We start from the raw sequence: 72,089 nt of genomic DNA, 5'->3' as shown, positions 1-72,089 counted from the left end.
TTTGAATGGAATCAGTGAAATAAATCAACTTTTTGATGATATTCTAACTATATGACCAGCACCTGTATGTTCCCAGAGGTCAACGCAATAACCTCACGCACTCGGCTCATTCCTCCGTGGGTACTGGCCATCCAGGGGCCAACAGCACTCTCTCACTGCTGCAAGATTGCTTCTGGTGGCCCAACATGGCCAGGGATGTGAGAAGGTTCATCCAGGGATGCCCCGACTGCGCCATCTCCAAGAGCCCACGCCATCTTCCATCTGGCAAATTTCTTCCCTTGCCCGTACCTCAGCGCCTTTGGTCACACCTAGGAGTAGACTTCACCACCAACCTACCTCCATCAGAAGGTAACACGTGTATCCTAATCATTGTTGACCGATTCTCTAAATCCTGTTGTTTGATTCCTCTGAAAGGCTTACCTCAGGATAGCATCTGCAGTCTAATGGGCAAACGGAGAGGAAGATCCAGGAGATTGGGCGCTTCCTGAGAACCTTCTGCCACGGCCACCAGAACTCTTGGAACCAATTCCTAGGCTGGGCCGTGTATGCGCAGAAATCTCTCTGCCAAGCGGCCACTGGACTGACTCCCTTCCAGTCCGTACTCCGTTACCAGCCTCCACTGTTCCCGTGGTCTGGAGAACCATCCGATGTCCCCTCCGTCAACCATTGGTTCCGAGAGAGTGAGACGGTCTAGGACTCCGTACATCACCACCAACTCTTCATTTCAACCAGATGATTCCACAGTAGCTGCACAAATCTCAAGCTGTCTGCCGGACATCTCGGCATGGATGAAAGAACATCACCCACAGCTCAACCTGGGAAAGAGTGAGATTGTCGTCTTCCCCGCCAATCCAGCACGATTTCACCTTCCAACTAGGTACATCATCAATTACCCCATCAAGGTCGGCCAGAAATCTTGGTGTAATTTTGATGGCCAACTGACCTTCAAAGACCACATTGCAAAGACAGCTCAGTCATGCAGATTTGCATTACACAACATCAGGAAGAAAATGTCTTTTCTAGAGCATGCAACACAACTTTTCCTCCTAGCCCTGGTCATTTCTAGGCTTGATTACTGCAATGTTCCTCTAGCTGGACTGCCATCATGTGCAATCAAACCTCTACAAATGATTCAGAACGCTGCAGCACATCTTGTCTTTAACGAGACTAAAAGGGCTCATGTCATGCCTCTCTTCATCTCTCTGCACTGTCTACCACTTGCTGCCTACATCAAGTTCAAGGCATTAATGCTTGCTTACAGATCTACCACAGGCTTAGCACCCTCCTACTTCCACTAACTCTTATGAGTGTACATCCCTACCAGAAGCCTGTGATCGCTAAATGAGCAAAGGCTCATGGTACCATCACAGAAAGGCACAAAATCACTCTCCAGAACATTTTTGTTCACTGTTCCTTACTAGTGGAATGATCTCCCTGCTTTCATCCGGAATGCAGAATCCCTGGAAATATTCAAAAGACATATGAAAACTCATCTCTTTTGTGAGCACTTAACCTCATCATAAACAACAAAAACAAAAATACAATGCTTTCACTTCCTTTAATCCCCCCTATACTTGCTTATGTTACTCCAGTCTGCTCCTCTCTGCCTCGCTGCTGAATAGTTTGCATCTGTAGCTCCGTAGAGCTTTGTTTTGAATCTATTTATTTTCATTACTTGTCTATTTTATCATCACCATATATCTGATATTGCCTATCACATTAATCTGACGTCGCTAGCGTTTAATATTTTGATCCAAATCGTTATCACAGTGCGTCAGCATTTCGCTAGCTTGTTAGCTTGTCATCCGGGCCACGTACAGTCCTTTTCTCTCGCACGCTCTTTTTCTACGACTCTAGTCCATCAAACAACTGTGGTAAGTCGGATCACTCTACAAACACGGTGAGTCATGTCATCCTCTCCTTTTGTTGTTACTTGCACTGCCTGTCACATGCATAGTATAACTCTCTCTGTCAGTGGTGAGATTTACACATGATAAATGCAGGGAGATAGTCAAGCTGACAGAGAGAATCTCAGAATTAGAGACACGCATCCAAACTTTAATTGAAGATAGCAAGAATGCAAGGGTTTTAGATACCGTTTTGGATGCAACTAACTTAGTGAACTCTGTACATTGTTCAGTTCTGGCTGTAGAGCCCGCGCAGCAGGGCAATTGGGTGATCATGAGGTGGCCTAGTCTTAGAGCTGAAGCATGACAAACTGGGGCCCTGGTCAGGAAGCAGACATACTGGCTAAACCGACCGTCTGCTAGCTGTCTCACGTCACAGAAGTCAGATAATTCCCAACACATAGAAACTCTTTCACCTAGATATTATCACATAGAGCCGAATTAGTAAATACAAAAAACTTCCAAACCCATTTAAAGGTAAAAATTTAATTGATGTTCAACAAATAAAAAACAGAGATAATACTGATAAACAAATGATAAATCTTGGGTTGCTGAATATTAGATCCCTTTCTTCTAAATGTAACCCTTCTCTAAGGGTAAGTACACACTAGGTTCGGATACTCATTGACTTCTAGTATAGTGAATGGCACAACCAGTTATTGATAACCACACAAATTACCATTCCACATGATCTGTATTGAAGTAACAAATATAACACAATTTTTATCACCAGAACATCAATAAAGTGTGGTGCGCAATCAGTGTATGTGTCTTTTTTTTTTCTTTTAAAAGTTCCTCAGTCCAGTCTTTCACATAACCAAAAACAACAAAAAAAAAGTTTCCTTTAGTGGAAATCACTTCTGTCTTTTGGGTTCCAAAAAACGTGTGAAGCAAAATAAAAAAAAAAATAAAAAAAGAAAGAATTCAACAACAAAAAAAAATGTTCTATCCAATCCCAATCTGGAATTCAGGGGAAAGAAAAAATGCATTCAAGGGTTCACTGAGATCATATACACACACATGAGACATGAGACATCCTGCAGCGATTGATGACTCCATGGATCCAAGAATCAAGGGTGGTTGGCTCGCCATCTTTCCTCCGGAAGAATTCAAATGCATAAAAAAAACCTGGCCTGCAATAGAACAGGCACATTCATATCATATTACTCAATCAACTCACAATCAATTTATACGGACCTTAATGTACATTAAACTCTGTTTAAACATCATTAATGAATTTAAATCATGAATTCAATTCCCCAACATTCACAAACATTCACAATCATGTAATCAATTCACATATTTGAGATAGACAAAGCTCACTCAGTGAATGCAAGAATGTCAACAACGTGACTTCCACACTCCAAATAATTATACACATTCAACATACCTTTTAACTATGCATACAACTCTTACATCAAGTTAATAATATTAACATTTCTCAAATCACAAAATTACATGTCCTCAGCCCTGCGTTAAAATGGCCGCTCGACATTACATCGAGGTGATAATTCTTTCAAAACTCAGAAATAATTTGATCATGACATGAAAAAAAAAATTAGAGACAAAATACAACAATATGAACGTCCTCTTTTAACTTGTTAGGCTCGTTAACACTCACCAAGATAAGTTCACACCTGCCGAAATACAGCTTTAAATCCAATGGTTCAAGTGTTCATGAAGATCTCAATCATCTTTTTAGTTAATATCAGTTTACATTTTATGTAAATACAATGCATTTATAGAGTAATCGATTCAGACTTACCTGCATCTGCATGACAGATCATTTCATTACTCTCTGCCAATACTCGCTTGCATCGCCCTAGAAAGAGGGCAGAGCTATACATTTTTTCCACCAATGGCAAATTTCCATCTGCCAACACACTCTAGTTACCGGGCAGATTTTCTAATATCAGGTTTCACAGAGTAAGGTGACTTAAAGGCACAATTATTAAGGGACAAGCATGGAAGTGGCACGTATGTTTGTGAAACACTGCCCTGACCCTGAGTTGTCATGCCTCTTTAAATGTAAGCCAATTGACGAGTGGAATGCGAGAGACATCCAGCGGAGGCTGGATGATTACCAAAGAGAAAAAAGAGCACCATTGAGACATGCTAGTCCTTATCTTTGAAACCTTGCTGCTGTCGTTCAGTGCGATGACCCACCACAGCCATTTGAACATTGTCAATCTAATGCACAGACAAGCTGTTCCAATGTTCCTCTACCTGTAGCGATGTGGTGCTCATTGTACTGACCCAGTCACCTCCATGGCACAAAATGTGCGGAAGCCAGATGGGGAAATCTTCAGCCGCATGATGAATATGCTAGAACAAGTGCTCAAGAAAGTGGCGCAAAATAGCAATGCTCATATTTCACACAGTGCTGATTTTAGACAAGGCGACGGAGTGAGAATATGCAATGTCTGTAAAGCGCGAACCCATTCCATCAAAACTCATTGTCTTAGAGAAAGACTATGTTTCTCTTGTTTTTCCTCAGGTCACACACAATGCATGTCCATGCAGAGTGTCTGCTCAGCGCAGTCAGACTGGGGGAAACTAATAGACCCGTATATGGTGGGGGGGGGGGTGTATGGGTCTAGGTAGCAACTCCCATATGACTGATGTTGATGTTGAAGCTGCGTCTATGCTGCTCAAAGATTTTTATGATTCAACTGAAAATGTCATTGTACAGAACACCGACACAATATGCAGAAGTGACAGTTTGTTTTACACGCCAGTCATTGTGAGGAACAAGTTAACTCTTGGTGGCATGCTCGATAGTGGTTCAATGGCTTGTACAATGAGTGAAAGTGCAGAGGCCAAACTCCTCGATGCTGGTGTGTTAAAAAAAGAGAATGAGTCCAATTTTGATGTAGTTCTGATAGGCTGTGGCGGCAGTCGAGTAAAGCCTAAATCTGCTTATGATGTTGAAATGGAAGTATATGGCTGTAAGATCATTGTGCCTACTCTGGTTGTTCATGGCCAACTGGATGACCTTATAATAGGGACAAATGTAATCAAACATGTGATCCATCAGTCTAAATGTTGTCCTGGTTGACAAGATTCCTAGCATAAACACATTCAGAATTCGTAATACTGTCACTGGACAGGAAAAAGTAGTTCACCGCAATTTGCTGTTATTGGCCAACTTTCTTCCTGTGACAGATGCTTGCTGTAATGATTCAACATCTTTGCCTTTTTCGAGTGGTGTCGAAGCTGATAGTCCCTCATCAACCTCTGAGAATGCCTCTTTGCATAATTTTAACCCATGCTTCACACAGGATGGGTATAGAGTTTCTGAGGGTAACTGTTCAAATGAGACCGTTCATGCAGGTTCTTATGTTGACACCAATAAAACAGCTGTTGATGACTCTGCTAGTATTGCCCCCAATCCGACTGAATCTGTGCCTATAATGGATGAAACGGATATCTGTGAACACACCGAGGCAACTTCTTCAGATTCTTGTGTCAAAGACTGTACCTATAGGACTCTAGAATGGGTCTCTCAGTTGCCTGATGATAGCTCTGACCGGGCTGATCCTGGTCTACAGAGTGAAGTGTCTTATCCTGTAAGTGCAAACAATGATTCTCTTGCGGTGGATGCAATGGCAGGTGGATCTACCACTCTTCCAGAACAGCCTTCTGTTACTTTAACACTGCCAGACCAGCAATGTGATGTGAGCAGTAGTCAGTCTGTTCAAGAGCGAGTCAATGATGATGTTCCAAGTGGATTTGCTCAAGTGACATCCCGATTCGGATATGTTATTAATCCTGTAAACAGACTGATATATACCATGTCCAGACAAGATGTAAGCTACGACCCTTAAAGTTATGTTAAAACCATTTGTAGGTCAGTTGTTCAAGCTCTTCGTGAATAGTGTGTTATTTGCTGACAAGATTTATTGTTTGAGGATGTTTTGATTCTGTATTCTGTCCTTGATTTCTTTTTTTTTTCTTCTCAATTATTGCAAGACAATGTACGCACTTGAATAATATGTGACAGAGTGGTGGGGTGTAAAATGGGCACCCTACAGCCAGAGACTCTGGCGCCAGTCTTTTCCCATTCCATCCTTATGGGATACTTTGATAGTTGGCAGTCCTTTTCTAGCACCCTGTCTTATGTCTTGGTAAACCTTTGTGTGTATTTTTTTTTTTCTGAGATTTATAGAATTTTGGTGAAATTCCGCAGGGGTGAATGTAACAGGGTTAAAAATGTTACTGTAAAATGTTATGACTTTCACCAAAATTACTGTGTTTTTGTTCCTTTATTAATTGTTTGGAGACCCCTTGTGGCGACATTAAGTAATTAGTGGGTCATTTGTCTTGCTTGTGAAACCACGCCCCCACCCCCAGCAGAGAAGTTTATCTGATGCTGAGAGGTGGTAGGTAAAATGTGCTCCGTTGAAATGAGTTTTCTTTGCAACTTAGTACTTGCTAACTTCACAAATAATATTAAGATTGAAGTTCAGTGATGTTGTGAAACAAGATGTTAAGTGACTGTGATTGTATTTGATGAACTTTGTAGAGTTTAGATGCAATTTGCTCACCATGTGCGTTGCATGGCTGACACCATCTTTTTGAATCAAACACGGGTGAATCTCTCATTTCTTTTGCTCTTTTAGATGCATATGAGTGTAAATGCCCATTGTCACCAGAGGATATATGTTTCTCCTTGTTGTGTGACAGGTATGTTTATTTGATTGAATCTTGACTGTTAAAACTGTTCTATTGAGACAGATGCGCGCTGTGTCGCGTTCAGGTGTTTGTCTAAAGCAACAGCAGAGAAGTTTATCCGATTCTGAGAGGTGATGCATATGAGTGTAAATGCCCACTGTCGCCAGAGGATATATGTTTCTCCTTATTGTGTTACAGTAAACAACGCATGAAACGCAGTTCTCCGTGTCCGCCTGTGATTTATGTGCTGTCGGATAAGAAGCGTTACACATATCCTTAGCAAGTGTCATTGTCACCTCACTCTGACCATACCACATTAATTTGGTCACAGCGCCACCTATTGGTCATAAGAGATAAACCAGTAAATCTTTATTATTGACTATATATATCATTTTTCAGCTCTTTTGCCTAAAATGATATTCATAGGTCTTTAATTGCTCACGGTTGCAGTTGGTCTGAGTTACGATCATCGACACAATCCTCGTCAGAAAGGCAAAGGGGGAAGTGTTGCTGTAATTTATAGTAATATCTTCAGTATTGCTCAAAAGTCTTTCAAATATAATTCCTTCGAAGTGGTGGTGCTTTATGTAACGTTATGTAAGTTGAAATTTGTGCTGGCTACTTTATACAGGCCACCAGGGCACCATACAGACTTTATCAAAGAATTTGCTGATTTTCTATCGGAGTTAGTACTAGCTGGGGATAAAGTCCTTGTTGTTGGTGATTTTAATATCCATGTAGATAATGATAAGGATGCAGTGGGACTGGCATTTATAGACATTCTAAACTCTATTGGAGTTAGACAACACGTGTCAGGACCCACTCATTGTCCTAATCATACTTTAGATCTAATATTGTCACATGGAAATGATATCGATGCCGTTGAATTTCTGCAGCAGACTGATGACATCTCAGATCATTTAGTCTTGTGTATACTACATTTAGCAAACCCTGCCATAAATATGGTAGAACCATCAACTCTACCACTAAAGATTGCTTTATGTAACCCATTTGCCCTAATTGAATTCTGAACTGAAAATTAATTGTAATAAGTGTAACGTGAATATTCCTATGTCACTGCATTTAAATGAAATCAATTATTTCTTGTTCAATACAGTCAAATCTTGCTCTTACCAAAAACCTTGAACATCTGAATTTGTTCACTCTTGTTGCACCATCTCTCTCTGTGGACAAACCTAGTCTTCTGAGCAAATTAGTCCAGTTGTTGAGTCAACATAAAATTTACATCTCAGGTGTGGGTTACATTTATAAGTTTTCCTGATCAGTTTCATCGCCTTAGCATACCAGATAGCTTAGAAGACTTTGATGTTGCAACAGAAACTATGTCTTTTCCAGCACATTAGACTCAGTTGCTTCTCTGCACTTAAAGAAGATTAAGAAAACTAATCCAATAGCGTTGTACAACGAGCACACTCAGGCCCTTAAGAGAGCTGCCAGAAAAATGGAGCGCAGCTGGAAGAAAACAAAACTAGAAGTTTTTCGCATTTTATGGAGAGAGAGAATGATTGAGTACAGAAAGGTCTTAAAAACTGCTAGATCTGCTTATTTTTCAAATATTTTAGAAGAAAATAAATGCAACCCTAGGTATTTATTTGATAGAGTGGCTAAATTAATGAGAAATTCAGAGCTTCAGCTTCTGATGTTTCCAAACAGCACAGCAGTAATGACTTTACTTGCAAGATTGACAATATTGGAGAGAAAATTATAACCATGTAACTGTCTACTACAGTATCGTGTCAGACAGTGCACTGTAGTGTCCCTGAGGGAAAATTCCATTAATTCCTTGTTTTAGGACAGGAAGAATTGTCTAAAATTGTTAAATCATCAAAATCAACAACATGTATGTTAGACCCTATACCAACTAAGCTATTGAAAGAGATGTTTCCAGAGGTCATAGATCCTCTTCTTAATATTGTTAATTCATCTTTATCACTAGGATACGTACCGAAAACTTTTAAGCTGGCTATTATTAAACCTCTTATTAAAAAAACACAACTTGATCCTAGAGAATTAGTCAATTACAGTCCAATCTCGAATCTACCTTTTCTGTCAAAAATACTAGAAAAGGCAGTATCATCGCAGCTACGTTCCTTCTTGGAAAGAAATGGTATCTGTGAAGATTTCCAGTCAGGATTTAGACCATACCATAGTACTGAGACTGCTCTCATTAGAGTTACAAATGATTTGCTCTTATCATCAGATCGTGGTTGTATCTCTCTATTAGTGTTACTAGATCTCAGTGCTGCTTTTGACACTATCGACCACAATATTCTTTTGAATAGACTTGAAAATTATGTTGGCATTAGTAGAATTGCATTGGCATGGTTCAAATCTTACTTAACGTTATCAGTTTGTAGTAGTAAACAAAGAGATGTCATATCGATCACAAGTTCAATATGGAGTACCGCAAGGCTCAGTACTAGGACCATTGCTTTTCACTCTGTACATGCTACCCTTGGGAGATATCATTAGGAAGCATGGTGTTAGTTTTCACTGTTACGCTGGTGATACTCAGCCCTATATTTCTTTGAGCCCTGACAAAACTTACCAATTCACAAAATTAACGGAATGCATAGCTGATATAAAAAATTTGATGACCAGTAATTTCTTACTACTAATTTCAGAAAAAAAACAGATTCTAATTTTTGACTCAAAAACTTCTTCACGTAATAACCTAGAATACTGTCTAACACTTGATGGCTGCTCTGTTAAGTCTTTGTCGTCAGTTGGGAACCTGGGTGTGCTGTTTGATACCGATCTTTCATTTGAAAGCCATGTTTCTAGCATCTGTAAAACCACGTTTTTCTTTCTATATCTTAAAAATATATCTAAACTACGACATAAACTCTTAATGACAAATGCGGAACAGTTAGTTCATGCATTCATGACCTCAAGGCTAGATTACTGTAACGCTCTACTGGGTGGTTGTTCCGCTCGCCTGTTAGACAAACTATAGCTCGTCCAAAACACAGCAGCTAGATTTCTTACTAGAACCAGGAAGTATGACCATATTAGCCAGGTTCTGTCAACACTGCATTGGCTCCCTATTAAACATCATATAGATTTTAAAATCTTGCTACTTACCTACAAAGCACTAAATGGTTTAGCTCCCCAGTACCTGAGCGAGCTCTTAATGCATTGTAGTTCTTCACGTCTATTGCGATCTCAGAATTCAGGCCAGTTGATCATACCTAGAATATCAAAATCAACTGCAGGCGGCAGATCCTTTTCCTATTTAGCACCTAAACTTTGGAACAGTCTTCCTATCACTGTTCAGGAAGCAGACACGCTCTGTCAGATTAAATCTAGACTAAAAACACATCCGTTTAAACTTGCATACACAGAACACATTATCTACTTCTATAATTCAAATGATGTAAATTGTTAGGCTGCATAGATTAGGTCAGCCAGAACCGGGAACACTTCCCATAACACCTGATGTACTCGCTACATCATAAGAAGAATGGCGTCTACACTAATATTAGTCTCTCTCTGTTTATCCTGAGGTTTGCCGCAGCCTGCCAGATCCCGGCCGTATCCAGATGAGATGAAGGACCTGCGCCTAGACATGACGATAACACAGCCCTGACATTTCAACTAAATTATCCCCGTGAAGGCCTCCTTCCCTTTCCTTTCCTTCTGTATAAATAAAACGTTATCAAAATTATTCCAGTTCGCATAGATCTGCGGACACAACTAATTTTTCTGTATTATGCAGACCAGACAAGTAATATGGCAAATATCACTTTTTTTAAAAAAAAAAAAGACCAAGCTTCTGCGCACATACATACTCAAACAAGCAAACCTATAGACTAAACACGTAAATGAACGGCCAGAATTTTTTTCAGTAGGAAAGGTGTCATTTAAGTGGCCCCTAAAGTAATAGTTAACAATTTTTACAACGGAGGTGATTCAATCAAAAACCAACTTTAGCTCGATAATAATTTTCCTATTGTCACTGTGAAGCTGCTTTGAAACAATATGTATTGTGAAAAGAGCTATATAAATGAAGATGACTTGACTTGACTTGACTTGATACTCTAACATGGGTGATTTCATATGTATTTGGACACTAGTGTGTGGATTGAGTTTGCTGCCTGGCCCCCACAGGCAATTTACATTTCAATACAGGAAAGCTTGAAAGGCTAATTTATCACAGGTGAGGAACAGGCCAAAAGTGCTCACACTACCAATACTGTTACAACAAATGACAAAGAATCTGTGAAACTTCTCATCAAAACTAGTGAAGATGCTAGGATTAACCCTGGCAAATTAAATTACGCTTGTTTTTTTTTTTTTTGTTTTTTTTTACAATTGCTAGGATGCATTTCTCAATACTTAAGTCATTTTTACAAAACTTTTTACACAGTTCTCCTAAACAAAACACAAAAACTACCAATTCTTCCAAACACGCTTTGTCACTCATTAAACAAAAAACACAAACAACAGACAGCATTACACAATGTTTTCTTTTGTAAAATTTCTTTACAAAACAAGAATGACACTCTACTCTTCATAATTCACTGTACTTTGTTACATGGTCCATATTTACTATAGAAAAAGCAGTTGTATAAACCACTTTAATGCAGTCATTTGACTGTTAAAACAGACATGTAGATCTTCTTTATCAATGCAGGAATGTTTTCTGAAAACACCTGTAGCTGCTGAAAAAACAAAAGTCAAGGGTCAAGGGCCCAAATAAAGCAAATGCTTATCACTTTGATGGTGACCTCAAAAAAAGGTCCTTTTCAACCAAACACCGAAATCTAAATCTCTGTTATTTCTCAATAAGAACTTAAGTAGATATGTGACAGAAAGAAAGTCAATCTGGTTAGTAAGAAGTGAAGCTGGTAATGCTGTTTGTGGAGTTGTTTAATCCTCCTCTGCTGAGATCCTTCTTTTAAGAGGCAATAACTTTATTTATCATGCACTTTCGGCTTCACAACTTTGCAGATCATTTACATTCGCAGACAGCTACATTACAGACTGCATGAAAGGTGATATTTGAAAAGGCATAATAGGCGCACTTTAAGGTGTTTAATCAGTATTCATTTACAGAACATTTCACACAGTACAGTAGTAAACATAGTATTTAACATAGTTAAATTTATTTAGGTGATATTAGTTAACAGATGTAAAGTACTAAAACTAAAATAAAACCAACTAAACTACATCTTTAAACTTTTCTCTGGTGTATCCTGAGGTGTAGATGATTTCATCCTCAATGAAGTTAGGAATAAAAGGTAATTTTTATTTTATTATACTGTGTTCTGTAAAACAAAAGCTTAAAATAAACTTATTTTACTTAAATGTATTTATCCAAACTGTCAAATGCGTCCTGTTTTGAGTATTTTCTCCATTCATCAGGGATTTTACCATTCCCCTCAAATGTTTTATTGTAGTGCTTTTCAAGATCTTTCTGGAATCTGCAGACAAACCACTTCCAGTAGGGAAGATCAGAAAGATCAGGAGTGATACTCCAGTCTGAATAAACTCCTTCTGCTGTTCTGTAATCTCTCCAAAGGACTTTATCATCTGAATCATTGAGATAAAAATATAGAGTGGTGTTTGCTACTGCTGATGTGCAGATATGAGTAGACAGGTTAGATGTATTTATGTAATGCACCCCATTCAGTCCAATACTACGATGGAAAGGAGCACGGTGATCTCCATCATGGTTTTCTATAGTGTTAGTGCAGGTTGCTCCACAGAATGGGCACTGAACCCAACAGCACTGACAGAAGTGACCAATCAGTATCTCATCTGGCCTGAACTTATAGTCCAGATTTCCTGGAAATGTCTTTGTGTTGAATCTACTTCTGATATCAGACATTATAGCAGGAAGTTCTTGCCTTATTACATCATTTAGGAGGTTGAAATCATCAACATCATCATGTTTCACCCCACTGAGGTCTTTTTCAGAGAAGATCAGCACATCTGAGAGCTGCTGTGTGAAACTCTTCAACCACAAACCAACATCTCCTCTGTTTACTTGAACATGTTCAGTAGATTTATGTGCTGCTTCCATGATCTTCTGCTGTAGGAGTTTAATGTTCTCCTTCATCTTGGGTAAAACACTGACACTGAACTTATCAGTGATGTACCGACTGACTTCATCTCTAATGAAACTCTTAAAGTGATCACTTGGTTTATGAATGTAGTTCATGTATTTGTCAAAATCCTCCTCTTCTGCCAGTGTCTTCAGGATGTGTTTCTCCAGATTTGATCTGTTTCCATTCAGTGATTCACAGTTTGATCTCATTTCATCTGCCAGATCTCTGGCAGTCTTCTTGTAGACACTCTGCTCAATGGGCTCTTTCAGTTTCTGACAGATGATCTCACAAAAAATGGCAGCTGATGTTGCTCCATTACAGTATTTCTGGAAAATACTGTAGTACTCTTCTCTCTTCTTCTTAACATATATGACAGGATCATTGGCTTCTCTAAACTTTCTGTGCTGGTCAGTGATCATCTTGTTTGCTGTCTTACACATATACATTTCCCAAAGCAAATCAAACTCTTTTTTCAGTGTTTCTTCATCATTTGTTTTGTCTTTAAAATTTAGGGCAAGTTCTTTGCTCTTTTCATAAAGAGTGTTTTCATGATGTGTCCTCTGATCATCAGTCTTCTTCTTCAGGTCTCGCTGCTGATGAATCTCATTTAATTTCCTTTTTGTCTCTTTTATAAAGTTTTCCTGAACATCTTTGATTTTGTTTTCAAATGATGTTTTCCACTGAATCAGTATATCTGCATCTGGGTCTTTCTCAAAGAATTCAGACATTGCTTTCTCCACTTCTTCACTTGTCTTCTTTAGTTCTCTTTGAAGATCAGTTTCCTCAACCTCATGAATTGCTTCATTTTCTATTTTGTTGTGTAGTTTGTTCTTAGTTTCCACCATGGCACTGTGAAGACTCCAGGACCACTTGTTGTATTCAGTCTCCAGTTTCCTATAGGCTAAAATCTCCAGCGAATTTATGAAGCTGATGACGAATCCTTCATTCAGTAAAGCGTCCCAGAGATCTTTAATGCGGTCTTTTAAGTCTTTCAGCATCATTCTATGTGATTTTGAGGCATGAAACATAATAGTTTTCTTTAATTGTTGAGTATTCTCACAGTAGTTTGGGTTTGGTGGTGCCATGGGTGGGCTGCCCTCCCAAAGCTGAGCAAAATACTTCACATCATTCTGAACATCAAATGCAATGACATCAGTGAAGCGTTCTGCATCACAGTCTTCATCTTTAGCAGCAAGTTTTGTCAACTCATCCAGTTTCTCCTGCAGTCGTCTCCTTCCCTCCTTATTTTTTTCTTCAGCTGTGATATCTGTAATGTTCTGATGCACAAACACACAGCTGGGATTCAGTCTGACCTTTTTCATCCTCATGAAGGCGTGAACGACAGACTGAAGAATGTCCTGCATCTCAGATGGGTTTTCTCCAAAGATGTTGACCAATGTCAAATTTCCAATTCCAACAACAAATGTGGCCAATTCATTGTCATGATGTCTTGTTGATCTTCCAGCCAGTTCTAGTGCACAAAGACCTTCAGTATCAACAACAATAATATAGTCAAAGTTCATCTGTGTTTTCATCTCGTCTGACACTTTGACCAGCTGCATGAAAGCTCCTCTGGTGCACCTGCCAGCACCGACGGCAAACTGGAGACCAAACATGACATTCAGCATGGTGGATTTCCCAGAGCTCTGAATCCCTAAAACTGACAGCACAAAGACTCTTTGGTCTCCCAGTTTCTGGATGAGTTCATCTAGAACAGCAGAGATCCAGATCACAGGAACATGAGCAGCATCTCCATCCATCAGCTCCAGTGGAAATCCAGAGATCATCATCTCTGCTGCAAGACTCGGAAGAGAAGTGAAGTGAACCTGCAGATCTTTCTTGTTCTTCTTCACAGATGAACATGATTCATAGATCTGACCGATCTCCCTCATGATGTGCTCCAAACCGAAGGTTGCTGCTTGAAGTTCTTCAGATACTTTCTCAAGTTCTGTTTGTTCAGCTTTGAGTTTTTCAGATTTATCATGATTCCCTTTCAGTTTTATAACTGCTGACCACTTTTCATCATATTTGTGATGAAGAACAGAAATATGCTTTGAGGTACATTCATCCAGGAAGATTCCAAGCCATTTAAGAAAATACATCTTATTCTCAGCCTGCAAGTGTATTTCCTCAATAAACAACTGTATAAATGTATTTATGTTAACTGCATGCTGCTGCTCACGTATTTTCTTTAAATTGACTTGTTTTTGACTTATATCAATTTCTAGTTCATCAGATCGAGGTCGATGTAGTTCTTTGTTGTTCTGACTCCACAGCTGCCACAGTTTACCCTGATGGGGCAGAAATGATTCTTTGATTTCTGTCAGATGTTTCTTATCCAATATACTCATCATCTTCTGTGCTGCTTCTTTTCCTCTCCTGCAGTCATCATCATCTTCCTCATCTACTCTGATGTCTGAGTGTTTGGACACATCTTCAAGTCTGAAAGTGGATGATGATTCTGAGAGACAATCATTTATAGCTCTTCTGAGGTTTTCAGATACATCTGACTGGTTTCTGTCTTTCAAACCAATTTTAAATTTCCCTTTCTTCATCTGAACTACAGTAGATTCATCTTCAGTAAAAAGACAAATGAGTGGCTTTCTGTCCTTGTACAGGTTTTGGATTATTGCTGCACTTCTGTCTCTCCTCTGAAGTTGTGGTAGAAGAACAACATTGACTGAGGCCATTTCAGTGAGGATCTGTAGCTGTTTCTCATGGTTTCCTGCATCACCATGTAGATTACAGAATGCAATGCAGTCAGTGAATTTATCATCATATGATCCAGAGGGGCAGAACCAGGCGATCTCCACCACTCCATCCATCAGGACTCTGGTTCTGCTGCTGCCTGGGCAGTGCCTGTGGAAAAACGTGTTGTGTTTCTCATTGATCAGACTGTTCATCAGCTGAGACTTGGATGAAGACACAGAGCCAAACCTGAAGAAAGACACCATTGGAGTTTCTGCCTTGTAGATCGGCAGGGTTTGACTGATGGCTTCATTGTTGGTGTTTCTGATCTTCCAGCTCTTGTTGATTTGTCTGAATGTCCAGAGAGGAAACTCAATCTGTTGTGTGAATGAATCAGGAACAAGCAGAGGCAGAGCGTACTGACACTGGGACAGTTTAGTGACCATCAGCTGCTTCAGGAAACCATCAGCACAATGAAACATGGCCATCTGGACATCCATCGGGTTCATTCGCTCAGATTGGTTTGTTCCTTTGTTAGACAAAGACATTGCTTTGAATATATCACCCTCTTCATCAGATGAGTCATTGTCTCTTTGTTTTGTATAATTTTCTTTGTTGGTCTCTTTAGTTTTTATGTATCTTGCTCTGTAGTTCATCATCAGTAGTTTTTGTATGAAAGTCTGAATCAGCTCCTCTTCAGCACAAGACTCATGGGACTGTAATGAGTGTGCAGATATCTGAAGAACATCTGAAGCTTTCAGTTTATTTTGATGATTGTAAAGATGAAGTCTGTGTAGGAGTGGTTTTGACCTTGTAATCGTTTCTTTGTTTGTTCTAAACTCGTTTGCTGGTGCCTGAGAAAGAAAAAGACATTATTTGTTTATATAAAATTCCTTTTTGTGCAAGTTATACCAAGTTGTACCATTCATACCAAGAACAACAACTAACTAAATTAGCATCCACACCAATGGACTATTCTAAGCGCATGCTGCAGTTTTGTTGTCTGCCACTTTAAATGCTCAAGCTCATTAAAATTATGGATTCTGATTGGCTGTCAATGGATCTCAGTCATTAAGCGTGTATGCACAAATTTGTGCGTGAAGTCTGCGTACAAACTTTTTAATGAACAAATCACAATTTTAATTTTAATTTTAACCAATAAAAAATGACTGCAGCTAGACGAAACTGTATGTTTGAGTTGTTGTAACTGAAAGTAACTTGCACTGACATCTTAAAATATGTCAGTGTTATTGTTTTGTCTCAAGATGCACACCAGTAATGTTTTTTTTTTTCTAGGGTATGTTTATAGAAGCTACTTAAATGTCCTAAATGAACTAAGGCCTAATCCCATATTAGTCTAAGCCTTGTCTGTGAAACCGGGCCATAGTGTCCTCATGGCTCTACTCTGGCTCAGATATTACGTGTGCGCACTTGGTTGATCATCTTCCCGCAGTGGGAACATGACTCATCCACAAAAGCCCCCTCAGCATGCCTAACGCCTAGAGACATGAGACAGTGATCGTGACTGTCAGATGGAGCCAGGAAACGAGCGCATCCAGAAACACACTGGTGGAATGACATCTTTAGAATGATACAACGTAACACACCTGTAAGCTATTTTAGGGAAATAAGCTCTCTCTGGTGCTGAAGAGCACAGGGGGTTGATGGCTGTGGCATAACAAACAGGAAATATAGCTGCAAGCAGCGATGATGGGCACAAGTCCGGTGGCACCGCCACCCCGGTGGCCTCAGAGCAACTGCACACGGTGGGCAATGGGCATTTAAAATGGTTAAACATAAAAGGTCTATGTGAAATTCAGACCACATTTACTGCAGCAGCTGGTGCCAATATGATCAGAAACCACAAAAGCCAATTTTGAAGAGTGTGTGCCAATTTTCAAGAGTTTTTGAGCATGTTAAGGCCCCCAAAAAGCCCCGGAAGTTTGAAGAAAAAAAAAAAGAAAAAAATAAATATAGCTGCAAGCAGCAATGGCGGGCCCAAGCCCGGTGGCATCGCCACCCTGGTGGCTTGAGGGCAACTGTGCACAGCGGGCAATAGGCATTTAAAACGGTTAAACATCAAAGGACTATGTCAAATTCACTCTACATTTACTGCACTATAAGGTGGCGCTATAGAGCCCCTCCTCCCCGCCCGTTTCTAAGGCTTTGCCCATGTCTACTGGATAACAATCCTGATGTGTGTGTGGAGTTTCATACAATTTGAAGCATGCTAAGAGTCTCAAAAGCATCCAAAATGAATATTAAAGTTTGATGCGTTGCCATGGCAACAGTGTTTGAGATATCACGATTCTTTTGAAAGGTTTACATCTGCCATGTTTTGTCATTTTGTCGTTTTGTCATTATGTTTTGTCATTATTCTAGTATTCTAAAAATACTAGAAAAGGCAGTATCATCACAGCTATGTTCCTTTTTAGAAAGAAATGGTATCTGTGAGGATTTCCAGTCAGAATTTAGACCATACCATAGTACTGAGACTGCTCTCATTAGAGTTACTAATGATTTGCTCTTATCATCAGATCGTGGTTGTATCTCTCTATTAGTGTTACTGGATCTTAGTGCAGCATTTGACACAATATTCTTTTAAATAGACTCGAAAATTATGTTGGCATTAGTGGAATTGCATTGTCATGGTTCAAATCATACTTATCTGACCGTTATCAGTTTGTAGTAGTAAACGAAGACATGTCATATCGATCACAAGTTCAATATAGAGTACCACAAGGCTCAGTACTAGGACCGTTACTGTTCACTCTGTACATGCTACCCTTGGGAGATATCATTAGGAAGCATGGCGTTAGTTTTCACTGTTACGCTGATGATACTCAGCTCTATATTTCTTTGCGCCCTGACGAAACTTACCAATTCACAAAATTAACGGAATGCATAGCTGATATAAAAAATTGGATGACCAGTAATTTCCTACAACTAAATTCAGAAAAAACAGAGATTCTAATTTTTGGACCAAAAACTTCTTCACGTAATAACCTAGAATATTGTCTAACACTTGATGGCTGCTCTGTTAAGTCTTCGTCGTCAGTTAGGAACCTGGGTGTGCTCTTTGATACCAATCTTTCATTTGAAGGCCATGTTACTAGCATCTGTAAAACCGCATTCTTCCATCTTAAAAATATATCTAAACTACGACATATGCTCTCAATGAAAAATGCAGAACAGTTAGTTCATGCGTTCATGACCTCAAGGCTAGATTACTGTAACGCTCTACTGGGTGGTTGTTCTGCTCGCCTGATAAATAAACTACAGCTCGTACAAAATGCAGCAGCTAGAGTTCTTACTAGAACCAGGAAGTATGACCATATTAGCCCAGTTCTGTCAACACTGCATTGGCTTCCTGTTAAACATCGTATAGATTTTAAAATCTTGCTAATTACTTACAAAGCACTAAATGGTTTAGCTCCCCAGTACCTGAGCGAGCTCCTAATTCATTATAGTCCTTCACGTCTATTGCGATCTCAGAATTCAGGCCAGCTGATAATACCTAGAATATCAAAATCAACTGCAGGTGGTAGATCCTTCTCCTATTTGGCACCTAAACTCTGGAACAATCTTCCTAGCATTGTTCGGGAAGCAGACACACTCTGTCAGTTTAAATCTAGACTAAAAACGCATCTCTTTAACCTGGCATACACATAACACATTACCAATTTATATTTCCAAATCCGTTAAAGGATTATTAGGCTGCATAAATTAGGTCAGCCGGAACCGGGAACACTTCCTATAACACCTGATGTACTCGTTACATCAGAAGAAGAATGGCATCTACGCTAATATTAGTCTTTCTGTTTATCCCGAGGTTCACCGTAGTCAACCGGATCCGGGCTGTATCCAGGTGAGACCAAGGACCTGCACCTTGACACGACCACAACGCAGCCCTGAAGTATCAGCAGAGATTGAGTCAACTAGATCATCCCCTGTGAAGGCCTCATCGACACGACAGCCACGACACAGTTCCTCAACAACCGTCCATACCGGCGTGATGAATACGATCCTCAATTGGATGGAACTGAAATAAATACTTTTAATGTTGTGATCCTATTGGACTTATGATAGCAACCTGAATTGTAACAAAGCACTGTTGGCCAGAGGAGAACTGGCACCCCGACTAAGCCTGGTTTCTCCCAAGGTTTTTTTTCTCCATTTTAACACCAATTTGCCACTTGTCTGCCACCTGATGTCACCTGATGGAGTTTGGGTTCCTTGCCGCTGTCGCCTCTGGCTTGCTTAGTTGGGGACACTTGACTTGACATTTGATATTCAACAGTGCTTTTGATCTGCCTGCATTGACACTATTCTTTAAGAGCTGCTGTGCAGCCAAACAATGTACCAGTTATCAATGTAAAGCTGCTTTGACACAATCTACATGGTAAAAAGCGCTATATAAATAAAGGTGACTTGACTTGACTTGATGAAGTTTAAAGCAAATCAGGTAAAAATAAGAGGGTGATCTCAAAGCATATTGAAAACGATACACTTCCTGCTGCCAGTTGGTGGCACTATAACTTTGACTCAAAATAGTCACATCCACGTGATCAGTCTTGTACAATGAACACACAGCCGAAGTTTCATCAAAATCAATTAATGTATGCAGAAGTTATAACACTTCCTGTTTCCCTTTTCTCACCATAAATTCGCTGCCTCGCCATGGCCAAACCGTTTGAGATATCAAAAATCCGCTGGCAATTTAGCATCATCAATGTCTTGACTTCATGCTGACTGAGTTTGGTGGTGATCGGATTAATCACCTAGGAGGAGTATATTAAATTCCAGAGCATGCGTTTTTCAAATAACCCGTAATAGCCGACTTCCTGTTGAGCCGGCGTATAACTTAAAGCACGAAAGTTGTTTGGCCCGATGACGTCTATATGTGTAAGGAGTTTCATACTAATACGCGTAAGCATGTTTGATATATGGACCACGATTTCGTACTCCATTCAAGGGGGCGCTGTCGAGCACCCCTGCCACACCCGGGTACCAGCCTCTGCAGCGTCCTAATGGCCGCAGATTCCAATGTGTGTGCCAATTTTCAAGAGTTTGAAAAGCCCCGAATGATGGAAAAAAAATAAAAATAAAATAATAATAATAATAATAATAATAATTAAAGCTGCAAGCAGCGATGAAAGGGCCCTCGTACCTGGGCTCACCGCCACCCACTGGCCTTAGGAAAACATTGAAAAGTGGGCGACATGCATGTAAGCAAGTAAATACAGGAGAATTATGGTAAAATCATTTAAAAGTGCCACTCTTCCTACTGCCAACAGGTTGCGCTTTGACCATAACTGAATATTGCAATGTAGATGTCATTAGGCCAGGACTATTATCAAACGTGTTTGGAGCAGATCGGACATTGTATGCCTGAGTTACAACAACTTCCTGTTTCGTGGCGTTAATCGCATACATTAGCACTTAGCTAAGTGTTGCATGATTTAACGTGTTTCTAGCATGTTTGGTACTTCGTGGCATATTGAAATGAGTTCCTGGGATTGAATTACAGTGTGAAGCATGCCATTTCCTGTTGCCAGCAGGTGGCGCTACGACTAACTGAATATTGTCATATAGATGTCTTTAGGCCAGGGCTCTTATCACAAATGTGAAGTTTGAGGCACATCAGACAGTATGCCTGAGTTACAACAGCTTCCTCTTTCATGGCGAAACATCAGACTTTGTCAGGCTGCCACGGACACACCCTCCAACGAAAACTCAAGATCTTTGATATTTATCATCACTAAGGTCTTAAGATTAGACAACATATGATGTTGATCTGGTTAAATCTCTGAAACCCATAACAAACAAAAATTTTCACCACTTCTGATGCGTGTGCAAAGTTTCATAAGTTTTCAAGCATGTTCAGGCCCTCAAAAATGCGATTCACTTTGGAGAAGAATAATAATAAACGGAGCCATTCCAATAGGGTCCTCGCACCATCGGTGCTCGGGCTCTAATAAACGGAGCCATTCCAATAGAGTCCTCACACCGTCGGTGCTCAGGCCCTAATAATCCTTCAAGAGGATCAAGAGGGCCCTGCGCCATTAGTGGCTTGGGCCCTAATAATAATAATCCTTAGGAGAACAATAGGCCCCTGTGCCTTAGTGGCTTGGGCCCTAATTAGTGCAGCCTGTTGTGTGCTCTCACTCTCATAGAAGCATGCAGCCTCTCTCAAGCTGAATGAACAGCAGTCTCATTTAGGGCGCTCTCTGTAAATGCTGTAAAAACAGCTGTTTGATATGATTCAAAAGAAGGCTCGTAGTAGAAAATACTCTCAGAAAGATTGTAGAGCTGTAACTGCAGAACCGCTCAGCTCTGAGGTGAAAAGCTGAATATGGAATGCATCCACTAATGCATTTTTTTCCCACGCTGTGGAGCAAGAGCATGAGATGCGGTCACATTCTGCGTCATGTCGGAACGGAACTGACGAATTGGGATCTTGCTTCAGAAACCAGTCTACTTTGAGTGTAAACTAAATGAGCCAATGCACATTGGCTTGCAGATTTTGCATCTCGTGTTCTACGAGATGCAAAATCTGCATGCCAATGTCAAGCGAGATCCGAATTCGTCAGTTCAGTTCCGACATGACGCCATATGTGACCGACTGAAAGGGAAAGGTGTTTATTGTTTTTGAACTGGTATTGAGAATGGCACACTTTGCGTTGCTTGAGGATCTGACGGGAACGCATCTGCAGAGAGCGGCATGTGTTTTACGAAAGTGATGAAAGACTGTAAAGAAAAGGTTGTGTGTAAAGCCCTTAAATGGATATTAGGGCTGGGTATTGACACAATTTTTACGATTTGATTCGATTTCTATTCACATGCTTGCGATTCGATCACAATTACGATTTTAATTCAATTCAATTCAATATCAATTATTTTGGATGTAGTATTTCAGTTACAGTACATGGCAAAAAAAAATCGTGACAAAAAAAATTGAGGAAAAAAATCTCTCAACTAATGCTGTAAACTACACATGGAAGTCAGTTGGTACTACTATAATAATATTGAAGGTTAAATTAACTTATTTATATACAAACATTTAAATTACACTCAATGATGTTTTTATTATAAATAAAGTTTAGAATTACATAATCATATTTCTACTCCAATTTGTTTTTTTTTTAAATATAAACATTTAAATCACGGCTGTCATAACTGATTTATCCAAACATACATTAAATATTTAAGAACATTAAAAATGACAATGAATATGTAACGGTGCATAGCTATATTTATCAGAATGTTGCTTTCTAGAGTACACTTTTCTAGCTGACTAATGTGTTCATGGTCACTGAATATGTTTTTCTGAGGTAAATGTGACGTTACGTGACATTGTTTACAAGCTGATTTATTGACGTCTTTCCGAGGTTGAAACACTGATTGAGCGATTACACGAGACATGATACGGATTTCGGTAAGTTGTAGTTTTGCTCAGAGCTGCCGCTTCTCTTTAACTGAGGTGCTACAGCAATCTGTCATGTCACATTAAACAGCACCAAAACGGTATTTATTTTTTCAAATCTCATAATAAGATGGACGTCATTTGAAATGTGAGACTTTGCTTCATATTGTCAAAAGTAACAAAGCACAAAGATTATTGCGATTTATTGGATTGGGGGCGCGCTATGTTCTGTTCATTCATCAACTGAAAACAGACTAGACTAATTGATTCTTGGGATTTAAGAATCGATATCGGTTTGTAAAAATGAGAATCGATTAAAATCGAGAAATCAGTATTTTTTTACCCAGCCCTAATGGATATGGTTTGACCATGTTTTATACAAATGACTAACCTTGTGCACGGAGCTACTCATTTAATATATTTCTCATTTAGGCAATTTTTTGTGAGAAGTCCTGCTGTGTGTACAAATATGAAATAATCCACATAATTATTACCGAATGAGACCAAATGTTTTTATGGTCCATCAGTTGGAAAAAAACACTGAAAGTGATTCTAGCGATATCATTCCTCTGTGTCTTTATTGTTATAGTTGTGGTGTGGACACCACTGTTCTCTTAGAATTTGAGCAATTATTAAAACTTTGTGGTTATAGTTATCATTCTCATTTGCCTCACTTTTATTCTCATTATAGTCATCATTTATCATATTATTAATATCTATTTATAAAAATATGTATAACTATATTTCACAAACGCAACTGTCAGAATCTGGAGAATGAAACATCAAGAAGCAAATCCTGATCAGTTAAAATGAACACACACCTCAGCTCTTACCACGCATGTTTCTTCTGTCCCTGTTGCTGTGGTGGACTCACTGCTTCCTCTCGTGATTGAGGCTTTATCTTTTAAAACATGAGAAAAATAAAAGATTTGTTTCTCAAGCCATTTAGGATATTTGTATTCTGTTTAATAGCAGTTATTGTCTGCCATGCATTCAATAGATGTAGGTTTGTCACAGATTCACAAGTTCACATTTACATATAAGTAAATAGAGTAAAGTGACGTGTATTTGGCATGCTGTCCAGGGGGAGGGCTCAGAGCTCGAAATTTTGGCACGAACCCAGAATACGGTTGTGATAAGAATAGATAGAACTATAAGTGAGGGGATGGGATGGAGAAGGGATGCTGATAAACTGTCAACAAACAGAGGTAAGTCTGCTGTAGCCTATACCTCTTGTCGTTGGTTGAGTTGCTTAACTGAATGCTCTCTACATGTGCTAATTGGGTTAATTATCTGAACCTGCTCCTCCCAAACTTTGTTAATAAAACATCATATCTAATTGTACTTATCTAGGTTTACTGTTTATTTTGAAGTCAGTATAAAGAGGATGTGATATAAGATGGGTGTGATTTGTTTAGACTCAATATTTTTTTTTTATTTATAGCTTTACTGCTTCAACATGTAATAATGTCTTCATTTCAATACATGAGATTACTCTGTGATGTATGGAGTGTTTTTTTTTTCTCTGACATTTTTTTTTGGTTACGTTTATACATAATAATAATATTAATAATAATAATGATTTTCTGTTATCTGTTATCAGAAAATATTCAACCATTTTGTGAAGCAGTTTATCACAAAACACATCTAACAACAAGCATTTATCAACAAATGTGTCTATAATATAATTAGTGGAGCTTAAATCAGAATGTTATTTTCTCTACTAAACATTGAAAATATCACTGAAGAATCTGTTTTTCTCACCACTTTCACAATCAGTCTTCTTTTGCGGCTCTTCTGTCTCTTGTATCTCTCCAGTGTAACACTGTTTATTCTCATTAAACAGAAGCTCAATCTTGTTCATCAGGCGTCTTATCTCTGACTGGTTGTTCATCATCTTGTTGCAAGTCTGATATCTTCCTCCACATTTCTCCAGCAGCTTCTCCAGAACAGGATCTTTCTTCAGATCATCTTTTATTGTGTCACACTCTTCTTCTCTCTCATAGGTGAAGAGAATCATCACAAACTGCAGAACTTTGTCACCAAACACTCTCTGAAGCCACTCAAGACCCATCTTATCAGGATCTGTAAACTGGCCCAGTCGCACAACAAAGACAAAGGCATGGATTTCACTTCTATTCTCTACTTGACCAATGAGATTATCCTCATGTTCATCCTCATGTAAGTCAATCATGTTGATCACAGAGATGTGACATTCTGATATATTCCCCTGTAAAGGAACAATCCTGGATATTTCTGCATTTTTCATATTCGTCTCTTTTTCTCCTAGTAGAAGGTTTTCATTTCCGAACTGGACAGCCGCAGAGTTTCCAAATAACACAACAGATAGATTGGGCAATAAGATATCTAGAACAAACACCAAAGAACTGCTGTTAAACAATGAAAACACGGCAATGTAAGAACAAATCTTTATACTGTTGTTTTCTTACCAAGGCTGTTGAGTGATGAATCAGATGGTTTAGGTGCTTCACTTAAATCTGCTTGATCATCAGGTTTGGAGCTGCTCCCTTCTTCTCCAAGCTGTTCATTATCCTGAAGAACACTGATAACTATTAGGATTTTTAGAGTCTAATATTATGCATAGGGCTTGACATTAACACCCATCAACCCGTCAAATGCGGGTGGATTTCAGCAGTGGCGTGTAACACAGTCACTGTTACTAGCCACTTTGGCTGGTTGAATTTTATATATAATATACATCTATACGTTTTTCATGTGTAGTCTTTAAAAAAGGCATCTGAAATAATAAACTAAGTACAATAGTGTTGTCTTTATCGATATCTGAAATGCTTCTAAAGCCTACTCATTTTCCACAGAACAGATACACAATACCAGCTGCGCTTTATCGCGCTCTCTCTCTCTCTCTATCTCTCTCAGGGAGATGACACACAAACTGTCCCTTTACTCACTTATTTCATTTGCTCCAGATCAATATTGTTGGTGCTACAGGGCTTGAATTTTGGCATGTGTCTGCATTTTGTACTAGCACCCAAAGTGCATGCACAGTATAATGGGTCCATGCGTCAGGTCTTAAAGTTACAGCAGCCCTAATATAGCCTACTGGCTGACAAATTATGGAGGTATTGGAATCATGAGATAATATTAAAAACATCTATATGGCAGTTTTCCCCATGGTATCGATGTCAAAATTGTGGCCAGTGAAAATGCTGAGTGGCTAGTAACTAACCACTAGCCACAGTGGCTGGTGGGCAAAAAAGTTAATGTCAAGCCCTGTGTTACATGTTTAGTTGGTGTCTCCCTCCTTCATTGTGTTTTTGGTTTAGGCCGTGACCTAGTTTCTCCCCAGTCAGTCTAATTAGTAATGTCATTCACCTGTGCCTTGTTAATCACTCCTCATGTGCTCTAGTATATATTCTCCCTGTGTCTTTCTGTGTCTTGGTCAATGTGTAAGTGTGTGATTGTGTTTGTATAGAGTTTTCTGAGATTCATCATTAAAGATCCTGTTTCCTGTTATTCCTCGTCTTCGTGAGCTTCATCTTATACGTTACGTGACAGAAGATCGGACCCATACCGAAGACAGCATGAACACACCTGCTGTATTACTGTTATGCCTGGAGCAGGAGCAGAAAAGACTCAAGGCCCACACCTGTGCATTTCTCTATCTGGCCCGGTGTGGGTCCTCTGGGATCTTTCGCCAAGTTTGTCGAATGGGTGCTTTCCGTTCCGACTCCAGCACCGCCAAAGACCAGTCAACCACCACCGGCAAGTAAACTGACGGAGATGTTTCATGCGCCCACCGCAGACCGAGGAGGCATGCCCACCGTGATGGATGAGCCAGGACTGAGTACAAGGTCGGATGATAACGTCGCCCTGGAGCCCACTCCATTGCAAGAATCTGACCAGGTGCGTGAGCCGGCAACATCAATCGTCGATGAGGGAATGCTTGTGGAGCTTGAGGGCTGGGAGGAAAGCCCCGCCCACAACTCCACCGCGGTGGATAAGACTTGCTGATTCTCTGGGAAATATTATAAGGATTTAAAGGACATTTTTGACGAGGACCTTACTGATTTTTGTTGTGAGGTTTTTCCTAGTCCCCCTGTATCTCCAGCTTCTTCTGATGCTCCAGCGTCCCAAGCTCAGCCCCATCACCGCTGATGTCCTTCAGGCCCTCAACATTTCCTACATGCCATGTAGAGCTTCCTAGTGTCTTCAGGCCATCTCCTCCATTCTGCACAGAGGATCCCTTGTCTCCGCCTCCAGCCTCTGTGCCCCCTGCTCCGCCACGGCCCAGAGACATGTCGGATTTGCCTTGGCTCCTCCCTCCCTCGGCTCCACCGGAATCCAACGGACATACGGCTTCTCAGGGGTCCCTCGTCTCTCCGGCTCCGCCTTGGTCAGCCGTCGACCTGCCTGCACCTTCGGCTCCATCTGGCTCCGCCTTCCCCCCAGCTCCACCTCCATCCTCTGTCCCACCAGCTCAGCCTCTGCCCTTTTGTCTTCCGCCTCCACCTCGGATGCTCGTCGCCATGGCTCTTCCTCGGTCTCCTAGACCATAAGCTACGCATCAGCTCATCGATCTTCTGGGTCTCCATCCTCGGCTGCATCTCCGTTGGTCATCCCGAGGGTGTTGTCATCCCATCTTAGACTCCGCCCTGGGGCCTCGTCTTGGCTGGTCTCTGGACCACGACCTGGCTCCTCCTGCTCCTGGTTCCTCTCTGGCTCCTCCCACTTTCCACACCACCATGGACATTTTCTTGTACCCCGGACTCTATTTTATTTTTTTATTTCGTTCCACGCCCTCCTCCAGAACCCCCGCCCTCCCTCCTCAGTTGGACTCTCTTACGGTGTGAGGACACGCCTCCCCAGGAGGGGGCGATATGTTTCATGTTTAGACGGTGTGTACGTGTGTAATTGTGTTTGTATAGAGTTTCCTAAGATTCGTCATTAAAGATCCTGTTTCCTGTTATTCCTCGTCTTCGTGAGCTTCATCCTATACGTTATGTGACACCCTGATTTTGCACAACTTCACACATATTTAGCTTGTGTTTATTGTCAGAGTTCTCTTTTTGCAGTGTCTCTGTTTTAGATCTCTGTTCTGTGTTTACCTCAGTTTTACTTACATTAGAAGTAAAAGGGTCCAATTTGTGGAGAATTTAAAAGCAGATGCAGGTAAATCTTATAATTTAATGAAAGCAAAAGCCATTAAAAAAAAAAAAAATTCTTTCTGCCAACTGCTTTTTGTTTGAGCTTAAGTGGTATTGAACCCAGAATATCCCTTTGACTGTATCATAATGAAATAAAAACAATTCAGCTATAATTCAATATAACAGCACATTTGCTTGTGCTATTGCTTAATATAATAATAATAATACTTATTATTTGAAAACAATGATTGTATTATCATTATTTTTTTAATATCAAAAATACATTTTATGGCAGTGAATCCATTCTCTTTATGTTGACTAAACATAAGTGAATACATTTTTTTTCCTCATGTTAATTTAGTGAAAAACATATCTTGTTGTAGTCCTGACTTTATCATTTTGAAATGTTTTTGAATCAGAGATTAAAAAAAAACAAAAACAATATTACATTATTTTGCAGGGTTCATGTAAAGTTCTCATGCCACGTCTACACATTCAGACAGGAGCAAAACATTATTACACATAACTCCTGAATTGAGCAATCAGTTGATTTTACCATGAAACAAGTTGGAATAACTGGTAGATTTAACATTGAAAAGCATTTACTGATCACCTAATAATGTGCACACAACTCAGCTCTTACCATGTGTGTTTCCTCTGTCTCTGTTAGTTTGGTGGTCTCACAGCTTCCTCTGATGATTGAATCTTTATCTTTTAAAACATGAGAAATGAATAATAAACTTGCAAGAATGTTTCACCAACCATTTTAAATATCTTTTATTCTCTTTGATAGCAGTTATGTTAAATGTTCATTAGATGTACAGCATCTACAGTAGTTCTTTTTTCCTAAGTACCTGTATTTTCAAGAAAAAAAAGTCATACCAGGTGAAAATTGCATTGTTGAGAGATTTGACATCACCAAGGCCTTAAGATTAGACTGACCATACATGATGCTGATCTGGTTAAATCTCTATGAGGAGTTAATCACAGTGTAAAACATGTCAATCTTCGCAATTTAATGTCGCAAAGGCCTTTAGATTAGACTGATCAAAAATGTAAAATCTGATAAAATCTCTAGCAGGAGTTAAAATACAACGTCTGGAAATGGCAAAAACTGCAAAAATGTTGCAGAGAAAATATAAAATATCTCACTTCCTGTTGGGTTTTCAGGTTTTGCACCCAGGGACTTTTTTGTAGATATTGAGCTGTTACATGTGTCTACCAAATTTCATACCTGTACGTGAAACGTAGCGCGAAGGGCACTTAATTGATCGAGCCATTTTGCCACACCTAATTCTGAAACCAATATCAGACATAAATTTTCACCACTTCCGACGTGGGTGCAAAGTTTCATGAGTTTTTAAGCATGTTTAGGTCCTCAAAAATGCAATTCATTTTGGAGGAGAAGAATAATTGAACAATTACAATAGGGTCCTCACACCATTGTTGCTCAGGCCCTAAATATTAGTAAATAACAGAAGGCATGTACAATCATAAACATGTTTTAGTTCTCTATCAGTCAGTCACGTTTGATGGGCCTTGCTTTTCTATTGGCAGGTGTTCCCATAGAATAAGTGTCCAGGCATGTTGCTGTTTCAACAGATGCCTCCACCACGGGCTGGGGTGCCATTTGGACTGATTTGGAGACGCTTCAGAGCTGCAGAGGGAGACCTGTTTGCCTGTCTGGACACATCCCACAGCCAGTTGTTTTATTCCTTGACCAAGGGAACTCAAGTATGAGTTTCCCCCAGTGAGCCTGCTCACACAGACTCTGTGCAGTTAGTTGAACTTAAGATCCTGTCTTTTAAGAACGCACTCCTGACTGCTTGCTTCTGTTAAAAGGGTAGGGGCCTGCAGGCATTCTCGGCAAACGAAACTTGCCTGGAGTTGGCAAACTCTCACATAGTCCTGAGACCCCAGCCTGGATACAAAGTTTCCACCACTCCCTTCAGTGACCAGGTGGTGAACTTGCAAGCGCTGCCCCCGAAAGAGGCGGATCCAGCCCTTGCCTGTCTGTGTCCCGTTTGCACTTACACATGGACCACACGCAGAGCTTCAGGACCTCAGACCAGCTCTTTGTCTGCTATAGAGGCCAGCAGATAGGAAAGGCTGTCTCTAAGCAGAGATTGGCCCACTGTATAGTAAATGCCATAGTCTTGGTGTACCAGACCCAGGGCAAGCCGTGCCCCCTTGGAGTGTTGTCTCCTCCTGGATATTGGAGCATGGCGCCACAGTGGCAGACATATTACCTCCCTATAGGCAGGATGTGGTCTCTGTAGCATCCCTTTCTGTTTAGAGTAGCCACGCTTTTACAGTGTTTTCCAGTACTCTCACTGTATGGGGTAAGAAAGGACAGCAGTGATCTACTTTCTTCACATAAAGCCCTGTCCTTTCTATTGCCCCAGCAGACAGGGGGATTAGGTGGCTTACTCGGGGCACTGGAAGGGACATCTATTGTGCCGTTTTTTCTTAGGAATCCAAATTCGTCAGTCACCTGATGTAATGTTGAATATGACTGACTGATAGGGAATGTCTAGGTTACTAATGTAACCCCCGTTACATTACATCCGGTGCCACAATCCCTGTGACACCACTGAACGGAAGATGATCGGGCTCTCAGACAAGATCCTTTCTTCAGCGGTTACAGTAGTAACCTAGACATTCTCCAAATACATTAACATTATTTGGCACTAATCCAAATTTTTCCATACTCTTGATGCAACATTTGATTGCTAAACTGATATTCACTATGTAAACAAGGCTTTGCTCCTGTCCCAATATAATAGCCACTTTCACTTGCAAAAATATGTTTGATGCACCACCTCGGTGGGGTGGTTGCCACACTGACCGGCACAGCCCTATATATTATACGAAAGACAGTTTAAATTGAGCTGTGTAACCTTTTCTGTTTGGTTGACCTTTTTTTTAGTTTGATGATGAATAAGCTGCAAAGTCAAGTTAGCAATGCCAATATTAGCAATAATCGTGTGCTCTTTGCATGCTTTAATTCAAATGCATTAAAGTCGCTTTAGATTACAAGTCACAGCATGACATTTTTGATTTTTAAAAAAATGTGATTCATATTCCAGTAAATACAGTACAGTGATTATATTAAAGTTGTTATTAAGGGGCTGAAAAAGTTGTGATATAAACTGGGTGGGATTTGTTTAGACTCAATATATTATCATTAGTTATAAATTAGTTAATAATATTATGTTAGAAAACAGTCTCAACAAAACATGGAAAATATCACTGAAGAATCTGTTTTTCTCACCACTTTCACAATCAATCTTCTGTTGCGGATCTTCTGTCTCTCGTATCTCTCCAGTGTAACACTGTTTATTCTCATTAAACAAATAGTCAATCTTGTTCATCAGGCGTCTTATCTCTGATTGGTTGTTCATCATCTTGTTGCAGGTCTGATATCTTCCTCCACATTTCTCCAGCAGCTTCTCCAGAACAGGGTTTTTCTTCAGATCATCTTTTATTGTGTCACACTCTTCTTCTCTTTCATAGGTGAAGAGAATCATTGCAAACTGAAGAACTTTGTTACCAAACACTCTCTGAAGCCACTCAAGACCCATCTTAACATCAGTAAACTGGCCCAGTCGCACAACAAAGATGAAGGCATGGATTTCATTTTCATTCACTAGTTGATCAATGAGATGATTCGTGTGTTCAGCCTCATGTAAGTCAATCGTGTCGATCACAGAGACATGACGTTCAGATATCTTCCTCTGTAAAGGAACAATCCTGGATATTTCTGCATTTTTCATATTCGTCTGTTTTTCTCCAAATAGAAGGTTTTCATTTCCAAACTGGACTGATACAGAGTTTCCAAATAACACAACAGATAGATTGGGCAATAAGATATCTAGAATAAATGCCAAAGAACTGCCGTTAAACAATGACAACACTGAAATGTAAGAACAAGTCTTAATACTGTCTTAATATTGTTGTTTTCTTACCCAGGCTGCTAAGTGATGAATCCGAGTCAGACAGTGGTGGTGTTTTACTTAGATCTGCTTGATCTTCAGGTTTGGAGCTGCTTGCTTCTTCTCCAAGCTGTTCATTATCCTGAAGAACATTGATTAACCATTATGATTTTTAGAGTCTAATGATCTGCACAACTTACTGAATATTTAATTTGTGTTTATTGTCAGAATAGTTGGCTTTTTGCAGTGTCTCTGTTTTAGATCTCTGATATGTTTACCTCAGTTTTACTTACATTAGAAGTAAAAGGGTCCAATTTGAAGAGGATTTTAAAAAAATATGTGAAAGGTAAACCTTATAATTTGATTAAAGCACAAGCCAAAAGTTAATCATCTATCTGCCAACTGCTGTTGTTTGAGCTTAAGTGGTATTGAACCTGGAATATTCCTATGAATTTATCTCTAATAGAATAAAAATATTTAAACTAAAATTTAATATATAAGCACTTTTGCTTGTGTGCCATTGCTTATAAATTATAATACTAAAAGTAATACTTTTTTTTTTACTAATTATTTTAAAACAATGGTACTATTATTATATTTTGCATCGAAATTACATTTCATGCCAGTGAATCCATCCTCTTTCTGTTGACTATATAGAAGTGAATACATTCTTTCCTCATATTAAATTAATGAAAATCATATATTGATTAGATTTTATTCATGTTAGTCCTGACTTTAACAATTTGAAAAGTTTTTGCATCAGAGATTAAAAAAAACAAAAAAAAAAACATAAATTTTCATGTTTTCATGCCACTTCTACACATTCAGACAGGAGCAAAACATTATCACAGAAAACTCCTGAATTGAGCTATCAGTTGATTTTACCATGAAACAAGTTGGAATAACTGGAGGATTTAACATTGAAAAGCATTTACTGATCACCTAATAATGTGGACACAACTCAGCTCTTACCATGTGTGTTTCCTCTGTCTCTGTTTGTTTGGTGGTCTCACAGCTTCCTCTGATGATTGAATCTTTATCTTTTAAAACATGAGAAATGAATAATAAACTTGCAAGAATGTTTCACCAGCCATTTAGAATATTTTTATTATCTTTGATGGCAGGTATTATATGTTATATGTTCATTAGATGTACAGCATATACAGTAGTTCTGCTTTCCTAAGTGCCTGTATTTTTTTTTTTTTTTTTTTCAGAAAAAAAGTTATACCAGGTCAAAATGATTTGGCTGAGAGAAAACAAAATAGAACAAAATAAGTTGCATCTGTGTATAAATCACATTTTATTATTATTAAACTGGTATATAAAAGAAAATGTGTACAAACATAAAGATGTTTTAGTTCTCCTCCCTCCAAAAAATCATATAATTTAAATGTAACAGTATCTGGCACTAATTCAAATGTTTCCATGCTCTCAATGTAACATTTGATTGCCAACTATTATTTACTATGTAAACGATGTTTCGCCTAATTCCAATATATTTGTAAAACAGCCACCTTCACTTGCACAAAACAAAATATGTTTGATGCACCAACTACGGTGGGGTGGTTGTCACACTGATTGGCACAGCCTTACATATTATATGAAAGACACTTTAAAATTGAGCTGTGTAACTTTTTCTGTGTTTGGCTGACCTTTTTTTAGTTTGATGATGAATAAGCTGCAAGGTCAAGTTAGCAATGCCAGAACTAATACTTTGTGTGTGCAAATTTGTGTGTGCTTTGCATTCTTTCATTTAAATGCATTACATAAGTCGCAGCATATATTTGATTAAAAAAAATTATTTATATACCGGTAAATACAGTACAGTGATTATATTAAAGTTGTTATTAAGGGGCTGAAAAGGTTATAATATAAACTGGGTGGGATTTGTTTAGACTCAATATATTATTTTTAGTCATAAATTAGTTAATAATACAATGTTAGTGTCACGGAGTCACAACCAGCACCATTGTCACCAGACATTCACGGTCCTCCCACTGGTTCACAATCCCCTGAGTTCTGATCACCTGCACCTCATCACCAGACACCCTTAAAAGACGATCACTCCCTTCACACATGTCTGGTCTCGTCAGACTTACATGGACTCCTTACCTGTGTCTTCCTCCTTTCGTCTCCTGTCTTCAGTCTCCAACCCCGTTCTGGATATCCGTTCCAACGGAAGAGACTCTGATTACACTCAGCCAAGTGACTGTTTCAAAGTGCTTGGTCATCTACTTACCTGCCATCAACCATCCTTGTATTCGTGCCTCTATGTAAATAAACTCTGTGTTTAACTTACCCATCTGCCTCTGTCTGTGTCCTTACAGAAGACCAGACCTCATGCAGAGCACCTCAGACACAGGCGAGGATCGTACTGCGGATCCATTCGCCACCTTGGTCAACGCAATCCTCACTCCCACAAACGACCACAAGCACTGCACCCACAGTCCCAACGGATATTCTCAACGCCATTCAGAATGCTCTCCAACTCCCAGCACCTGCTGCTTCTTCGCCAGTTGCCTCTATGAGTCCCATGGCCCGACCATCGTGACCATCATCGACGTGCAGCGAGTACCTTCTACAATGCTCTCTCTACCGCGAAGCACATTCCCAATTATTTCATTCTGAACAAGCCCGGGTGGTGTTTGTGATTTCACTACTCTCTGGACGAGCGCTACAATGGCCACAACCTCTCTGGGAATCCCACGCTCCAGTAACAGCCTCCATTAATTAATTCTTCGCCCATTTCCGAGAAGTTTTCAGACAGAGCACTGCCGAGCTTTCCATACACAACCAATTATTCAACCTACGTCAACATGATGAGTCTGTGAGTATGTATGCCCTTCGTTTGCGTACCCTGGCAGCTGCCAGCGATTGGAATGAAACTGCTTTAATAACTGCTTTTCGCCAGGGCTTGAATAACAATGTCAAACAACTTATGGTCATGTACGATGATACAATGGGCTTGGAAAATCTGATTCAGAAAACCATCCGGGTTGCCCAACGCTTCTCTGCGTGTCAGCTCAACTCACTCACTGTCAATCCTCTGCCCGCCACACCATCTGTTGCCCTTCCAGCACCTGAACCTATGCAGGTGGATTCTACTCACGGATTCTACTCTAACCCGTGCGGAGTGTCAGAGAAGATTACAACATCATCTCTGCTTATACTGTGGGGGAGAGGACCATATGATCGCTGCCTGTCCTGTACGACCACCACGCCCAGCGGTGAGTACTATCCAGCTACCAGCTCGCATTGCACCTCTTACAAGAACGCCCGTACATCTCCTTAACTCTCATGTCTGTGTTTCAGCGCAAGCCCTCATCGACTCTGGCTCTGCAGGGAACTTCATCAGCAACCAGATTCTCCAGAAACTAAATGTACGTCGCAAGTGATGCCAACAGGACTTCCGCATCCACACCATACAAGGAAAACCGCTGGGTCGTGGTCATGTTCGTCATTTCTCCCCCACACTGACGCTCCGCCTCAGCTGTCTGCATTCGGAGGAGATCACATTCATGGTGCTGGAAGGTTCCACCGTGGACATCATCCTGGGACGTCCATGGCTCAATCAACATCAACCTTGCATCCAATGGAACACTGGTGAGATCCTCAAGTGGAGTAACGAATGTTTTTCCAAGTGTTTATCTTCTCCAAGGAAATCTTCCTCAAAGCTACCACCTTCTTCTTCCACTTCCAATGTTTTGCCTATCCTCTCCACCTCAGTCAAAAGTCCTGAAACAGATCTCAAAGTGGAAATTCCTCACGAATACCGGGCGTTCCAGGATGTGTTCAGCAAGCAGTTAGCTACTCAGTTACCACCTCATCGGCCATGGGACTGCACCATTGACCTACTGCCTGGGGCTACCCTACTCAAAGGTAGGGTTTACCCTTAGTCCATCCCGGAACAGAAGGCCATGGAGGAGTACATACAGGAGGATCTTAAGCAACAGTTCATTAGACCATCAATGTCCCCTGCCGCTTCAAGCTTCTTCTTCGTGGCCAAGAAGGACAGAGGCTTGAGGCTGTGCATTGATTACTGCCACCTGAACTCCCAAACTGTCAAGTTCATTTATCCCCTTCCTCTGGTCCCCGCGGCCCTGGAGCAGTTACGTGGAGCTCGCATCTTCTCCAAGCTGGACCTGCGGAGCGCGTACAATCTAATTCGGATACGCCGGGGGATGAAGACTGCCTTCATTACCGCATCTGGCCACTACGAATACCGGGTTATGCCATATGGCCTGTCCAACTCTCCCTCGGTGTTCCAGAATTACATGAACGAGGTGTTCCGAGAGTTCCTCAACTGATTTGTGGTGGTCTACATCAATGACATCCTCATCTACTCCCGGAACCTGGCTGAACATCGCCAACACATCTCCCAGGTCCTGGAAAAGCTCCGCCAACACCATCTCTATCTAAAGCTGGAAAAGTGCGAGTTCCACACCACCTCTGTGCACTTCCTAGGATACATCATTGATCAACACGGTATCCAGATGGACCAGAGGAAGGTGGAATCCATCCGCAACTGGCCTTTACCCACCACCGTCAAGGAGCTACAACGATTACTGGGGTTTGCAAATTTCTACCATCGCTTCATCCACAACTACAGTCTCCTCAGTGCACTCCTCACCTCGCTCCTCAAAGGCCGGCCCAAGTCTCTGTCCTGGACTCCATCTGCCCGAGAAGCATTCCACCATCTCCAGGAAGCTTTCCTCACCGCTTCGATCCTGGTCCATCCTAACCCAGGTCTTCCGTTCTCCATCGAAGTCGACGCATCCTCCACCGGGGTCGGAGCGGTACTTTCACAGCGGCAGGGTGACCCACCACGACTCCATCCATGTGCCTTCTTCTCCAAGAAGCTATCCCCAGCGGAGCAAAACTACGATATTGGTAACAGAGAACTTCTCGGCATCAAGTTAGCTTTGGAGGAATGGAGACACTGGCTGGAGGGAGCGGAGGACTGGAGGTCATCACTGATCATCTCAACCTGGAGTATCTCCGTGATGCCAAAGGTTTGAACCCACGTCAAGGCCGCTGGACCCTCTTCTTCACAAGATTCAATTTCACGGTCTCCTACCACCCTGGGAACAAGAATTGCAAAGCCGATGCTCTCTTCTGGCTGTATCAACCTGATCCAGAGAATCCCGACCCCGAGCCAATCCTCCCTCCAGTCATGATCATCAGCCCCTTTCAGTGGTCCATCAACCAACATATTACTGAAGCTAACCACCTGGAACCAGCTCCGCAGGGAGGTCCTGAGGGGCTCCTCTACATACCACCAGTCCACCGTCAGCCCCTCATGGACTTAGCTCACACATCTCCGGCCTCTGGACACCCAGGCAGGGCACGTACCCTCTCGCTCCTGCAACAACACTACTGGTGGCCCTCCATGTCTCAGGATATCTCCTGCTACATCAAGGGTTGCTCAGTCTGCGCCGCTGCTGACACTCCTAGGAGATTACTGGAAGGTAAACTGGTACCACTGCCTATACCACAAAGACCATGGACACATCTGGGCATAGACTTTATGACCGACCTGCCTGCCTCTAATGGATTCACCTGCGTACTTGTAGTGGTAGACAGATTCTCCAAGGCCTGTAAACTCATACCCCTCAAGGGTCTTCCCGCCACATTCGAAGCCGCCGAAGCCTTGTTCCATAATGTCTTCCGACATTTCGGCATCCCCGAAGACATTGTCTCCGACCGGGGTCCTCAGTTCATTTCAAGAGTGTCGCAAGCCTTCTTCAGACTCCTGTCCATCAGCCTGTCCTCCGGATACCATCCACAGACCAACGGCCAGACTCAGCGGAAGATCCAGGAGATCGGGAGGTACCTGAGAGCCTACTGCCACCAGAACCAGGACAGCTGGAGCCAATACCTCCCCTGGGCGGAAAATGCCCAGAATTCCCTTCGGTAGACCACCACTGGGCTCACCCCTTTCCAATGTGTTCTGGGCTACCAACCTTCTCTCTTCCCTTGGTCGGGTGAGCCCTCTGAGGTTCCAGCTGTCAACCACTGGTTCCAGCAGAGCGAGAGAGTGTGGGACTCAGCACATGTCCATCTCCAGCAGGCAGTCCGGAGACACAAATGACATGCGGATGCTAGAAGAGGCCCAACTCCTAAATACCAACCTGGCCAGAAGGTTTGGCTCTCCACGAGGGACATCCGTCTCTGGCTGCCCTGCCATAAGCTGACTCCCTGGTACATAGGTCCATTCACCATACAGAGGCAGCTTAACGAAGTCACCTACCGACTCAACCTCCCAGCATAGTATTGTATCTCACCATCATTTCACGTATCCCTATTAAAACCTCACACTGATCCTATGCCTTCTCCCTCCACAGATTCTGGTGACCTCCTCCTCCCGAAATTGCTGAGGAGGAAACCATCTACCGGGTGCGGGTGATCCTCGACTCTAGACAACGGGGTCCCCAACTTGAGTACCTCGTGGACTGGGAGGACTACAGCCCAGAAGAACGCTCCTGGGTGAACCATCACAACATCCTCGACCCCTCTCTCCTAATGCAATTCCACGCAGACCAGCCGGATCTTCCTGCTCCACGGGGTCAAGGTAGACCCCGTCGTCGTCGCCCCATCCGGTTGTCAGGAGCCACCCGTGGAGGAGGGGGTACTGTCACGAAGTCACAACCAGCACCATCATCACCAGACATTCACGCTCCTCCCACTCATTCACAATCCCCTGAGTTCTGATCACCTGCACCTGCACCTCATCACCAGACACCCTTAAAAGACGATCACTCCCTTCACACAGTGTCTGTTCTCGTCAGACTTACATGGACTCCTTACCTGTGACTTACCTGTGTCTTCCTGTGGCTTCCTCCTTTCATCTCCTGTCTTCAGTCTCCAACCCCGCTCTGCATATCCGTTCCTACGGAAGAGACTCTGATTACACTCTTCTAAGTTACTGTTTCAAAGTGCTTGTTCATCTACTTACCTGCCATCAACCATCCCTGTGTTCGTGCCTCTGTGTAAATAAACTCCTGTGTTTAACTTACCCATCTGCCTCCGTCTGTGTCCTGACAGTTAGATTACAGTCTCAACGAAACATGGAAAATATCACTGAAGAATCTGTTTTCCTCACCACTTTCACAATCACTCTTCTGTTGCGGCTCTTCTGTCTCTTGTATCTCTCCAGTGTAACACTGTTTATTCTCATTAAACAGAAGCTGAATCTTGTTCATCAGTCGTCTCAGCTCTGATTGGTTGTTCATCATCTTGTTGCAGGTCTGATATCTTCTTCCACATTTCTCCAGCAGCTTCTCCAGAACAGGATCTTTCTTCAGATCATCTATTATAGTGTCACACTCTTCTTCTCTTTCATAGGTGAAGAGAATCATTACAAACTGAAGAACTTTGTCACCAAACACTCTCTGAAGCCACTCAAGACCTATCTTATCAGGATCTGTAAACTGGCCCAGTCGCACAACAAAGACAAAGGCATGGATTTCACTTCTATTCACTACTTGACCAATGAGATTATCCTCATGTTCAGTCTCATGTAAGTCAATCACGTTGATCACAGAGACGTGACATTCTGATATATTCCCCTGTATAGGAACAATTTTGGATATTTCTGCATTTTTCATATTCGTCTCTTTTTCTCCTAGTAGAAGGTTTTCATGTCCAAACTGGACAGCCACAGAGTTTCCAAATAACACAACAGATAGATTGGGCAATAAGATATCTAGAAAAAAACACCAAAGAACTGCTGTTAAACAATGAAAACACGGCAATGTAAGAACAAGTCTTTATACTGTTTTCTTACCCAGGCTGCTGAGTGATGAATCAGACGGTTTAGGTTCTTCACTTAAATCTGCTCGATCAGCAGGTTTGGAGCCGCTCCCTTCTTCTCCAAGCTGTTCATTATCCAGAAGAACATTGATTAAGTATTAGGATTTTTACAGTCTAATGTTCTGCACAACTTAAAGGGTTAGTTGACCCAAAAATGAAAATTTTCCCATGATTTACTCACCCTCAAGCCATCCTATTGGCTTGATTTGACTATCTTCTTTCAGACGAACACAATCAGAGACATGTTTAAAAATAGCCTTAGTCCTCCAAGGTTTATAATGGTTGTAAAACAAAAAAATGCATCCACCCATAATCAAAGTAATCCATATGGCTCCAGAGGGTGAATGCGTACTGCTTAAGTCGATATGGGCATAAGAGCGTAAGACACAATGACGAACACGGAGGCGCAGATGAGAGAGCAAAACAAAACACCGGTCATGAGTTAGTAAGTATGCGTACGGTTGTCACAACCATTATAAACTTCGGAGGACTAAGAATATTTTTAAATCTATCTCTGAATGTGTTGGTCTGAAAGAAGATTGTCATATACACCTAGGATGGCTTGAGGGTGAGTAAATCATGGGATAATTTTAATTTTTTGGTGAACTATTCCTTTAAAGTATATTTAGCTTGTGTTTAGTGTCAGAGTAGTTTGATTTTTGCAGTTTCTCTGTTTTAGATCTCTGTTCTGTGTTTACCTCAGTATTAGGGGTTTCATACTCTGATGTTAAGGGAACGGAAGCTGTCTGCACATGAAATGTTTCTTCAGTGACTTCGTTTTTAACTGGATCATTGGTGTCTTTAATATCAAGGACTGTGCTGTCTGTATATAATTTTTGTTTACATTCAGTAAGTTCTTCTAGATTTGACTTGTGTAGAGTTTGGTTGACATCATCTTTGCTGTTCTCTTCTTCTGTCTCTGCAGAAGTGTCCATACCATCATGTAGATTAGAATCTGTCATTATGTCACTGGAATGAAAAGTAAATATTACATAGGTGAAGTCTTGCACCACACAATGCTGACAGTATTCAGACATTAGTTCATTATAAAGAATTCATAATGCTGTGTGCATACTGTATGCACACTGTTATTCTGTACATTTATATGCTTTTCCTATAGCTATAGTTTTCAATTCATCATTAGACTTGTGAACATAGTGAAGTGACAATAAATGTGACTGGATTTAACATGAGTAAATCACTTGACAGGATAAAATAACAAGAAAATCTCCAGTAAATCACATGGCATTTACAAAACTATACTGTATTTCAGCCATAACTTAATTTTTAAAGGGGACCTATTATGCCCCATTTTGCAAGATAAGTCTCTGATGTCCCCAGAGTGTTTATGTGAAGTTTTAGCTCAACAGATCATTTATTACAGCATGTTAAAATTGCCACTTTTTGGGGGGTGAGCAAAAACACGCCATTTTAGTGTGTGCCCTTTAAATGCAAATGAGCTGCTGCGCTCGGCCTAAGAGGGCAGAGCTTCAAGAGCTCGTTCTCCACTGTCAGGAATCAGTCAGGACGCACTATAATGTCAGAAACTGTGAATACATGCTGCATGGAGATAGAACATGCATAGTTTAGTTTAATTACGGTTATAACTTATATTGTCTTCTTGTTTTTTATTAGTACAAGCCGGTTTACCAATGAGTTTTATAACTTTTATTGTACTTTACACAAAATATGAAGTGTCTGTTTTCATTCTAGAAAATCACTGTAAGAGCTTAATAAAACAAGTGTGCATTAAAATATTATCCATAAACTCTCTCTCTCTCCCTTGCATTATCATCAACAGAAACAGTGAAGTACACATAAACACTTGTTACAACTAACAGTAAACAAATATATAAAGACCTTATGCCTTTTCGGGTGGTGCTTAATAAACTGATACACTTTATATCTGTAAATCGACTCCGATGAACTGTAATAAAGTGCTCTCACCTTCATTACTGCCATATCCAGTATCACTCTGGAGACTGTAAGCTGGATCACAATTTGTACTGATCTATCTTTGAGTACCACATTTTTAGCACAACCTCTGTTTTGTATTGTCCCTTTGTATTGACATTCATTCACAAAGTCCGGTGTGAAATGATTTGCGTGGACAAACAAATTTTGGTAGAATTGAGAGAGCATTTTCTTCGAAAACAAAATGAATCCACCTCGTCTTCAGCGGCTCAGATTTCAGGAGTAAATGGAGAGAGCTATGTGGATTATCACCCAGCTACAGAACACCTAAAACACTTGGGAGACATTCTCTTCAGTGCACTGTGTAAAACTCGCTGTGAACTCGCTCAGGGCGGTGAACTCGCTATGTTAAAATGGCAGTGTCTGTCAACATTTGTGGGCAGGGCCTGTGGCTAATGTGAAGTCACAATGCCAGGAACCTGCAAACGGCTTGTTCTGAGACAATGATTATGATTTATGGGGATTTAAAAAAAAGGAGTGGTTGGATTTTTATCATTATAGGGTGGTTGTGTACACATACTGCCAACACGCATTTATGTCCAAACACCATGCAAAAGTGAATTTTGCATAGTAGTTCCCTATAAGAAATGATTGCTCAATCAACACAAAGTACTTCTCCATAAAATGTTTCATTATCTACATAGTTATCACTATCTACAAAGTACAATGTCTCCAACCTTATGTAATAAATCTGTATAGATTTACTGGATATCTGTTATCTAATGACATCTGACCAAGTTTGTAAGTTATTAAAATCCATGTCCGTAAAACTTCAAATTTCTTAATAACAGTGTCACAATGTTGTCACAATAAAAGCTCATTTTCACCATCTGTCTCAGAGGGTACTGATTCAGAAATATTATTTTACAGTATATTACACTTTATTTTTGCTGATTTATGCTCTTTATTTCTGTGGTATGTTGCTGTACTGTATCTTTCTACTGAACATTAATAATCTATCGATGATAATCTAAACACATTCAAATATATCCCAGCCATGACAAATTTACTTCCTGACAAATGCATTTTTGGCACAAATACATTGTGGTATGACTGTATGATTTTGATGAAGGTGTCTGATAGTGACATTATAGACACAACAGTATAGCTTTCTATAAAGCTGCTTTGATACAAATTGTGAAAAGCACTATACAAATAACATTACTATAGTGCCGACAGCAAACGATGCATAATTACAAGCGATTAACCCTAAACTAAATCCTTATCCTAACCCTATTCCTAAAGTAAATACATGTTAATTAATGTTACTCGGTTGTTATGTATGTAAATAAACTGTAACAAATACACCAATAATTAAAAACAAAATGATAAAATTGATCTTATTAAACAATAAAGACAAACCTGTGTGTGAAGAGCTCTGTGCCCGTGTCATCTGTTCATTTCCTGAATTGAAACATATCAAATAACAATTCTCTGTTGACCTTTATACAGATGTGTGTAAAAATGTCTGTGTTCCTTGAAGTCACGCAATGTTTCAGAAAGTGAAAGGGATTATCTTTTGAGATTGTACTTAATTGGACATATTTTGGACACCTAACTGTGATAGTAAGTGATCTTATATAGCCTAGTTATTAATATACATATATTAATTTATTCATTTAAACTCTAATAAGCTTTAATAAAGAATATTCAGTTCAGGGATCAACAATCACACCTTAATTACCACCACTATTATATAATGCACATAAACCCAGGAGAACTTTCTCCTTGAGTTAAATATTAATCAAGGAAACATGATTCAGATATAAACTTCTTATCTGACCTGACTTTACACAAATGAATTTCCCTTAAACTGAGTGATGGAAGAGATCATCATGGATCATCAAGGTATCATTTTTCTTACTATTATGATCCTCTTCATAGTTTGTTATATGAAATGGAAACTGACTGAGCACTGAATGACGAATGTATTATATATGTAACTGCTTTGTATCTAGGTTTCTGTATCATATTAGTAAGCATAAATATTTGCAAAATTTCAGTTTTTATTTTTTTTTATTTTTTGTTACTATAAGTGTAACAAGTATCAGGAGCCAGATGCATAAACACAGCCACTATGTTAAGACTGTGTCTGTTATGAAACAGACTGCAAAGTTATGACCTGTCTTAAAGACAAAAATTAGATGACTTTTAAGACTACTTTAAGAATCCCTTTAAGCTTCACAACAGAAATTTTGTAAAGCTTAAAGGAATAGTTCACCCGAAAATAAAAATTCATTATGTCAGAATTTTCATTTTTGGGTGAACTATCTTTTATATATGTATAGAAACTATTTGTTATATATGTAATAAAATCAGCAATCATCACTTACCTTGGTTCAACAGAACATAGAAAATAGGTAGTATGATTGAAGATTATCTCTTAGTGATGCAGTTTCTGTGTGAAAATGGAACTGAAAACAGTCTGACACTAAAAAAAAATCACCGCAATTTTCTTCAGGAAAATGAATAGAGACATCTGCGAATCAGAGATGATCAGCTGAATACTGAAGACAGAAGAGAAAACAGAAAAAACAATGTCTTCTGACAAAGGTGAGATTCACAGCACTCTAAAAACTAAAAAAAATATATATATATATATTTATATACTCATATAAAGATAAATGTACACTACAATAGCTATACTGATAGGAATGCAATATAATATGAACAACGTTCATTAAGGAAGTAACAACAAATATTAGAGGACAAAGTTTAGAGAGATCAGTGTTCAGCAGTACCTACATTTTTTGAAAGGTCAGCAGACACACCCATCTCTATGATTTCTCATGATGCTACTTAATAAACATTATAAAATTCTGCAATAATTACTTTACTCGCATGTGTCTGTAAACTAGTCTTGTCCAAATACAGCTCTTGTTAGGATTCCATATAAATACCATGTCATAATAGCATTATATCAAGTTGTTCTCTGTAACGATTTACCTATCTTTCTTTCTTTATTTTATTTCAAACAAAAAATAAACAACATAAAATATAAAAATACAATAAGTGTGTTACAAGTTATGTCCGAAAAAGAGCGGGATGAACCAAAAGCTTGTTATTTTTTCTCACCCCTTATACATATTTTTTATGTATATCATTATATATTCATATCAAGATAACAAATATACATTCATTTTAAACACCAAACAATTTGTTTTTTTTTTTTTTTTTTTTACATTTTGCAACAAACAACCCATCACCCTATAATCACACATCTCAATGCAATCAGTATTATAACCCACACTCACAATCACCTCTGTTCATCCTCATATCCTTTTAATAACATGTCTTTATACAACTTTTTAAACTGTGTTTGTACAATGTTTTAACACCTGCTCCAAACTGTGCATAATGACTGTGGGATGGTTTTGTAGGTGTTTCCCCAGATTTCCACACAGTAATTCAAATATGGTAGTATGAGAGTATTATACAGATTATACATTGATTTATTGTTATTGTTTATGTAATTTAATTCTGACTCCATGAATAATTTAATCTGACTCCAATTGTAAATGACTTTTAGTTGCACAATGTTTCCAATGTAAAAGCTGATCATGAGATTAGTTGTGCTTTAATTTAGATCTTTGATTATTCTGATTATCTCATACTATCAATTATTCATTCATTACGGACCCGATATTAGAGTTCTGCGTTCACCCGATAAGATTTCTTGTTGCGCGGGATTAAATTTTGAATGAAAGGCGGATTGCAGTCGGTAACTTTAGTGTACTTTAGGGGCGGTCTGACAATAACCCGGTCGCTCCCGAGATGCTTTGGCATCAGCGCATCTGTGCTTGAACTTGAAGAGAACAAAACTTTCTGCAGTGGTGGCGTTCACACTGTCCCCAGTTCCCTGTCCTGAGAAACCTGGCAAGATATGTTATTTGCATTAGAGGTCTGCACGAGTGCACCTTCAGAGGACATTCAACCTTTGTGATCGGATTTTGGAGGAGAGACTTTCTGAAACGGTCATCAGTCAGCGTCATTCTGTTCTTGCGTGGATGTTAAAAAAGATTTAATTTTGCAGTAGGCTAGCCAGTAAGCCAACAGTTTTCGTTTATGTAATTTTGGCATAGCCTATAGTTTTGAGGGACATGTTGTAGGCTATTTAATTTAGCCTATTTTTCTCTGTGATATTTAGCCTATTATTCTTTGTGACATTTTTTTCTCTGACATTTTTTAGGGTGTTGACAGCATCATAGACAAATAACAAATACAAATCTTGTATATTCAACATTTTATATTTGTTATCCCCAATATATTTTATAATTGTTATCCCCAATTTAAACGCGAGATTCTGGAAACGATCTTAAGTGGACCCGTCGGGTCGGGAAGAAAATCACTATATGCGGATAGCGGGTGAACACAGAGTGAATTTTAGGCGGGAGCGGGTGCATGCGGAATAGAACCATTGCGGGAGCGGGACGAAAAAAAACAGTCCCGCACAGACCTCTACCCGATATCACACAGAGAATCGCATCGGCCGACTGCATTTTCACAGGCACAAATTCGTCAGTTTCTGATTCTTAGTCAGAGGGTGCATAGATTACTAGTCAAACCGCCACATGCTTGTTCATACAAAAATGCAGTTTTCTTAGTCACGATACTGCAACTTGTCAGTGATAGACTATTCCTTAGAAGTCAGTGATAGACAGAACTCAAAGGTCCCACATGATGTGCTACATGCTCCTTTAATTGAGCCTTTAGTTTTGACCTATCCTGACGCAGATTTGCGGAAATATGGACTCCCATTAATCTACTAGTCATAATGATTTCAGAGGAATCCAAAATAAATCAAGATTAACATTTATTGTTTTGCCAGGCAGGATTAAGCATCAATTAAAAGAATTAAAAAGAATACATCACAGAACTGATCAGCATAAAATACAAAGTACAATTCAAAACATAGTATTTCATAATTTCAAAGAGTCAGCAAACCTGGCAAATAGAGAGATACACACAGCAATTGTGCGGGAAGTTCTGAATGCAGATGCTTCCTTGAGTGGTTTGCCAAATCCCTTTAAATACCCCAAGTCTTGACAAAAGGACTGTAAACATTTAGCAAATATTTAAGCAGCTATTGCTGAACCTTTTCTCGTTCCCCAAAGGGTTACACGCCTGGTTTTTGGAGATCAAAACAAATGGTTAATAAAGATCTTTATTGGGGCATTTCCCACACCAGAAGAACAGGCTTTGTTGTCTTTATCTTTGTCTGTTCTATTGATATGGGAGTGAAACCATCTTACTAGCCGTACCAGAAGTATTTACATTGATGTCACATCAAACAGCTAAGATAGTAAATTTGTGACACTTGCATGGCCTGAAGGGAAGAAGAGGATGCGAGGAGTCAGGAACTCGGCATGGGGGCTAGAGAGGAGGTTGAGCCAGGTGTTGTCCTGCACTCTTTCTCGCAGGTCCTCTCTTCAGATTAGTGAATTTTATTGTTTTATTACAAGATAGGAATCTTGAATTCAGTCTTGGTAAAATCCATCCTTACACTAGAACAAAGGAAGCAGGTGACTGAAGATAAACTAAAAGTCAGTGAAAATGAAAAATAAGCTAATTTATAATAAGAAATAAATACTATTTAAAAAGCATTTTCTCTTTCCGTTTTCAGCCATGTGCATCCAGAATTTTTGGTTTCAGCTCAGAATTTTCATTTCGGTGCACCCCTAATTTAAATATAATTAAAACTGATGTTAATGCTTTAGATTAATCTTATTATACAGCCCGGAAAGTACTGCGTACTTATAAAGTGTACCTATAAAGTAAGTACATGTAAGTATAGGGGAACTTATGTAAAGTCTTGGGAATAAAGGGGTAACAACCAGGAAAATAACAAATTATTTATACTGTAAGTATTTTAGAACTAAGGGGTACTTATACTGTTATGATAGACAACAATCTTACGTTTGGGAGCAATTTAGTGAGAAAGTGCACTGATTAAATTGTTTCAAGGCAAGTAGAAAGAACTATTGCAATCTTTTTTAATACATGGGGAAATATACTTTTGTTTCATGTAGTTACAGGGTAAGTAATAAAAACCCCCGCAAACAATCTGATATCACTGACTCCAAAACCTTTATTTGAAAAACAATCTAATTAAAAACAGATTTAAAGTTACAACACTTCTTATTCGTTTCTCTTGCTTGGCTTCCTCCTCCTCTTGTTCCTCTTCTTCTTTTTCTTTCTTTCCACTGATGAATCTTAAGAGGGAATCCCATGTCATTTGCTATTCTGTATTAAAAGAAAATACAGTCCATCCGGAAACGTGCTCACCGTTTACTCATCTTTTACCCTCATGCCATCTGAGATATATACGACTTTACTCAAAGTTTTCTAGAAAAATAAATAATATCTGGGAATGCTTTATAATGCAAGCTCATGTGTTCCTAAAAGTCGAAGCATCAAACAGCACATACAGCAATAACTACAGTAATCCATATGATCCCAATGGATGAATCAATGTCTTCTGAAGTGAAACGATACGTATTTGTAAGAAAAATACCAAATATTTTAAAATTTTTAAAATATAACTGTCACCTGCGCGTGCATGAGAGGGTTGAGAGTTCATGCTTGACGTAACTTGAAGCGTGACGTAAGCGTGCCAAGAAACTCGGATGCCGTCAGTTTTTTTTTTTTTTTTTTTGCTTCTTTTTTTGTTTTGTTTTAATTAATGCTCACAACAAAATACACCGAATAACAGATAATGATAATGAGAAACAAACATGACAGAATAACAGAGACGGCAGTTCTCGCGCGAGTTTCACATGAATCTCCTGCGAGAACTTCATGAAAGCTTCATGTTGCTCATTACAATATGCTTCGTCAAACTCAAAGTCGACTCTCATGCAGGCGCTGGTGACAGTTGGTCGGAAGCGAAAAGATGAATAGCCTAAACCATGAGAAAATTTCTGGGTGTACTGTATTTTCTTTTAATGGGATTTCTTCTTAAGATTCATCAGTTGAGAAACAAGAACAAAAAAGGGACAAAACATGTTACTTTCTGTCAGGACTTTAGAATTTGAAATGAAAAGTTGATTTAAAAAAAAAAATTAATAAATGAATAATAAGTGTTGTAGACCTGTTTTTAATTAAATTGTTTTTCAAATAAAGGTTTCGGAATCAGTGATATCAGATTGTTTGCGTTTTTTTTTTTTTTTACTTACCCTGTATCTACATGAAACAAGAGTGTAACAAGCACCACTTTAATTTACGGCCTGCAATGTCATACTTACCCTGTAACTACATGAAACAAAAGCATATTTCCCCATGTATTAAAAAAGAGTGCAATAGTTCTTTCTACTTGCCTTGAAACAACTTAGTGTACTTTCTCGCTAAATTGCTCCCAAACGTAAGATTAATAATAGTATAAGTACCCCTTAGTTCTAAAATATAGTATAAATAATTTGTTATTTTCCTGGTTGTCGCCCCTTTATTCCCAAGACTTTACATATTGTTCCCCTATACTTACACATATTTACTTTATAGGCACACTATAATTATCGGAAGTTACGCTGTAAATTCGTTGTAATTACGCAGTACTTTCCGGGCTGTAATCTAAAGGGTTACCAAACTGATTTTATACACTTAAAGCATTATCGTATTGCATATCTCATTATCTACCAAGTTATCACATATGTCATAATGCAAGACTAATACTGTTCCTTTTCAAATGGGAACTCGCATGACCGGTGTCTGAAGCACATGATTCAAACATGATAATGTCATTGGTCGGTGACAGCCCATTATGTGGCTACATGACCGTGACCGTGAGTACAAGAGGGAACCTGTAGTAAGTCAACAATTTTTTTGTCTTCAGGATCCATTTCTTTGCATAAGTGTGAAGTAATTATCATGAAGAAACACTCTGCATTTCCAGGAAGCTTGCGCATCAGGTGCGCTTTGTGCATGAATGAGGAGCACACTTTAGTTCTTGCGGGAGCTGAATGCACGCATTGTGAGAATTTACAAAGCTCTGTTCACGTCGTCCCTATTCTTTACTGATGTGGGACATGCATTTGGTTGGATGTGCTGGATAGGATGCATTCACAAAACTATCTACAGAGACAGGTGAAGAGCTTTGTCTTTTCTGTTCTCTTCTAAGGAATAGTAGTCATCGTTTGCACAAGCGTGTTCAGCTCTTGAGGCAACATAGCGATGCATGCATGCTGTTCTTGCATGATTTTCAGAATCCATTGTTTGAACTTAGCACTTAACTTCCGAAGGGGGTTAAATGCACGTTGTGCGGTGCAATTGCAGTAATTTTTTTCCATACAGGCTTGACTCTCTCGAGGGATGAGAGTTAAGTACCTACTCTCTTCTGATCGGGTCCTGTGGGAGGAGTCAAACAGAAATAGTTTTATTTAAGCTCCTCAGCAGACAAAACATATAGGGCAAATTAAAAAAAATGTCTACCAACAAGGGGCAGTGAAGTAAAAGAGTCCTGTACTCACATCGTGAAGCAAACCACCAAAATAACAGCAGAGAATCGTTGTGTGTCATCAATTGGCTTTCGCATCAGAGAAGCATTAAACAGTCTGTGTAAATGCACATTTTTGTGATTTTATGCCGCATCAGAGTTGGTTTCTGTGCTGCTTTTTCTGTGTAAAGATGCCTTTTGAATTAGATCTTTTTGTTGAGGCCTCCACTCTCCTGAGCTTTACCTAGACAGTGACATCAAGTTTGTCGGCTCTCTCAGGCCATTGTGATAAGCTGTCTTTAAGGTTGAGCACAGTTTGGCCTTCTCTTGCTCTAGAGAGTCATTTGGCTGAGGCTTCGTAGCTCCATCTAGACAATGACATCAAGCATGCTGGCTCTCTATGGGTCACCTTGGTAAACTTAAGACTTGTATAGCTTAATATAATGTAAATGATATCTCTTACTGAAATATGTAGTAGAAAACCCATGAAAGATTTAAGTTATTAAAAAATCCATTACATATTTAAACAATGGGGGGCGCGATTTTGTTTAAGTGCACAGTGCATTCTACATTGATGACGTCAAATGGTTGCACTCTGTGAGCTACTGACGCTACCCTGTTGCTATTTTTACCACAACACAACTCAAAATATAATATACGATGCCAATTTTCAGTCGATGGACCACAAGAGAAGCGAAGTTGTGTAGAATGTGGATGAATAAAACTTCCTAAAGAACCGTGTCTTTGTTCTCTCCAAATTAGCCCTGATGCCTTTGATACTTTTTCATCTGTATACTTTGGGGCAACGGTAATCTAGTAACGCATTCAAGTCTTAATACCTGCTGGGTTCCTTTTAAAACATGATCAGCCTTTTCAATTTGAGCCAGAGTGCAAAATTAGTGAGGATGAAAACATTGAAGATGTGCAATGTCTCTGTGGCTATTTGAACTACTGTCATAGATATCCCGTGCATCACAGCACACACAAACTTTGAGGCAGTCTGTCTCAATCGAGATGTGTTATAGGCTGCCCTCGTCAGTCTCCACGACACATATGGCATTTAGTTAAAGCCTATGATCATATCCATTGACAACTGTAAGCTCTTTCAGTAGCTGTGGTCTACTGAAATCCTCGAAGGCATCAGTGATAAAGTGACGAGAACAAAGACGCGGGTCTTTAGGGAGTTTTATTCGCCCACATTCTTCACAACTTCCCATTCTTTTCTCCTCTTATCGCAAGTAAAGCAGTGAAGACTTGCATCTCTTCTCTTGCTGCATATCGACTGAAAATTATAACCAAAAGCTGCACAATGTGGCATTGTATATTATATTCCGAGTTGTGTTGCGGTAAAAATAGCAAAAGGGTAGCGTCAGTAACTCACCAAGTGCAACCATATGACGTCATCGATGTGGAATGCACTGTGCACTTAAACAAAATGGAACCTACATTGTCCAAATATGTTTTTTTTTTTAATGAACGTAAACCTTTCATGGGTTTTCTATTACATATTTCAGTAAGAGACATCATTTATGTTATATTAAGACATACAAGTCTTAATCTAGAGAGCCATTCGGCTAAGGGACATACGCTCTCCCATATAGACAATGACACCAAAAATAGACAATGACATCAAGAATGTCGGCCCTCTGTGAGGCCAAAACTGTCTTTAAGGTTGAGTTTGGTTGGCCTCCTCTCACTTTAGAGAGTCATTCTGCTGAGGGCTCCACTCACCTTAGCTCCAGTTAGACAGTGACATCAAGTTTTCAGCCATCTGTGAGGCTGCTTTTGTAAACAGTCTTTGAGGTTGAGTAAGGCTGGCCTCCTCTTGCTCAGAAGGTCAAAGCATTTCTTTAACTGCTCCACTGGGGTCCTTAGAAGTTAAACCAGATCCCCCTAGTATAGTGACAGGCATAAGAGTTTGTGTTTCTTTATGCCAGTATTCCCTTGAAGATAATGCCTGGCATGAAGGCTGGCACTACCAGACCTTTGGGCTCTGCCCTTAGAGCAGGCACTGGCGCCTGCTACGACAAGGGAGGAAGGATTTAATGCCGGGACTTACCTTGTATAGGGTTGGAATCTTGGGTCATGGCTGTAGGGAATAGTGTCACTGACAGTCCGTGACAGACCTGAATGAGGAATGTGGCTCCAGCATCTAAGTCTGTTTAGTTGATCTTATACTGATGGCAGTCATTTCCTTGGTATGGCATAGTGGGTATTTTGTTTCCCATAGTGTCCACTAGAGGGCACAGTGTGAGTTCCCATTCAAAAAGGAACATTTCAGGTTATGCATGTAACCATGGTTCTCTGAGAAGGGGAACAAGACATTGCGTCTCTCTGCCATACCTCAGGCTTGCCTGCTCACATCTTCAGACAAAGAAATTGTTGACATGTACTACAGGTACCCTCTTGTACTCATGGTCATACATGTAGCCATGTCACGGGCCGCATTTGAATCACATGCTTCAGACACTGGTCATGCTGGAGGCGTTCTCCATAGAGTCCACTAGAGGACACAGTGTCTTGTTCCCCTTCTCAGAAAAGTGTTTTCTCTTTTACAGATTTAGGAGAAAATGCAGACGAAGAAAGGTTTGTGCTGCCAAGGAAAGCTGTGGATGAAGAGACTGCAACAGGAAACCTCAAAGAGCAAATAAATAAAGATAAAAATGAAAGAGGAAAAGAGGAGATATTAACTAAAACATGTATTTCAATAAAGGTGGGTGTGCAGAGGAAAATATTACAAAACAAGTGAGAGATTATGTGTCTAATGTTAATTAATTCAGGAACTTGAATTCATTCAGGAACACCACTATGGTGTTTGTAGTCACACAATGGTTTATTCTACTTTAAATTTTGTTTTTTGGAGCTATCTTCATTGGCAGTCTTCATTGCAATCACTTATTAAGTTCCTGTTAATTGAACTGCTGTTTTGAAGCAATACACACTATATAATTGTGCTGTTGAACTGAAAATCAGCACAGCTGTGGCAGAATCCCATCTGTGCTGATATTTGACAGCAATCTTTTTTTTTCTTTTCTTTTTTTTTCCCAAAAAAGGGCCAGATGAGAATGACAGCTCTTTTAAATTCTGTACTTTCTTTTTTTTCTTTTTTCTTTTGAAAAAGGGCCTTTCCCTTTCAAGGGAACTTGCGCTGCGCCGAGAATAGCGTTTTGGGAATGCTCTGCGTGATTGCGTCATGAAGCACTTGTGAAATCAGTCCAATGATGTGACGAGGCGTCAGAAGTGGGTGACGTCACGACCAGGAAACTATAAAGCACGCTCAAACAGTGAAATGCCAGCTTCTGCGTCTTCAGTAGCATTCTATGTGAAACGTTTGTCTTATATGGTGTTGTTTGTCAGTTAAAGAAGCATTGTTATGGTAACCAAGTAGCAGTTTAGATTATGTGTTCCTCCCTGCCCTCGCTACATCACAAGTGGAGATACACACGATCTATGTGTTGTTTGTTTGGGAGCGGAGCACGGTCAGCGGAGCACAGTCAGCGCTTGAGGGTGCTGGCTGTGTTCACTGTGAACAGATTTCTCTACGGATGCTCTGCTCCCACCTGGCGCTCTTCAAGCTCACTCTAAGGCTCACGCTCAGGCTTGCGGTCCTCTTGGTTCTGGTCCCGCTGCTGCCGAGGCACAGCGGCTATTTAGATAATGGGGATCGCAAATGGATCTAGCAGATGGGTTAGAGACGGGCCCAGCTTTATCTCTGCCCTCACCTGCAAGCTTTGCGGTTCTTTCCACTCTGGTTGAAGTTCTAGTGCTTCGCGTATCCAACTCTGAAGAGTTGGATGTCCAAAGCATCAACCTAGGAGAGGTTGAGGACCCGCCACCTCACTCTCCTGTATATGAGGAGCTGGTAGAGTTTGTGACTCATGCTGTTGCGAAGTTAAACATCGACTGGCCAGCAGAGAGCTAGGATGTTCATCCTACAAGCAAACTGCATGAAAGTTTCCTGCCCTCACAAGCTCAACCTCTATGTCGGGGCCTCCCATTTTTTCCTGATCTCTACACTGAGGTGTCGAGATCGTGGAAGAAACCGGTCTCCTATAAAGTGCATAGTGCACAACTCTCACACTATTCCTCTATAGTTTGCCTAAAAGAGCACGGTTATGGACCGATGCCTAAGGTGAAAGAGACACCCTAAAGGCCCCGACATTGCTCACCAAACCAGTGAGAACAACATCAGCTTTGTTGGGCAAAGCTTATGTGGCTTCTGGTCAGGCTGCAGCATGCCTACACACTATGGGCGTACTGCAGGCCTACCAGTCTGATTTGTTAGGAGACCTAGATGAGGGCGGGGGTATTGGCCCGAATGCTGTCGGTGAGCTGCGTTGGGCCACAAATCTCTCTCTTCGTGCCACCAACGAGACGGCCAGATCAATCGGCCATGCAATGGCAGCCCTGGTGGCCATAGAGAGACATCTGTGGTTGAATATAAGTGATATTAAGGAGAAAGAAAAAAACTTTCTGATGGACATACCGCTTTCGCCTTCTGGCCTCTTTGGCGATGCAGTTAACACTGTCGTCGAGAGGTTCCAGGAGGCCAGTAAATGAGCTGCTGCTTTCCAGAAGCTCCTCCCCCGCCGGTCTCAGGTCTCAGGGGCTTCTTAGCGGGACCAGCCCCAAACATCTAAAGCCAGTTCCTCACACCGTGCCACCTAAAAGCAAAGCATCGCCACCTGGGCTCCCCACCAGTGGTGTCAGGCCTCTGAGGGTAGTCCCCTCCAGAGGGAAATGATTAACACCTCAGTATACGGTCCCCAGCTCTCTACGGTGCCCTCAGGGGGCCATTCTGCCAACCCTGCCGCCTCATGTGCTTCACGGTGCAGCAATTCTCAGCAAGCGTATATTCCAGTGTCCGCCCGGAAACATACTGGTGCTAGGATGCACACTATGGGCATGCTGCAGACCTACCAGTCTGATTTGTTAGGAGACCTAGATGAGGGCGGGGGTATTGGCCCGAACGCTGTCAGTGAGCTGCAGCAAGCGTATATCTCACTAGTTTGTCACGATAGAACCCCAATTCGCTTTTGGGGACGAAGCGTACCAATATTGGGTTCTTCCATTCGGCCTAGCATTATCACCCTGCACTTTCACCAAATGTGTGGATGCAGCATTGCTCACATGAGAAAGTTGGGGTTAAAGTTAAACACCAAGAAGAGTGTGCTTTCTCTAGCTCAGAGGACCACTTTTCTGGGCATGGTATGGGATTCTGTTGAATGAAGCTATGCCAGTCACTCACTGTAAAACTGTTTCAAAGACTGTTGGGTTTGATGGCAGCAGCATCTAACATGATACCTTTTGGCTTGCTGTACATGAGATCCAGGCAGTGGTGGCTCAGGACCACAGGGTTTTCTCGGAGGGGAAATCCTTTTTGCATGATCAAGGTCATGTGGCGATGCTTACGTGCCTTGGTTATGTGGAAGAAACCCTGGGGGCGTGTTACAGAAAGATCTTAACTTAAGAATCCTATCTTATCGGTTTGGTAACCATGGCAATCTCAGTTAGGACCTCGCTGAGGACAAACGCTATTACAAAATGACATTTCTTAAGTGCATAACCTTATCTTAACTATGGATATAAAACAGGTATTACAGAAGCATCCTAACTCGACAAAAAAATCCTAAAAGCTGTCTTAACTTTAGGACAACCCCACTGGTGTCCTAACTTCCAACCCTTTTGAAATCCAATGGTAAAAATCACAGTACAAAAGCCCTTTTGAGAATGCCGTTGCATTTATTAATTACACAAGACAAAGAGCAGCGACATTTGAAATTAAAAGCGTGTCAGGGTTTCTCCATTTTGATGTCAGGTTTACCTCAGAATCAGTTTGCGCGTCATAGGTTGCTTGGTAACAGACCTGACAGTTGATTACTGTACTCGATGGAGCGGTTTAAGATTTCCTAACTACAGATAAGATGAGATTTTGTAAGATAGGATAAGAATCCTAAATCAAGTTAAGATTTGCTTCTGTAATACGAATTTGTGAAAAATCCTAAATTAAGTTATCATATCTTAAGTTAAGACCCAAGATAGAAATTTTCTGTAATACGCCCCCTGGTTCCTATCCCAAGGGCCCGTGCTGGGAGCTCCTTGTCGTTGCAAGATGCTTACAACGGATGCTTCCCTCATGAGCTGGGGGGCAAAATATCGAGCGCCCTGCCTGGGACATAAGGTCCCTCCTGATCGGAATTTCCCAAGGAGACCCATCGAGGAGAGACACTAGATCCGAGAACCACACTCTCACTGTCCATTCTGGTTTTCCCTCACACATCCAGCTCTTCTTGGACTTGATGCTATGGTGGAGGCGTGGCCGAGGCTTCGTCTATATGAATTTCCTCCAATCGCTCTGCTCCCGGGAGTTTTGGAGGGAGTTCACCGGGACCAGGTCTGGCTCACCTTGATTGACCCGCGATGGCCGGGCAGAGTGTGATTCTCAAATCTAGTGTCTCTCCTTGACGGCTCTCCTTGGGAGATTCTGATCAGGAGGGACCTTCTGTCCCAGGCAGGGGGTTCGATATTTCTCCTCCGCCCAGAACTATGGAAGCTGTGGGCTTGGCCTCTGAAGGGGCCCTGCTCATAGACTCTGGTCTCTCAACTGAGGTTGTTGGGACTATCCTTCACTCCAGAGCTCCACGAGGAAATTATATGCCCTGAAGTGGAGAGTGTTCAATTCGTAGTGTAGTGGTCATCAGATGGACCCAGTAAACTGCCCTGTTGATACAGTGCTGGAGTTCCTGCGAGAGCGATTTACTGCATCCCCATCCACCTTAAAGGTTTATGTGGTGGCCATAGCTGCTTACCACATTCCTTTGGGTGGTATGTCATTAGGGAGAGACCCCCGGTATCACGTTTCCTCTGTGGCACTTTGAGGCTGAGGCCTGTAGTGTGCACAAGGGTACAAGCTGTGATTTGGCCGTGGTGCTTCATGGTCTTTCTGTGGCTCCCTGTGAGCCTATTGAGGATGTTCCAGTCACGTTTCTGACTCTCAAGACATTGTTCCTCCTGGCTATCACTTCTCTTAAAAGGATAGGAGATCTGCAAGCTTTGTCGGTTGCCCCTTTGTGCTTGGAATTTGTGCTCGGTATGGTGAATGCTTTTCTCCACCTCAGACCAGGTTACATCCCTAAGGTTCCCACTAATGTGGCTAAATCTATTGTGCTGCAAGCCTTCTGTCCTTGGTCACTTTAGCGGCATGGGTATGAACGTTCCCAAAGCGTCATTCTCGACTGTCAGTGACTACTTCAGAGTTTTTGAAGCTAGCGTTTCACTGTTTGAGCGTCTCGTCACACCATTGGACTGATTTCACATGTGCTTCATGACTCAATCACGCAGCACATTCCCAAAGCGTCATTCTCAACGCAGCGTCTTGTTTCCTCTTCGGGGAACTAAGGTTACAGTCATAACTGAGACATTTTTTTTTTCTTTTCTTTTTTTTTTTTTTTCTGAAAAAAGGTCAGGTGGGAATGACACTTCTTTTAAATTCTGTACTTGCAACCCTAGTGAAAGGAAAATCGTTTTTTGTTATTGAATTTACAGAAGGAAAACAACAACTTTGAAAGGCCAGGTCAATACCTGAAGTGGGAAAAGCGTGAAAGAGAAAAGGAGCATCTATTTCACAGACTTCATCTTGACAGGCATGCCAACAATCTGAGAGTTGCAGACATTCTTCAATTAACTGCATGTTCATTACAATCCCATGAATCTTGTGCTGAAGAGGAGCTGATTCAAACTTTCATACAAAAACTACTGATGATGAACTATAAAGCAAGATACATTAAAACTAAAGAGAGCGATGAGGAAGATCACACACAACAAAGAGACAATGACTTTTCTGACGATGAAGGTGATATATTCAAAGCAATGTCTTTGTCTAACAAAGAAAAAACTCAATCTGAGCGAATTCACTCAATGGATGTTCAGATGGCCATGTTTCACTGTGTTGATAGTTTCCTGAAACAGCTGATGGTGACTAAACTGTCCCAGTGTCAGTACGCTCTGCCTCTGCTTGTTCCTGATCCAGTCACACATCAGATTGAGTTTCCTCTCTGGACATTCAGACAAATCAACAAGAGCTGGAAGATCAAAAAACAGAACAATGAAACCATTAAATTCCAGCCAGTCTACAAGGCAGAAACTCCAATGGTATTTTTCTTCAGGTTTAACTCTGTGTCTTCATCTAAGTCTGAATTGATGAACAGTCTGATCAATGAGAAACACAACACGTTCTTCCACAGGAACTGCCCAGGCAGCAGCAGAACCAGAGTACTGATGGATGGAGTGGTGGAGATCGCCTGGTTCTGCCCCTCCGGAACATATGATGATAAATTCAATGACTGTGTTGCGTTCTGTAATCTACATGGTGATGCAGGAGACCATGAGAAACAGCTGGAGATCCTCACTGAAATGGCCTCAGTCAATGTTGTTCTTCTACCACAACTTCACAGGAATGATAGAAGTGCAGCAATAATCCAAAACCTTTTCAGGAACAAAAAGCCACTGATTTGTCTTTTTACTGAGGAGGAATCTACTGTAATTGAGACAAGGAAATGGAAATTCAAAATTGGTTTGAAAGACAGAAATCAGTCAGATGTAACTGAAGAACTAAGAAGAGTTATAAATTATTGTCTCTTAGAATCATCTTCCACTTTCAGACTTGAGGATGTATCCAAACACTCAGACATCAGTGTAGATGAGGAAGATGATGATGACTGCAGGAAAGGAAGAGAAGCAGCACAACAGATGATGAGTTTACTGGAGAAGAAAGATCTGACAGAAATCAAAGAATCATTTCTGCCCTGTCAGGGGAAACTATGGCATCAATGGAGTCAGAAGAACAAAGAACTACATCGAAATCAAGCATATGACACAGAAATAGATATTAGTAAAAAACACACTGAAATGAAGAAAATTCGTCAAAACCAATATGAATCTGGCATCAACAAGTTTATGATGTTCTTTATTAAAGAAATAAACTTACATGCTGAGAATAAGATGTATTTCCTTAAATGGCTTGGAATCTTCTTGGATGACTATATCTCACAGGATATTTCTGTTCTTCATCACAGATATGATGAAAAGTGGTCAGTGGTTGTAAAACTGAAAGAGAATGATAATAAACCTGAACAACTCAAAGTTGAAGAAACTGAACTTGAAAAAATATCTGGAGAACTTCAAGCTGTAGCCTTTGGGTTGGAGCACATCATGAGGGAGATCGGTCAGATCTATGAATCATGTTCATCTGTGAAGAAGAACAAGAAAGATCTGCAGGTTCACTTCTCTTCTCTTCCGAGTCTTGCAGCAGAGATGATGATCTCTGGATTTCCACTGGAGCTGATGGATGGAGATGCTGCTCATGTTCCTCTGATCTGGATCTCTGCTGTTCTAGATGAACTCTTCCAGAAACTGGGAGACCAAAGAGTCTTCGTGCTGTCAGTTTTAGGGCTTCAGAGCTCTGGGAAATCCACCATGCTGAATGCCATGTTTGGACTCCAGTTTGCCGTCGGTGCTGGCAGGTGCACCAGAGGAGCTTTCATGCAGCTGGTCAGAGTGTCAGGCGAGATGAAAACACAGATTGAATTTGACTATATTCTGGTTGTTGATACTGAGGGTCTTCGTGCTCTAGAACTGGCTGGAAGATCAACAAGACATCATGACAATGAATTGGCCACATTTGTTGTTGGAATTGGGAATCTGACCTTGATCAACATATTTGGAGAAAACCCATCTGAGATGCAGGACATTCTTCAGATTGTAGTTCAGGCCTTCATGAGGATGAAGAAGGTCAGACTGAATCCCAGCTGTGTGTTTGTGCATCAGAACGTTTCAGACATCACAGCTGGAGATAAAAATAAGGAGGGAAGGAAACGACTACAGGATACACTGGATAAGATGACAAAACTTGCTGCTGAGGAGGAAGTCTTTGATGCAGAATGTTTCAGTGATGTCATTAGATTTGATGCACGGAATGATGTGAAGTATTTTGCTCAGCTCTGGGAGGGCAGCCCACCCATGGCACCACCAAACCCAAAATACTGTGAGAATATTCAACAACTAAAGAAAACTATTATGTCTCAAGCCTCAAAATCACATGGAATGAAGCTTAACAACTTCAAAGATCGTATTAAAGATCTCTGGGAGGCTTTACTGAAGGAACGATTTGTCTTCAGCTTCAGAAATTCTCTGGAGGTCACAGCCTACAGGAAACTGGAGACAAAATATAGCAAGTGGACCTGGAGTCTTCGCTGTGCCATGATGGAAACTGAGAACAAACTACACAACAAAATAGAAAATGAAGCAATTCATGAGGTTGAGGAAACTGATCTTCAAAGAGAACTGAAAAAGACAAGTGAGGAAGTGGAGAAATCTATGTCTGAATTCTTTGAGAAAGACACAGATGCAGATATACTGATTCAGTGGAAAACGTCATTTGAAATCAAAATCAAAGAGCTTCAGGACAACATTGTCAGAGAAACAAAGAGGAAATTAAATGAGATTCTTCAACAGCGAGAAATAAAGAAAAAAATAGATGCTCAGAGGACACATCATGAAAACACTCTTTATGAAAAGAGCAAAGAACTTGCCTTAAAACTCAAAGCTAAAGCAAAAGATGAAGAAACACTGAAGAAAGAGTTGGATTTGTTTTGGAATCTGAGTGTTAAGAAGATCATCACAGACACTCAGATTTCATTCAAAGACATTGACATGTTGAGAGATGTGAAACTCCTTCTCATTGACATCTATGAAAGTGCTCCTGTAGACCACAGGAAAGAGGGCAGTGAGTACAATGATATTTTCACACTGAGGAGTTATGGCGAATATGTTATTTTTAACACAAAACGTAATGACACCAAAAGTATGTCTGTAAAGAGTGTTCTTAAGAAAATTCAAAAATCATTTGGATTAACTCAAAATCCAAATAGTGATGATCAAATACGGTTATTAGTCAATGATGTTATTCAGCAGACAGACAAAATGATTCAGTCATTTAACATTTCAAAGATGGGCTACAACATCAGCTACATTCAACAACTCATAGATTACATCAAGAGGAGAGTAAAAGAACATCAGGAAGGATCTGTGGAATATGAGTTCAAGAATGAATTCTTCATTGATTTGGTTTATTCCATCTGTAAGAGAGCAAACAAGATAATCACAGACCAACACAGAATGTTCAAGGAAGCCAATGATCCTGTAATATATTTTGGGAAAAAGAAAGAAGAGTACTACAGAATATTACAGAAATACTGTCATGGAGCAACATCAACTGCAATTTTTGGTGAGATCATCTGTCAGAAACTGAAAGAGCCCATTGAGCAGAGTGTCTACAAGAAGACTGCAAGAGATCTGGCAGATGAAATGAGATCAAACTGTGAATCACTAAATGGAAACAGATCAAATCTGGAGAAACACATCCTGAAGACACTTGCAGAAGAGGAGAATTTTTACAAATACATGAACTATATTTATAATCCCAAAGATCACTTCAAGAGTTTCATCAGAGATGAAGTCAGTCGGTACATCAATGGTAAGTTCAGTGTCAGTGTTTTACCAAAGATGAAGGAGAACATTAAACTCCTGCAGCAGAAGATCATTGAAGCAGCACATGAATCTACTGAACATGTTCAAGTGAACAGTGGAGAGGTTGGTTTGTGGTTGAAGAGTTTCACACAGCAGCTCTCAGATGTGCTTATCTTCTCTGAAAAAGACCTCAGTGGAGTGAAACATGATGATGTTGATGATTTCAACCTCCTTGAAGATGTGATAAGACAAGAACTTCCTGCAATAATGTCTGATATCCACAGCAGATTCAACACAGATACATTTTGTGCAAACCTAGACAATAAATTGAGGCCAGATGAGCTTCTGTTTGATCACTTTTGTCAGTGCTGTTGGGTTCAGTGTCCATTCTGTGGAGCCATCTGCACCAACACTATAGAAAGCCATCCTGGAGATCACAGTGTTCCTTTCCACCGTGTTACTGGCCTGAATGGGTGGTTTCACAACAACACAACAAACTTGTCTACTGAAATCTGCACATCAGCAGTAGCAAGCAGCACTATATATTTTTATCCCAATGACTCAAATAATAAAGTGCTCTGGAAAGATTATAAAAGTGCAGGACGAAAATATGAAGACTGGAGCATCACTCCTGATCTCTCTGAACTGCCCTACTGGAAGTGGTTTGTGTGCAAATTCCAGAATCAGCTTGAGAAGCACTACAAGAAAACATTTGAGGAGAAGGGTAAGATCCCAGAAGAATGGAGAAAATACTCAAAACAAGATGCTTTTGAGAGTTTGGATAAATACATTTAATTGAACAACTAAAATAAGCTTCTTTAGGTTTTGACTCACAGAATACACTTTGCAATGAGTCCGAAATCAACTAAACCTCATTTCACAGAATATAAGACTGTATTTTATAAACCGGTTTTTGTGAATTGATCTACACTGAAATGTTGCATTACAGAGAACTCCAGCTCTAAACATCTCAGAAGATTTCCCATGTCCTATTTAAAAAACAATTATTGGAATTGTGCAATCAACACCAAACTCAGTGAGAAGTGCCATCTGATATCATTTCAAAGATGCTGAAAACTGATGAGCATAGCTTGGCATTCAGTTTAGTATGTAATATAAAGATATTTTTCATAAAGATTGCTTTTCATTGGCTGTTTTTAACCCAAACTCAAGCATTTTGTTGTTAATGAACTTGTGAATGTGACTGACTAGAACCCACTGAGAAGAGGGGAAGAAGGGAATTAAAATTTGAGTATTGCCTTCGTTGACTTTGTCTGTAATGTGGCGTAAAACAATTGATGTTGGAACAAAATGTCTAATTGTGGAAAAAATAAATAAATAAATAAATAATTTGTCCTTTCAATTTACTTTAGTTTTAAGTGTTCAATATTTTCAGTGTCTTCTAATTTTATTTTAGATTTTGTATTTTCAGGCTGTTAAAAATATTTTTTTTTTTAGTCAAATGATTTAAAGAGCTAAAGAGCTATCTAGTTTTAAGAGTTAAAGAGCTATCTAGTGCTATTACTGTAGTGGCAATGAACTTATATTATACTTTGTATCTAAAACAAAGATATGTGGTCATTGTTAGTTTTGGAGTGAGGAAAATGTATTTCAGTGTGCAACAATGTTTGAAAAATTTTAGACCTACAGTATGTGTGCATGTGTTTGTGATTATGTACAATACAGAAAAATGTCTAAAATTATGTGTATAATTATCTGAATGTATGTGTGTTTAGGTATGGATGCTCATGTAAAACACAGCAATATAATTATTCTCCAATAAATTCAATACATTTATCAGAAATACAAACATTTTTATATTGCCAAGTTATTCGTGTGTGTGTGTGTGTGTGAACCTATCTGAGGTTTAAGTTAAATCTAAATGTATTGCTTGTCAACTTTACAAGTTATTTAGTGCTTTAGTACACTGTTTGTACTAAAAGCAGGCAGCAGTTTCTCTGGATTCTCTGGATTATTCCATTCCTGATATAAAACAAAACAAGCAGCCTCTTCGAATTAGTTGCCCTGGTTATCTCTATAAAATAAACACAATGTAGACTTTATCGCCATGTGCTCTCATTTCCACATATTTGGCAGAAGACAAAAATATAACTCAAAATTAAAGCTGCAAGCAGCGATGAAAGGGCCCTCGCACCCGGGCTCACTTCCACCCGTTGACCTTAGGAAAACAGCGAAAAGTGGGCGACATGCATGCATTTCCGGTTGCCAGCAGGTGGCGCTATGACTAACTGAATATTGGCATATAGATGTCTTTAGGACAGGACTCTTATCACACATGTGAAGTTTGGGGCAGATCGGACACTGTATGCTTGAGTTACAACAACTTCCTGTTTCATGACGATAATAGCATGATTTAGAATGTTTCTAGCATGTTTAGCACTCAATTGCATATTTTAGTATGTTGCTAGTAGTGCATCACATTGTTAAAACGTCACTTCCTGTTGGCAGTAGGTGGCGCTATTACTATAACTGAATATCGTCATGTAGATGTGTTCAGGGCAGTACTCTTATCAAACATGTGAAGTTTGGGGTAAATTGGACATTGCATGCCTGAGTTACAGCAACTTCCTCTTCCATTGAATTAATAGCATGCTTTAGCACTTAGCTAAGTGTTTTGCTAACATTTTTCTAGCATGTTGCTAGCCTGTTTAGAACTTGCTGGCACATTTTAAAATGCTGTTAGGAGTCCATAATAGTGTTAAACATGCCAATTCCTATTGCCAGCAGGTGGCGCTATGACTATAACTGAATATGGGGATGGATATGTGTTCAGGACAGGACTCTTATCAAGCGTGTAAAGTTTAGGCTAGATCGGGCATTGTTTGCCTTAGTTACAGCAACTTCCTGTTTCATGGCGAAACATCGAACTTTGTCAGGCAGCGATGGCGGGCCCAAGCCCGGTGGCACCGCCACCCTGGTGGCTTGAGGGCAACTGTGCACAGCGGGCAGTAGGCATTTAAAACGGTTAAAAGCGTGTTTGATATATGGACCAAGTTTTCGGACTTTGTTCAAGGGGGCACTGCTGAGCTCCCCTGCCATGCCCGGGTACCAGCCTCTGCGGTGTCCTAATGGCTGCAGATTCCAATGCGTGTGCCAATTTTCAAGAGTTTTTGAGCATGTTAAGGCCCCCCAAAATCCCCGGATCACGGAAAAAATAAAAAATATTAATAATAAATATAGCTGCAAGCAGCGATGACGGGCCAAAGCCCGGAGGCACCGCCACCCTGGTGGCTAAAGGGCAACTGTGCACGGCGGGCAATGGGCATTTAAAACAGTTAAACATAAAAGGACTAGGTCAAATTCAAACCACATTTACTGCAGCAGCTGATGCTCCTATGATCACAAACCACAACAGCCACATCCATGAGATCGCTTAAATTGAGATGACTTTCATGTCATAGAATGTCATAAGTCAATTTAAAATGAGTGCAGAATATCATCCTAATCTGACATGTCTGTGTTTTTTCTCAGACAACCTCTATAAAAATTCCAGAGCAAATTACATACTGTTATTTGTGCAAACTCCAGAGTGCTCTGAGAAATCTAATCCAGCCTTAATGCGAATATCTGTGATTGCTGATGTTGTATAATCCTAACACTTCTCTTCATGTGTTTTTTGACCTCCCTGAGCTGTTGTTTGTGCACCAGTCTTATGCACCAAAAGCATGCTTTCATTTAATTTTAATATGTGTGGTATAAGAGGAAAAATAAAATGAAAAAATTAATAAATAGAGCCAAATCACAAAACCTGCAAAGACAATTTTAATGTCAGTCTCAGGTAATAGTAAGGTACATGTCTAGATTTTTCTGCTCACTTATGCAAGTTCATTTTAAACAGCCACTTTTATAATCATGTGAAATTTACCAAAAAAATTTATTATATCAATAAATAATTAATTGTAACTCAAACAACATTTAGAAAACTAGTCCTGTCCGAATAGTGATATAGTGTTATGGTTCAGTTTCAAATGAGTGTGCAGTTCTCAATTGCAGTTCAAAATTTGTATAAGTTCATCAATAAATAAGTAACCAGTAAAAGGGTTAAAGACCACTAATCAAGATTGTAATACACACACAAACAGGGAGGGGAGATATATATATATATATATATATATATATACACAGACAGTGACACAGACAGAGACCCACACACAGACACCCCCCAAAAAGTCCCCAATTGATGGAAAAAATATATATATGCAAGCAGCGATGACGGGCCCAAGCCCAGTGGCACCGCCACCCTGGTGTCTTCAGGGCAGCTGTGCAGAGCGGGCAACAGGCATTTAAAATGGATAAACATCAAAGGACTATGTCAAATTCACTCTACATTTACTGCACTATAAGGTGGTGCTATAGAGCCCCTCCTCCCCGCCTGTTTCTAAGTCTCAGCCCATGTCTACTGGATAACAATCCTGACGTGTGTGTGGAGTTTCATACAATTTGAAGCATGCTAAGAGTCTCAAAAGCATCCAAAACGAATATTAAAGTTTGATGTGTTACCATGGCAACAGTGTTTGAAATATCACGATTCTTTTCAAAGGTCTACATCTGCCATGTCATTGACATTATTCTGATAAAGTTTAAAGCAAATCGGGTAAAAATAAGAGGGTGATCTCAAAGCATGCTGAAAGTGACACACTTCCTGCTGCCAGTTGGTGGCGCTATAACTTTGACTCACAATAGTCACATAATGAGATGGAAGAACGTGAGATCATATGAAAATCTAGTTGCAAGTTTGCGAGTTTGCAAGAATATGCACAGACTTTCATTGAATTAATGCTCACACAATCAAAGACGCGCATCCCCTTCCCCATCAAGCAGATGCTCTTGCTGCGCTGGGTGGAAAAGCCGTTAACATTTTCTATGAAGCCTGTATTTATAATGCATTATAAGGGTATTCGTAATGCATTATAATGCATGCCATGCATAATTGCCTTATAAACAACCTTATAATATGTTGTATCATCTGATAAATAATCAAAACAATAGTATATACGATATAATACTTAGCTATTTGTGGTTATAACTTTTAAGAGTATGATGCATTATAACGCCAGATGAATTAATAATGAATCATAATGGTATATTGGTATTCTTAATGCATCATAATAAACACATAATGCCTTAAAAAAAAACTTTTAATGTGTTGTATCATCAAATTAATATTCATAACAACAATAATAATACTTACCTCTCTATGGTTATAGCCTAACTATTAAGAGTATGATGATTTATAACACACAATGAACATAATTTTATCCACTTAAGTTATAGAGTGATATATGTCCCATAGTTTCACATTTTACTTTCCCAAGTCTCACCTTGACATTGTTTAATGAAGATCTGCACAGTATCATACTGCATCTTATGAGTGGTCTTTTACTGCTTAAAGTGACTTATTATAAACATGTAAAAAGCTTTATTATGTGGTAATATTTATATGTCGTCTTTGTCTGCTTTAAGTAAAGTAACAAAAGTTAGGTATTCTTATAAACATCCATAAGATATCATTAATGGGTTATAAGACATTTCCCTTAGGATAAAATCAAAGTTGTGTGCAACACAAAACATACTTTTTTGTATGTTTGGATAGATGCTGAAACGTACAATATTTGAACGTATAGCATTATTACATTTTTACACCTAAAACATAAAATATTTATGAATCTTTAATATCATAAAGTCAGCTGAATAATTTTCCCTTTTACCATTTATAGACATTTTAGATCCCTAAACCCTACCCAAACCTAAACCATTTTATAGAGAATATAAGAATACAATGTAGGCTAATGGACAGAAATGTATAGCAAAATTTTAGAAACAATATAGCACTAAAAAGATATTTTGAGCCACTATCCCACTACTACCTCTAAACCTACCCATAACCATTTCTTAAAAATATGTAAAAATAAATAAATAAATAAATAATTATAATTTTATAAAGAAAAGCATAATAGACAGATAATTGTAATCATTATAATTTATTTATTGCAAAAATGTCAAAATCGGTACCAAAAGTAGGCTAGTTCAAATGACGATGTGTTGCAGTCACTGTCCTCTCTGGGCATATATCTACTTTTGTATGAGGTACAGAGCAGCATTTAAGTTATTAATCGATGAAAATCTTATTTCCAACCACTCAGTGAAAGTGCGCATTTCTCATTAAAACCCCCAAATCACGGCATGTTGCAATCTGTGATGAAGCAGACGAGAGCCAAAGAGCGTTTGATATCACTGCCGTAAAACGTGTCGTAACCCTTCTTGAAGTGTTTGTGATGATGTAAGATGAACGCAAACGCACCAGGGTTCGATAATAACGCAGTGTTGCTAAGTCCGCGGTTTTTCCGCAGAATTGGGCTACTTTAACACTGTTGCCTCGGGTTGTTTTTCATGTCCGTGGCCGCAACCCCAAATAACATGATAATTAGCCCTTGGAATGCGAATTTTACCAGGGGAACCCCACCAAAAACGCGGATTTTAACCACCGAAAGCGATTTTTACCGAGGGACCGGTAGTCATTTTTAGATGTTTCCATAATCAGTAAAATTCCACTCATAAGATGTAGTATGATACTATGCAGATCTTCAGTAAACAATGTCAAGATATGAGACTTGGGAAAATAAAATATTAAACTATTGGATAATCCATTGTAACTTAAGTCGATAAAATTATGTTCATTTTGTGTTATAAACACAATAGTTACAACTACAAATAGTTATAATTATTCTTGAGATGATACAATACATTACTTTTTTTTTTTTATAAATATCTTTTGATGCATTATAAATTCAGGGTTCATCTGGTGTTATAATGCATCATACTCTTAAAAGTTATAACCACAAATAGCTAAGTATTATAATGTATTTTAACTACTGCTATGATTATTTATCAGTTGATACAACATGTTATAATGTTTTTTTTTAAATGTATTATGCATGTATTATAATGCATTAAGAATACCCTTATAATGCATTATAAATACAGGCTTCATAGAAAGTGTTACCGGAAAATCTTTAGTCGAGGGCAGCCCTATTACAGATGCAAAAACATCAGTAAAAAAGAAACATCACACAAATATCTCAGTCCTCATTATTTTTGTAATTTATCAAGAAACCTTTATTACATTTTTTCAAGCATACAAATGTAAAGGAAAAACAGGGTAAACCTCACGCACACAATCACAGAACAATACTCTGTTACAGAACAATGTCCTATTACCGGAATATTATGATTCAGTGTGGGATTTGATCACAGACATCAAGCAGACCAGTAAAATACTTGAGCAAACTCAAACAGCAAAACTAAGCTATATTCAAGAAATGACAGCATGTATACAAAAATACATTAATAAATAAAGACTTCATCATAGATCTTTCTCTGCGTGTGTCTGAACTTGCATGACATATTTAATGTATACACTTCACAATAATTCAAAAATGCAAAAGACTCCATTTATTTTGAGAAGCAGAATCCTCAGTATTACAGTATCTTCACTACTGCGGAGGAGCAACAAACACAATATTGGTGAATTCATTTGAAGCGAACTGTAATATTCCATCATGCAAGAAGTTTACAACAAAACTGCTAATGACTTGGCAGGCCTGATGATGTCTGATATACCAGCACTAAATGAGAACAGATCAAAACTGGAAAAACACATTCTTCACAGAAGAGGAGATTTTTGAAGAGTACATGAAGTACATTCATAATTCCAGAGAACACTTCAAATGTTCTATTACATGTGAAGTCAATCAGTCAGTTTATCAGTCAGCACCACCAAATGTTTCTTAATATATTCAAAATCAATTTCTCACTCAGAGTAAGATTGTGAGTGCAGCAGAGCATGTGTCAATAGTGGAGATCAAGGAAAATGCAGGAAACGCCATCATGTGGCAGAACAGCTTCACCAAAACCCTAACGGATGTGCTGAAATTCAAAGGGAATTCATGTGTTGAAATTACAGACTTCAATTTTTTTTAGACTATTTTAAATGAAAGTCTAACAGAAAGGATGTCAACGCTAGAAACAGGTTTAACAGCATTGATGACATAAACATGAAAAAATACAGGAATAAACCAGATGAGTTTCTTATTGATCACTACTGTCAGTGCTGTTGGGTTCTGGAGCCACCTGCACCAACACCATCGAAAACAATCATGGAGATCACAGTGTTGCTTTCCACCGTAATAATGATGGAAGCAAGAGGTTTTACAAGGGAACAACAAACACATGACCCAACAAGTGTGATTACTGATAGGCTGTCTGTTTTTTTTTTTTTGTGTTTTTTTTAAGAGAATAAAAAAAAAAAAAAAAACATCCACTGATTTTCAAAGCTGCTAACAACTTTCGACTCGAGGACCTAGATAGAAATATAGTGAAATTAAAGTCACAAGTTTCCAGAAAAAATAATACTCAAGCAAAGTACAGATACTCAAAAAGTGTACTTCAGTACAGTACTCAAGTAAATATACTTCATTACTATCCACCTCTGTCTCAGGACATAATGATACTACTGATCTAAATAAATCTTTTGAGATCTTCCTCAGTGGGTCATTTTTTTTTCCAGCACATGCAGATCAACCAATGGCATTGGGAATTACCATTGAGGAATAGCTGATATTGCCACTATTGGACAAATTTCATAATCAGAAATTCCTGTTATTTGTGCATGAAAGTCTCTATTGGCGTAATAACCTAAAGGGTGCAAAATAACACTTCAAGATAAAATAAACACATAACTAATATTAAGAAAATATAGAATTACAACGTTAGAATAATAGTCATTCTGTGTCAAATCAACCAAATTTCAATTATTTTTGTTAATATTTAAAAAAAATATATGAACACTATTTGCATGCTATACAGAACAAAACACGAAGGTACGTGGCTGATGACAAGCATGAGCTGCGTGCTAAACAAAACACAAAACACACAGACAGAAGAGTGTATACTGCCCAAGCAAAACTTCTCACACAAGACCAAGTGAATGCACATACTGTACACTCACAATGGGGGAAAAAAAACACATCGAGCATTAATCTCCGAAGCCTGAACCAAAACCAAACTAGAATGAAATGCCACGATTTACACACCACACAAAGCAATTAATACAGACAGAAGAGCACATTATCTGAGCGAACACAAACTCGTGTCGACAATAGTAGTGACAGAGCTGTCATCAAAAAATGATGTCAATTAGAGATGTTGAACATTGAATGGGGTCAAACAGACTCCAAAGTTAATAGGAGGGTTAAAGTCTGCTCCCCCTATATTTGGAATTGTATTGCACCAAACAAATTTGGGTGCAATGCACATTTTGTCCTGTGGTGGCAGTGATGAAAAAAACAACTATTTATTGCTTCATAACTTTTATGCTAAGAGAAAATTACTCAAAGCGAGACCGCATACAGAGACCGCAGTTGCATCTAAATTCAGGTCGATTGCATCATCATTGTGCGACGAAGGCTGTCCCAATTCGAAGGCTTCTTCAAATGTGGCCTTGAAATGCGCCCTTCATTTTGCGGGCAATGAAAGATACAACAGATGGATTCTTCGTAGCCTTGCCTACCCCACAATTCATAGCGTGCCGGTGACAACAGGATTTTTTTTTTTTGAGAGAGAGAGAATTAGCCCAATTACACTTTTAAATGTAAGTTTTGGGTTGTACTTACTCAAGTCATCTAATGTATCTAATGATACAAATATAAAAATAAATATATAGCTATATAATTTATACTCTTTATTGTTTACATAAATGGACCAACGTGAATATATTTAGACAGGTTTGAACTCTGTTTTTTTTTTTAGGGAGTTTAATATAACTTTAAAAAAAAGCCCAGTACAAACGTTACTGCCACTCATCAATGGCAGCTATCACAGTTGCTAGGTGACAAGAACAGTCCTCTGTAGGCTAGACCATCCTGTTTAACAACGCTCAGTCCAACTTTCACAGCCTTTGAAGGCGTGGCTTTTAAAATCCGAGTCCTTTGAAGGATGCAGCCTCTGAATTGGGACACAGCTCACACATTTTATAGAGAGTGTAACATCTTCATCAGAGAAGACACCTGTAATGAAAATAGTTCATTTCAGTCATGTTTACATAGTTACATAATATTAATCTATCTAAATGTCCAATATTATATTATACTATATTATAACTTATACAGAGTGTCTATTTACACTAAGTGCAAATAGCGTCCCTTGTTGGCAAACGCTATTTACACTAGCAAAATTTAATGTCTTCAGTGGCACCGCAGTAGCACATGAGACTCGCAAATCTGGCTTTTAATGCGATCGATGCAGGTTCAAATCCACCTTTTGCCAAGCTGGCATTTATTTTCAATAAAAATGAAAATAATGTTCTAAAAGTGGAAATAAACTGCGAATGAGTGTTTAATAATATTAAATGTATTTATTTGGTAGGGTTTGGGGAAGGTGTGGGGAGGGTTTTTGTTCTCCCAATAAGGCAGCAGTATTTATTAATAATTTTAAGAAATAT

General features: G+C 39.7%; 3 protein-coding genes across 3 annotated transcripts; 1 reads left to right on the top strand and 2 right to left on the bottom strand.

Annotated features, from left to right (window-relative positions):
- Positions 1 to 12,133: 12,133 nt before the first annotated feature.
- Positions 12,134 to 27,048, bottom strand: LOC127510183 (interferon-induced very large GTPase 1-like). Its single transcript, XM_051889748.1, has 6 exons — positions 26,901 to 27,048; positions 24,534 to 25,136; positions 23,591 to 23,670; positions 13,775 to 16,197; positions 12,455 to 13,657; positions 12,134 to 12,137 (listed from the first exon to the last, which is right to left on the bottom strand). Exons 1-6 carry the CDS (start codon positions 27,046 to 27,048, stop codon positions 12,134 to 12,136), a joined length of 4,461 nt encoding a protein of 1,486 aa, XP_051745708.1.
- A 4,038-nt stretch (positions 27,049 to 31,086) lies between these two features.
- On the bottom strand, positions 31,087 to 39,188 carry LOC127510182 (GTPase IMAP family member 8-like). Its single transcript, XM_051889746.1, has 4 exons — positions 38,933 to 39,188; positions 32,803 to 32,870; positions 31,864 to 31,972; positions 31,087 to 31,769 (listed from the first exon to the last, which is right to left on the bottom strand). Exons 1-4 carry the CDS (start codon positions 39,186 to 39,188, stop codon positions 31,087 to 31,089), a joined length of 1,116 nt encoding a protein of 371 aa, XP_051745706.1.
- Positions 39,189 to 56,590: 17,402 nt separating this feature from the next.
- On the top strand, positions 56,591 to 62,365 carry LOC127510181 (interferon-induced very large GTPase 1-like). The gene is made up of 2 exons (XM_051889745.1): positions 56,591 to 56,653; positions 57,560 to 62,365. The coding sequence occupies exons 1-2, from the start codon at positions 56,591 to 56,593 to the stop codon at positions 62,363 to 62,365; spliced, it is 4,869 nt and encodes a 1,622-aa protein (XP_051745705.1).
- The last annotated feature ends 9,724 nt before the right edge of the window (positions 62,366 to 72,089 follow it).

This window comes from Ctenopharyngodon idella, chromosome 3 (genome assembly GCF_019924925.1).
Source record: "Ctenopharyngodon idella isolate HZGC_01 chromosome 3, HZGC01, whole genome shotgun sequence".
Lineage (NCBI taxonomy): Eukaryota > Metazoa > Chordata > Actinopteri > Cypriniformes > Xenocyprididae > Ctenopharyngodon > Ctenopharyngodon idella.
This window is presented reverse-complemented; position numbering and strand designations above follow the sequence as displayed.

Excerpts from the sequence above, each read along its gene's own strand:
- LOC127510181 (XM_051889745.1), top strand. The coding sequence starts at position 56,591 with ATGGAAGCTGTGGGCTTGGCCTCTGAAGGGGCCCTGCTCATAGACTCT. Across the intron at positions 56,654-57,559 it reads ACTCTGGTCTCTCAACTGAG|GAAAATCGTTTTTTGTTATT; the intron begins GTTGTTGGGACT and ends CCCTAGTGAAAG.
- LOC127510182 (XM_051889746.1), bottom strand. The coding sequence starts at position 39,188 with ATGATTCTCTTCACCTATGAAAGAGAAGAAGAGTGTGACACTATAATA. Across the intron at positions 32,871-38,932 it reads GAAGAGTGATTGTGAAAGTG|ATAAAGATTCAATCATCAGA; the intron begins GTGAGGAAAACA and ends ATGTTTTAAAAG. Across the intron at positions 31,973-32,802 it reads AGACAGAGGAAACACACATG|GATAATGAACAGCTTGGAGA; the intron begins GTAAGAGCTGAG and ends AATGTTCTTCAG.
- LOC127510183 (XM_051889748.1), bottom strand. The coding sequence starts at position 27,048 with ATGTCTCTGGGCCGTGGCGGAGCAGGGGGCACAGAGGCTGGAGGCGGA. Across the intron at positions 25,137-26,900 it reads GGGCCTGAAGGACATCAGCG|ATATCTTATTGCCCAATCTA; the intron begins GTGATGGGGCTG and ends TGTTTGTTCTAG. Across the intron at positions 13,658-13,774 it reads GATGTTCAGAATGATGTGAA|AATGATGCTGAAAGACTTAA; the intron begins GTATTTTGCTCA and ends AAAATCACATAG.